This window comes from Pholis gunnellus, assembly GCF_910591455.1.
Source record: "Pholis gunnellus genome assembly, chromosome: 7".
NCBI lineage: Eukaryota > Metazoa > Chordata > Actinopteri > Perciformes > Pholidae > Pholis > Pholis gunnellus.
Window position 1 is genome coordinate 13,572,910 of NC_136533.1, and position 62,075 is coordinate 13,634,984.

The 62,075-nt window shown below is 42.6% G+C and overlaps 5 protein-coding genes across 13 annotated transcripts; 3 read left to right on the forward strand and 2 right to left on the reverse strand.

Moving 5' to 3' along the window:
- The first annotated feature begins 3,797 nt into the window (after window positions 1-3,797).
- On the forward strand, window positions 3,798-24,084 carry b4galnt3b (beta-1,4-N-acetyl-galactosaminyl transferase 3b). Its single transcript, XM_079162400.1, has 19 exons — window positions 3,798-4,216; window positions 8,806-8,852; window positions 8,982-9,056; window positions 11,574-11,669; window positions 12,032-12,122; window positions 12,233-12,333; window positions 12,425-12,492; window positions 14,750-14,828; window positions 14,989-15,055; window positions 15,282-15,416; window positions 15,577-15,686; window positions 17,060-17,160; window positions 17,662-18,183; window positions 18,745-19,004; window positions 20,000-20,153; window positions 20,253-20,325; window positions 20,439-20,592; window positions 21,330-21,456; window positions 22,269-24,084. The coding sequence occupies exons 1-19, from the start codon at window positions 4,081-4,083 to the stop codon at window positions 22,360-22,362; spliced, it is 2,490 nt and encodes an 829-aa protein (XP_079018526.1). The 5' UTR covers window positions 3,798-4,080; the 3' UTR covers window positions 22,363-24,084.
- A 1,482-nt stretch (window positions 24,085-25,566) lies between these two features.
- On the reverse strand, window positions 25,567-27,521 carry tnni1c (troponin I, skeletal, slow c; the record flags this gene model as incomplete). The annotated part of the gene is made up of 7 exons (XM_079163510.1): window positions 25,567-25,653; window positions 25,755-25,937; window positions 26,034-26,123; window positions 26,243-26,374; window positions 26,521-26,562; window positions 27,270-27,308; window positions 27,513-27,521. 7 exons carry the CDS (start codon window positions 27,519-27,521, stop codon window positions 25,567-25,569), a joined length of 582 nt encoding a protein of 193 aa, XP_079019636.1.
- Window positions 27,522-30,299: 2,778 nt separating this feature from the next.
- On the forward strand, window positions 30,300-50,274 carry c2cd5 (C2 calcium dependent domain containing 5). 9 transcript variants are annotated; one of them, XM_079162984.1, is made up of 30 exons: window positions 30,300-30,582; window positions 31,102-31,210; window positions 31,355-31,441; window positions 31,569-31,740; window positions 31,834-31,929; window positions 32,097-32,252; window positions 32,366-32,603; window positions 34,404-34,564; window positions 35,826-36,044; window positions 36,552-36,640; window positions 38,373-38,481; window positions 41,773-41,887; window positions 42,043-42,141; window positions 42,268-42,379; window positions 42,504-42,583; window positions 42,683-42,869; window positions 42,958-43,122; window positions 43,702-43,746; window positions 44,341-44,481; window positions 44,570-44,633; window positions 44,767-44,828; window positions 45,068-45,166; window positions 45,268-45,357; window positions 45,474-45,552; window positions 45,796-45,888; window positions 46,363-46,395; window positions 46,696-46,827; window positions 47,986-48,179; window positions 48,266-48,412; window positions 48,562-50,274. In XM_079162984.1, exons 2-30 carry the CDS (start codon window positions 31,121-31,123, stop codon window positions 48,685-48,687), a joined length of 3,480 nt encoding a protein of 1,159 aa, XP_079019110.1. In that variant the 5' UTR covers window positions 30,300-30,582; window positions 31,102-31,120; the 3' UTR covers window positions 48,688-50,274. The 9 variants fall into 9 exon arrangements, with proteins under 9 accessions (XP_079019110.1, XP_079019111.1, XP_079019112.1 ...); XM_079162985.1 differs by having other exon boundaries at window positions 46,696-46,797; XM_079162986.1 differs by having other exon boundaries at window positions 46,726-46,827.
- Window positions 50,275-50,626: 352 nt separating this feature from the next.
- lmf2a (lipase maturation factor 2a) lies at window positions 50,627-56,616 on the forward strand. Its single transcript, XM_079163565.1, has 14 exons — window positions 50,627-50,783; window positions 51,562-51,815; window positions 51,918-51,946; window positions 52,234-52,427; window positions 52,558-52,736; window positions 52,829-52,967; window positions 53,355-53,483; window positions 53,574-53,679; window positions 53,773-53,869; window positions 54,017-54,199; window positions 54,366-54,534; window positions 55,254-55,365; window positions 55,631-55,739; window positions 55,857-56,616. The coding sequence occupies exons 1-14, from the start codon at window positions 50,690-50,692 to the stop codon at window positions 56,277-56,279; spliced, it is 2,217 nt and encodes a 738-aa protein (XP_079019691.1). The 5' UTR covers window positions 50,627-50,689; the 3' UTR covers window positions 56,280-56,616.
- A 143-nt stretch (window positions 56,617-56,759) lies between these two features.
- Window positions 56,760-60,370, reverse strand: miox (myo-inositol oxygenase). The gene is made up of 10 exons (XM_079163566.1): window positions 60,285-60,370; window positions 60,026-60,106; window positions 59,238-59,318; window positions 58,626-58,788; window positions 58,476-58,543; window positions 58,031-58,140; window positions 57,629-57,696; window positions 57,459-57,508; window positions 57,229-57,341; window positions 56,760-57,134 (listed from the first exon to the last, which is right to left on the reverse strand). Exons 1-10 carry the CDS (start codon window positions 60,366-60,368, stop codon window positions 57,026-57,028), a joined length of 927 nt encoding a protein of 308 aa, XP_079019692.1. The 5' UTR covers window positions 60,369-60,370; the 3' UTR covers window positions 56,760-57,025.
- Window positions 60,371-62,075: the final 1,705 nt, after the last annotated feature.

Consider the following 62,075-nt stretch of genomic DNA (forward strand, 5'->3'; position numbering starts at 1 on the left):
TTATTGTTAATTGACAACATTGACTGTTAATTGACATGCGACGGATGACCATTTAACCGTATGTTACAGTTATTATAAAATACTGTAAGATACCGTTTTAAATCCACCGTAAATTTACAGCAATTCATTACAATGCAGGGCATCGAACTGCCGAACACAAGTTTATGGTCTCTATCGCTAGTTTCACAGCTTCTCCAATACAGCATGATGTTCATTAGTAAATTAGGGCCCCATTTAGAGTACAATAGACGATAAAGCAAGGGCATGCTTAGGGCATGGCTACCTTGGGATTGACAGGCCACTACCAGAGCCCTATACAATGTGTCAAACTCAAGGCTTTAAAATCACAATCCACAAAACAATGGGTGATGCTTTGATGACTACGTCCACTTCTTATACACAATCTTTGCGCAACAAACCCATTTTTGTAGTGTCAACTTCAAGCAACACACAGAAGTCAGAAGAACGACTTCCAATACTCCTGAAATGGGAGCACCATACGAGCACATGAATGCACCATTAACCTGCTGTGCCATCTGTCTCGACTCAAAGTTCGATTCAATCAGTACTCGCTTGTTCAATCAGTGCCATCACTGCACTACAAAGCACTAGCAACGTGTTATCTTAACGCTCGGAGCATAACATATGACACTTCCTGGTAGCATGTTGTTGGCAGATTACAACTTTAAACTCATAAATTCAAACTCAAAACAACATCCCAACTGTGGAAATGGGACCACCCGAGGAGCATGTAAATGCAAATTTAACCTGCTGTGCTGTCCGTCTTGACTCAAGTCAAAACCGTTCATTCGGTCTCGTTTAGCAAGCATAGCTACCGGCTGTCTCAACGACACTCGTCGGTGTCTCCATTGGTTCCCACTTATTCATTGGTTATCCCGCTTCCCATGTTTTGAGTGACTGCTCCACCGTAGCAGCGAGTGGGATGGGAACCTGGCACATACCAACGCCCCCAGTTTGCCACTCTCAGCAATCACATCAGCCAGAACTCGCAGGAGGACCTGAATGCTCATTGCCTACTACAGCAACCACAGGAGCTCGCTCTTGCTAGGACATCTGGCACCGGAATGCCAGGGCCCCAAGCTATCCACTTCCAGCATTTACACCCAGTCCTCCTCCACAGCCCTCACAGCAGCTAGTTCCTCTCATACTTTACTCCAGCCATCCTTACTATCTAACCTAATCCATAACATCACTTTTAAAGGTCTTCTATGCTAAGTCTATGCAAAATCCTATAGCGCTATCTTTTACTGCGAACTCGCTGTCAGTATGCATCCACACCATCCGCTCCGGATACAATAATCCTCATATTGCTTAAACTTAGTGCAACATTCTCGCCCACTTTCTTCGGTTGCCTGAGATGTTTCGAGTTCTCTGCCTTATCCGATCACTTTGACCCATTGTACCCTCTGTCATCGTTGAGTCTGGACAAATGGCTACCTTCAGTACATTAGCTCAGATCTCAACTCAGCTCAACTAGTCCAAAGTAACCGGGGGTTTGTGGTGCCCGGGTGCTATGACGGATTCCCAATCGAAGCTTCCCACAATGCATTTGGTTTATTGTGCGAGCTACATAATGTTCAAGCCTCGCATCTCAACCATGTTCTCATTTAATAAATCTGTAAAATGGGTCTACAACGCGTCTACAACAATACTAACTAAACTGCATGTTAATTGAAAAGGTTTATTGGTAATATAGAGTGAACTTGAAGACATTCAGTCACAACTATGTGTGCATGCACGCATCAATGAATTATTTTTCACCACTAAGTCATAAACATGCTATTAATTTGAAAGCAAAAGAAGTTCGGTTGAGATCTTTTTCAGGCATCTTCTGTCTGTTCCATGTCCTCATGAAGTTGTGTGAAGTTGTGTGAAGTGAAGCTGGTGTGAGATTTCACAGTTAACTCCGTTGTTTGTACGGCTTCCTGTGCACTGAAATGTTGGACTAGCCGGAGCAGAGGTCAGGAAGATTTAGATCTCCTTGAGTGCCCAGTTTAGATCACCAGCTACCCCAGGTCATGGTGGGATTTGTCGCGGGATGAGAGCCACCAGAGGCCGCGCACCCTGGGGATATCCAGGGCACCTGTACATCAGGACATTATAGTTGATCGTGAGTGCTCAGTGCAGATCACTGGCTACCCCAGGTCATGGTGGGATTTATCGTGGGAACGCAGTTCATTGCCACACAACAAAGTGCAGCTTCATAAATGACCACAGAGCTGAATCTTTCTGACACATACCAGCAACACTTTTTAATTCCGTGTGATAGAGACAATGATTAATGTCCACGATGTCCAAATATTATCTAGAAATATTTGTGTCCAGTAATAAAGAATATATTTGACATCTACTTTTAGTTTCCATGAATGATTAAAACAGTGAGAATAGTCAGGTTGTGGTCTGCCAACGACAGAGATGTAACAACACATGAAACACACTTTGAACAAAGCCTGAGGTTTAAACACATTCCTAAGAACTACATTACAGGATTGGTCTATATGCGTCGGCTGTAGCCCTCAGGGCGTACTTCTAACCTTTAACTCAAGTTTTAAACAACTAGTAATAGCTTGATCGACTCACCAACAGCAGTTATTTGTCTCGTCAGAATGTAACCAATGGCAAGGTTTGAGACAGATGAAATTGTGAATTGTGAATAAAAGGGCTGCAACTCCATACAGGGAAGATGCGCCCAAAATTGTGCTCATGCGGCTCACGTTAACATTTTAAGTAATTTACATGGCTCAACAAGTGGTGAATAACTATTGCACATTTGCACAGAGATGTCCTTGTTACATGACATTTTAGGTTTATTTTAATGGGGACAGGTCCATTGCACGGACTAATGTCACATACCACAGCTTTGTGTAATTCACAGTTAAAAAAAAAAAAAAATCCGTATGTACCATATACTGGCTCTTCATGCAGGCCCTCAGTTTATCCTCTGCATGTCACAAACAAGTCGCTAAAGCTCATTGCTCAAAGCTCAGTTCTTGTGCGGTTCAGTGTCCGTTTGGCACCCTGTGCGTGTGATGTACTGTAATTGGGAAAACACAATTAAAGAAGAACTTAGTCTTCAGAAATATTATTGTGTTGGCTATGAACAACTTGCTGGTCCACATACATTTTTTTGGTCTATAGGTGAACACACAGCCCTGTCAGACACAAAGTCTTTCAACCGTTTATCCATCACTTTATTAAGCAAATTGTTTCAACCGTTTATCCATCACTTTTTAGTCAAACCCGTTATAAATGGAACAGGGCTGTGTATAAAGCGTCCTCTGAGAAGTGGCATGAACCAACAAAAATGTTGACAGACGGCTGTTTTTGACCGGAAACGTGACTACCACGTGCAACAGGTAGATCTCAAGGTAAACGGTAGTGGGTGCTGCCCATGTTCACTCCTCCCTTCAATCTCAGATCGAGTAGTGTCAAACTAGCTGCAAACAAAAACGAGTTTCCGGTATTATATTTCAAAATAAAGTATCCAGCGACAAACATGTTTGCGTATACACATAGTATTGTTGTATACGCACAGTCTAACACAACTATAAATGAAACAAAACGTGCTATCAGTAATATATAGTGAATTTCAGTCAAGTTATCCGTGCGTGAACACATCAATGATTCATTTTCACCACTAAGTCATCGTCACGCTTTTATTTTGAAGGCAGAAGTAGTTCAGTTCCGATGTTTTTCAAGCATCTTCTGTCTTTTCCATAGACCACATCAGAGTGGTTTTGAGTTAAACTGGTGTGAGATTCCACAGTTCATTCCGCTATTTGTACGGCTCCGTGTGGACTGACATGTCGGACTAGCAGGACTCGGTCACGAGGATTTAGATATCGTTAAGTGCCCAGGTTAGGTCACCAGCTACCCCAGGTCATGGTGGGATTTGTTGCGGGATGAGAGCCACCAGTGTCCGCGCGCCCTGGGGATATCCAGGGCAACGGTAGTGCGCACCCACTGAGGAGCAGCGGTGGGTGGCTAGCGGACGGGCTCAACAAGCTGGGGACCCGACCGATTAATTACCTCGGGAGAGGTATTCGCCTGATTGCCAAGATGATCGCGGCATTTTGCCCCGCTAAGATTTTGATGCGCAATCGCAAATATCTTCTGTTCACTGCTCTTCTGATGTTCGGAGCTGTGGCCGTCTACCATGAGATGGTTGCTGTAAAAGCATGGAGCAGTGAGACCAGTAAGTTTGTGGTTGCCAGCCGGTCACTGTTACGAGAGGCTTGCTCAACAAGTGTTTGCCCATTAACGTTTTTGTTTATGTCATGCGTCATTTAGACTGCGCTTAGATGTAATAATCAACCTAACTGATACAACAGCGGAATAATGGAAAGTTTGCGCGTAAAAAAAGAAGCATGAAATAACCTTGCAGAAAGATTAGGCTGCAAACATCTTACAAAAAACAGCAGTTCATTGCCACACAACAAAGTGCAGCTTAAATGACAACAGAGCTGAATCATTCTGACACATACCAGCAGCAGTGTGATGGAAACAATGACACATTTTCACGATGTTCAGATATTGTAAACAGTAGGTACATTGGTTGCTTAGTTGCATAAAATACAACAGAGTATAATTGTACTCTTTAATAATAAAAGTTCATGCTTGATACTTAATTTCATGGACAAAACACATGGTCACACACACACACACACATCAAATTTACACATCAAATTTACTTTAAAATGAACAGTTATTACTAGATCATGGGTCAAGAAATGTGGTCGACACATCTCTCACTCGTTTCCACTAGGTTTGGTTGTTGTCTTTTCTCACACTCCCTGTCGCACTGGAGAGCATTTATGCTTTTGTTCATTTACAGTTTCATTGTGAACTTCACAATAGTTGTGCAGAACAAAATAAGCATTGATAAGAAAAAGAAAGTTGCAAACCTTGACTTTAAAGAAACAATGTGTAACATTTAGGGGGATTAACTGCAGCAATGGAATATAATATTCATAACTATGCTTTAATCAGTGCATAATCACCTGAAACTAATAATTATATTGTTTTTATTAGCTTAGCAAAGGCCATTTATATCTTACTAGGGATCTCTGCAGATATGGGTCTTTAAGGGAATGCTTGTTTTTCCTACATTTAGGTCACACGGGCACTCAAGAACAGATAACGTATGAAATGATAAGTTAATGAATGTCCGGATGGAGAACTGGCTGACTGTGTGGGCAGATGATTTTTTTCTATTGGGCACTTTTCCCACATTTTTTAAATAATCCTTTAGCAGAGAAGAACAAGATTTAGTTCAGGTAATAATAAGCAGTTTTTACCAGCCTGTCTCTAATACCTACTGGGATAAACATGTTGGCACACTGTCTGCAATATGCTTCTTCCTCATAACCGGGAAATAACATGATATTACATTACATTACATTACAGTCATTTAGCAGACGCTTTTATCCAAAGCGACTTACAAGAAGTGTATTCAACATCGGTATTCAAGAGAACTACTAGTCACCAGAAGTCATAAGTGCATATCCTTTGCTAAACAAGTATCTAAGAGCATAACCCAGGGCAGACGTACAGTGCAGAAACAAACATACAATAAGTGCAACGAGCAAACCCGCAATACAATAAGTGCAACGAACTAATACGATTACAATAAGTGCAATAAGCTAATACGAATAAAATAAGTGCTAAGTGGAAGGCTCAGGGTAGTACTTCTTGAAGAGGTGAGTTTTCAGCCTGCGCCGAAAGATGGGCAGCGACTCCGCTGTCCTAACGTCAGTGGGAAGTTCATTCCACCACTGTGGGGCCAGGACAGAAAACAGCCGTGACCGGGTAGATCGGCCGCAGGGACCTCTGAGCGACCGGGGAACCAGTCGCCCTGATGCAGCAGAGCGAAGTGGTCGGGCGGGGGTGTAGGGCTTGACCATGGCCTGGAGATAGGAAGGAGCTGTACCTTTCACTGCCCTGTAGGCTAGCACCAGAGTCTTAAACTGGATGCGAGCTCTTACAGGTAGCCAGTGTAGAGAACGGAGAAGGGAAGTTGTGTGGGAGAACTTGGGGCGCTCGAACACCTGACGAGCTGCAGCTTTCTGGACAAGCTCCAGCGGTCTGATGGCCGACGCCGTGGCTCCGGCAAGTAGAGAGTTGCAGTAGTCCAGGCGGGAGATGACAAGAGCCTGGATGAGCACCTGCGCCGTCTCCTCGGTGAGGAAGGGGCGAATCCTCCTGATGTTGTAGAGCAGGAATCTACAGGAGCGTGTAACCGATGCGATATTTGCTGAGAACGACAGTTGGTCATCCAGGGTCACACCCAAGAGGCTGTTCTGATGGAAATAGGAAGACAGTTGGTTGAAGACAGCACGCTCAAGTGTTTTGGATAGAAAGGGTAGAAGAGAAACCTGTCTGAAGTTCTTGACGTCAGACGGGTCAAGTGATGGTTTCTTCAGAAGGGGAGTGACTCTGGCAGTCTTGAAAGCCGTGGGAAAGCATCCTGAATCGAGAGATGTGTTGATGAGGTGGGTGAGGAAAGGAAGGAGTTCAGTCACAATAGACTGAAGAAGAGGGGATGGGATCGGATCAAGAGAGCACGTGGTGGGGCGGTTAGATGTAACAAGTTTGAGGACCTCGTTAGGAGAGAGGGGCGCAAGATAGGCTAAGCTGGGGCATGGAGAGTGGGGGGAGACCGTTGGGGGAAGAGCTGGACAGGGTAGAGAGGGAGATGGTGGACAGGGGAGTGGAGAGAAGGAGGATCTGATATCGTTTACCTTCTTATCAAAGAAGTTGGCGAAATCATCAGGGCGGAGGGAGGAAGTAGGAGGAGGGGGTGGGGGTTGGAGGAGTGAAGAGAACGTTTCGAAGAGTTTTTTAGGATTGGAAGCAGAGGTTAGGATTTTAGAGCGGAAGAAAGCAGCTTTGGCAGTAAATAGAGAGGAAGAGAAAGTGGAAAGAAGAGATTGGAAGTTGAGAAGGTCCTCCGGCAGTTTGCCTTTTCTCCATTTACGCTCAGCCTCTCTTAGACTCCGTCTATCAGTACGCACTGAGTCCGACAGCCACGGGGCAGGTGGAGTTGGCCGCGCAGGCCTGGAGGTGAAGGGACAGAGGTTGTCCAATGAAGAGGAAAGGGTGCTAAGGAGGAGATTAGTAGCAGTATCAGGGGATAGGAGAGAGAAGGATGCAGGGTCAGGGAGAGCAGAGGTAACAGAAGAGGAAAGATCAGCCGGGGAGAGGGATCGAAGATGACTACGGGTAGAGACCATGTGGGTAGGTGGTGGACGTAAAGAGGGAGAGGAGAGGGAGCGGGAGTAGGCCATGTAGTAGTGGTCAGACAGCTGGAGAGGAGTGACGGACAGGTTGGCAGTAGAACAGTGTCTAGTGAAGATAAGATCCAGCTGGTTGCCGGCCTTGTGGGTAGGAGGAGAAGGGGAGTGGTACAAATCAAAGTAGGAGAGGAAGGAAAGAAGAGGTTCTAGCTTATCAGTCTGGATGTTGAAGTCGCCGAGCTGATATGTTTGAATATGTAAATTACATTTTGACTGTTAAACAAAGCCTCTCACCTGAAATATACATGTGCAACAGTGTTTTTCTAAATCCTTCTAACTCTAAAAAAGTATCCAGTAGAAACATCCAATTGGCTGCATCAGGAGAGTAGCGGTGCCAAACCTGGAGTGCAGTCTCCAAAATGGACAGAACAGACCAAAATGTCATATTAATACAATAGCCCCATGAAACATGTCCAGTCCCTTTGTTGTTTAGATGTAATAGTTGTCCTGTATGGAGGCTGAAAGCCAGTAAAGTCCTGCAGCCATTTTAATTTCACCAAACAAAGCACTGACAGTCATTTTTAATTGCTTAAATTTGATGACAGAATGAATCAAAAAATAACAAAACAAATGCATTATCAGTGCTGTGGGGAATATTGTGAGAAAAAGGAAACAGGATAGGGCAAGTAGGAAGACTGGATGAGTGCAGATGGAGATAAAAATATTCCTCTCTTGCTTTTCTTAACCGCCACTCTAGAATTACGTGTGTTGCCAAAATTGGCCCACATGTGTCAAGAGTGTGTGTTTGGAGATCTCCGCCCTGGTGATAATGACAGACTCTGAGTCCACTGGCGCTGTAATCCCAAATCACTCACTGACACCACAAGCCCACAAAAAAGCCAACACTGAGGACCTCCTTTAAAACGCACCCTATAATTTGAAAGATGACTGAAGAGGTTAGAAGGAATAATATTTCTGCATCTGCTCAGCTAGACTGCCAGAGATTTTTGCCGACACATGAGTGCCAAATAATAGCAGCTCATTGGAGTTACGTTCAGTGGTTGTAAACGTTGAATTAAAACGGGGAGTGGTTGGGATTCTGTTGGGACATTGGGCTCCATTGTTTGCTCAAAACAAGTCCACAAGAATTAAATTAAAAAGCATGTATAATTAAAATATGAGAAAGCTTGTAACACCTGAAGTCACGGGACCTGCTACCAAGCATCAAGTGAGTTAGATGTATAGCATTGGATGTGATGGTAGTTTGAAGTAATTGTTGGAATGCTTTTAAGTTTAATTGGATATCTATTTTCAGCAATGTTTTTGCAATTCATTTCAGCATTCCAACGCATTTTCAGCAGGAAATGCATTTTCTATTTTGAAGGTGTGGTTGTTTTTTTTGTCACTGTAGCAGGATGTTGTCTGTGCCATGTTTTCAGAATCACTGAGATTTGGCTTTCAAGAGTTTGTCATTAATACATGTACATGTGCGTTTTACACAGTCTACGCATATCTGCCTGTCAGCTGATGTTTTCACCCACTTCCTCAGGTATGAGTCCTGACAGCAGCTGGAGGAGAGCCATATTTGACAAAATGGTAAGGTTGATGCATGGAAAAAGAAGTGGTGATAGAAAATATGGTGATGCAAGAGTGTGTGTTTGTGTAGGAAAGGATTGAGTAAACCAAGCTAACACTTGTGTGTGCGTGTGTATGTGTGTTTTCCAGGTCAGAAGGGACCATCAACCAGAGGATTCAGCTGTTTGGAGGTCCAGCTACACTCCACAAACCTGGAAACCAGAGGTGTGTGCTTCTGTCTCTACAGTGCCTGCATGCAAACACTCAGTCTCCCCTCTTTTGAACTACCTGCCAAATTTCCTCCCACCTCAGTGCATTTACCGCTGTATGCAGTGTGTTTCCTGCAGCAGAATCAGCTTCAGTAGCCTCCATTGCTCTGTCATCATGTTTCCACTATATTAAGCAGCGCTGTGCTTCGGCCAGTTGCTTGCACCTCATGTTTCATTTTTGGGGGAAGCTGTTACTGTGTCTGGCTCTGCGGACAAGTCTAAGCAATCTTACAATATAACATTATAATAATTTCACAAAGGGCGCTGGTATAGTTCTCACCTTGTGAGTCTATGTGTGTGACATCATGGCAAAATGTGGTCCTGGACACAACTACTGTAGCAGGAAGTACCACAGAAACAGTATTTTGCCCGGTGTTTCTATTTCTGTCTGTCTCTGGAAAGATTTTGTCACTGCGGCAGCATCGCAACTGTGCAAGATGCAGTCACAAAACTTTACAGATGTGTAGTTGAGATCAAAATGAAGGCAGAGTTCAAAGACGGATGTAGAGGGGTAGGAAGTGGTCATTGCCCCCCCACGTTACGCCCCTGGTCCGATTGTTTTGCAAGATTGTCTCTAGTTTTTTATACTGTTTATTCTAGGAGTTATCCCTGGAATATCATTTTTGCAACAATGTGATAAAGTACTTTTATTTTGTAGGGTATAGAACTAATTGAATTAGTCAAAAACATGCAAATCATTTCTTTATTTCATCTATAAATGTTTGGTTTTTTAACTTTATTTCCAGAAAATTTGTTCTGTCATTATTGATTAATCTACTTAAAATGTTCTTAATTAATTGATCAATTGTTTGGTCAATAAAAAGTCAGAAAGTAGTGAAACATACTCTCACAGTTTTCTAAAGTCCCTAATGATGTCTTGAAATTTCTTGATTTGTCCAACTACACCCCAGAACCCAAACATATTCAATTTACAATCACAGAAGTCAAAGCAAAGCTGACATTTCTCACAACTGTAAAACTGTAACTACAAAGAATATAACAATAACACTTTAGACGTGCATTAAATGTCATGATTTTCACAGATTAAGCACTCTGCCAATAGGAGGGAAAGGAAAGAGAAAAAGGTGCAGCAGAGCCATGGTTGAATTAAAATATGGTTGAGCTTCACAGCAAATGAGCTCCTCAGACTCACAGCCAAGTGTCCTTTGATCACAGGCATGCCAACAAAGAGAAGGAGGCTTGTTAAATGATTACAAGCAGCACTGAGCCTGTGAAGCGCTTTGAGTCATTATTTTACAGCCTAACTTCAGAAACCCGGGTCACGCTAATATTTAACTGACTGTGCTGATGACAGCAGAGCGTTTAGCTTGACCACTAATGAAATTTGATCAACTACTGGACTGGTAATACTGAGGCTTTGGCACTTACAGTACCGTCATCATTCTGCCCCTGTGCAGCAGTCAGCACACAGAGATCAGATAACATGGCCTCTTTGGCAGATGTCACAGAGGTGTATGTTTACAGGACATCTGGGCCTCTGCTGAAACTCGACTGTTTCTTCATTTACCTTCGTGTGTATCCGTGTTTCCCACAGAATTCCGTTGGATCGATTGAAGAGCAATTTGACAGCAGTTTCCTCTGTCCCATTTCCGGTGATTCACCCCTCTACCTGAGTATAAATATATTTAGTTTAGTTTATTAGGATCCCCATTAGCTACAGCATTGCAGCAGCTATCCTTCCTGGGGTTCACGAAACAGACTTGCATAGTGAGTGTGCAAGTATAACCAGAGCAGGACAAAAACACAGACAAGAAAAGCTCCTGACAATTCAGATAATCTGAAAAATTAGAAGTAGTCCGTTACACTCCAGTGCCCCCATCATCAAAAAAAGGATCAGTTTACCTAAATAACAAATTAAATGTAAATACTCACTTGACCTCTAGTGGTTTTCAGCGATGCAAATAGTATTGATTTTATAATTAGCATAGATCGTTTTGATGTTCGATGTTTGAGGGTTTTGCCTCCACCCTAATTCAATGTGGTGTTCAAAACACACAAAAATTGAATAAAAAAAAAATCTGTGGATTATTTCAGATTAATTGGTTTCTGTGACGATAATTAGTATTTTTTTAAATTTAATTTCATAATGTTTAGAGCACCACATACAACATTCTATTCACCTCTATAGAATAAGGATGGAGCCAGGTATTTTAAAAACCTGAGCAAATACATGAAACCCAAACTATGTGCATGGTTAGATGCCACTAATGGTAATGTTTTAAAATTTGTCTGAACCGACTCTTTAAATAAAAGTTGGGTTGATAGTAAGAATCGGGTGTCAGTTGAAACCAGAAGTACTGTCATTGTAAATGAAATGATATTTAATTAAGGAAGTCTGTATTTGTTGGTTTTAGTTTGCAAAGTACTGAGGCCAGATGGTTAATTGTCCCACTGCAGCACGAACAGCAGTGTGTTTCCAGCATCGTCTTCACCCTCTGTTTACTTCCTGCAGTATAAGGGACGGGCTAATCTGCACGTCTTTGAAGACTGGTGTGGCAGTTCTACAGCTGACCTCCGCAAGAACCTGCACTACCCTCTGTATCCTCATGTGAGTCAAACCCTTATCTTCCGAGTTCACTCAGTTGCCATTAATTATATCTAATCGATAAATTACCCTTTTAGCAAGGCTAGCACCATGGCTCTAGGGATGGAAATGTTGGTCGGTCTACCACTTTGTTCCAGATGGAAGTATCTCAGCAACTATAGGAAGGATTCCCATTGAAATGTAGTACAGGCATTCATCGTGCAAAGACATACACAAGCGTAGTCCAACACACACAGTTGTCTTCACTCAGAGTTGCATTCTACATCCACATGCTAGATCCTCGTGCCCCTGGACTCAAGATGTAGTCTCACTTTGAGTAAATATCATGGCTGATTCTCGAAGTTTGCCTTTCCTCTCTCTTTCAGTCCAGGATTACAGTGCAGAAGCTGGCCATCTCTCCTCAGCGGACCAACTACGGACTCAGGATATTTGGTTATCTACATCCATATACTGATGGTACAACATGTACTTTTCGATCTAGTTCCTGTCTGAAACCACACTGCGTACACGCATGCTATATATATCTCTCCCTCAATCTGTCTTTTTTTATCTCCTTTTTTCCCCAGGAGAGTTTGTGTTTGCCCTGAGCTCTGATGACAACTCTGAGTTGTGGCTCAGCACAGATGACTATCCACTTAACTTGCAGTTGTTGGCATGGGTTGGGAAGGTACGTGTGACTGTTTTCTCAATTGGCCAAGAGTATTTTTTTCATACCTTAAACTGTAATATTTGTTTTCACGTGGGCTTTCTTCTTCTAGGCAGGCACAGAATGGACAGCCCCGGGCGAGTTTGAGAAGTATTCCAGTCAAACCTCCAAACCAATAAGGTAAGTTTACACCAGACGATATTATACTGATACATCAACAGTTGATGTCAACAATGTGAATATATGAACACACAGTATTGTTTGATTTGTGTAATTAACCCACATGTGTGTAGCAATACTATTGTAATTCGATCACAGCTGTGTTTGTAGAGTATTTTACAACAGGTGTGAACGCGGCTCAGCCAATCATATCCAAGGACCTGAATTAACTGACAGGGGTATAACGTATAACAGGACAACATAACGTCTGACATATGGAATGTCACTTTTGTCCTCGTCACCCTTCCACTTTGAACCCCTGAGAAGGGCACATATAAAACACAGACCATAATTGTTTAAGCTACAGAAACAGTTCAAATATTAAAATGGTCAGCTCTTTGAGGAGAGGGGTGCTATGACTTCATGTTTCTAACCTTTAAACTTTTTAAATTAAGCTTTTTGCAATTCTTTTTTCTCTATGGAGAAAATGTTCAAATCCTCTTAAACTTCTTCAACTTTCAAAGCCTTCTTCTTCCTCATACTTTTAGCTACAGACACCATTTCAACTTTAAAATGTTGAGAAAACCCTGAACTATTACCGCATGATTCAGCTTTTTGATATCTTTTACACTTTTTGAACTGTAGCAATTTAACGTTTAGGACAGTTTAGCTTCCAACTCTGCCAGTTATAGATTTCAACTAGAAGGGTTTTCAGCAGTGCAGTTCAATCCTTTTGGCCTTCAACATTTTTCAGACAGGTGGTCTCCTATTTCTGTATTTTCAGCAATTGTTTTGCGATTCATTTCAGCTTTCATTCAAACGCATTTTCTCTCAGTAAAAACAACCCAAACTGCCCTAATTTTAGCAATATATATTTGTCGGAGCTTGATCCGCCCAATCCGTCTCTTGCAAGTTCCCTTCTTTTTTTTTTTATGTAAGTGCAAAACTAAATTGCAGGAGTGTCACAAACCAATGCCCAAATGTAAGCACCTCTAATCGAAAGTATTTCCATTTAAAAATGAAAAAATGCTCTTCTGGGAATCGAAACTAGAGCTGTTGATGTAAAAACTCAACATTACTCTTACACACTTGTGCTGGAAAATATTAGGCATTTCTAGCTATTTCACAGAAATATTGCTAACATGCTGGAAAGTTTTGTCACACTGTGGACGTGGTTTACCGTAACTGGGCAAGACATTTTGTAGGCTACACATAATGTAGACTGTAGAGTCAGTTGACTTGACACTAACAAAAGAAAATGTAAATATCCGCAATTATGATCAACACTTACGTTTATGTGTAGCCTAGTGGCCTTGTTTGTGCAGATTATTTAGACTTTAAAAAGTTTGTTTGAATAGTGTCATGGGGTGTGGTGGAGGACTCAAAAGCAGACATGACTAAACGGGTTTTAATGAACCAGGAACACAACAGGAGACTTACAGGAACACAGCAGGGAATCCGAGAACAAGATAAGAGACAAGGGGGGAAATCCAGCAAGGGGAGGCAGACTGTGAAACCGGGCGCAGGACGAGCCAAACGGGCGGGTTGATCTGGCACCGGAACAGGGAAAGGAGGGGAGTATATATAGTGGCTTGAACAGGTGAGGGGAGTAGTGCTGATGAGGAGGGAGTGCTTGACAAGGGTGTAACTGTTTATTCAGAGTGTCTGTTTGAAGATGCTTAAGTAGGACACACCTATAAGAGGGAGATGAATTGATCTAGAAGTTAGTAGTTGATTATTCCTTTCTCTGTGATGCTGTTATTCACTTAATCTAGTCAGGGGACAGAGCCACACCTCCCACACTGACACACTCACAAACACAAATACACATAGGGATCCTGACAACTGCATCAGCCAAAATTTGCCGAAATGTATTTCGAAAAAACAAAGAGTAAAGTATTGAAAATTACCCTAATTAAAACAAATGTGTAATATCTGCTTCATCAGCCCTAAGAGGCCCCAGAGAAAAGAGACCGATACACAGATTTGTATCTGACCATGGTAGATGCTGTATCCTTTTATCTAGTTAAGTCAAGTTCATTTGCATAACCCAATAGCACAAATGTGCCTCAATTCACAATCTGTACAGCATACGACAAGATTTGGATAAATAAAAACTCCCCAAAAAACCTTTTAATGGGGAAAAAATGAAAGAGTAGCCACATCCACAGATCCTGCACTTAGAGCAACATGGTTGTATTTCTTTGTAGAAACAGTTTAGATTGCGTCAGGTGTGACTATATTGAAGTACTGAATATAAACTTTCACTTTCTGACAGGCTGTCTGCTCAGAAGAAGTACTTTTTTGAAGTTATCCACAAGCAAAACGAGAAAGGGACTGACCATGTGGTGGTGGCAGTAAGTATTTAGATTGCAGTCATAGAAAATGTCCTCTCCTTCATTCTTAGTCTCATTTCATTGGGTCCAACTCTCATGTCAGGTTTGTGCTCATTTTCATGTGCAATGTGAGGAATAAAGTGGAAGAGACATGCAGTTCTTTGTGTTGGTTTTCACACAGTGGCAGCTCCTGGACCAAGGCTTTAGGTTCAAGGTTATTGAATCCAGTCACATCTCCCTCTATGTTGGTAAGTACAAAAACCCACTTCATTCCTGTTACTTAAAAAAACACATCATCCAGCGAATTCAGTGAGCTCAGGGTTGAAGCTCTATCACAAAGTGTCTCATAATCCAAAACGGTTTGCCTTTATTATTCTGCAATGATGCTCAAACCTGCATATCAAGTCAGTGGTTTTGTTTTACAATAAATACGGCCCTTGACTTATTCTGATACGCTGTGGTTTCGTCCGACAGATGAGTCTGCCTTGTCGGTGAGTGACGTAGCCCACATCCCACAGACGGCTGCAAGTCACCAGCACACCCCCACAAAACAGCAGACTGGTGCAGCAGACATGCTGAGGGAAGACCCGCGAGACACTCTGTACGAAGGTGAGAGACGTCTCTCTTTTGCCCAATGTCTTTCGCCTCGCAGCAGATAAATCGCCTCATCCTCCATTTCCTACCATCAATCGCAAGTGTTTTGCAACATATTTCCTCATGCTGAACCCACAAAGTGATCGTATCTCAAATCTGTTGTGTTCGTCCGCAGTGCCTTTGATAAACAGCAAGTTTCTACAAGATGTCCTGCCTAACTGCTCTTACAATCCCAGCTACACGATCAAAGACTTTCCTCTCAATCGTTACCAAGGACTGCAGTTTGTATGTATTTATATAGTTTGTTTATTTAACTTACATTTCTACTGGTGGAGCTCCAGCCCACATTATTCTCATCATCTTATATTATTCCAGATCTCATACAGTGTTGGGATAGCACTGATAAAGCTTTCATGGCCCTCTCTTATTTTTTTTCCTGTTTTGCTGAGCAGTTTCCTATTTGAGGAATCAAAATGTGCCAGCGTACCTAAGGTCCTCAGAGGACAGGCTGTTCCCGTCACTTTGTGCTGAGTTCCTGAAATCTCTGCGTTTTGCCTAGCAACCCTCTAGTGATAACAAGACTCCAGGATGTCAATGCCCAGCTAAGAACTAACATAAATGATAATACAAATATAAATCATTATTTATATAGCACTAATTATAACAAAGTTACAAAGAGCTTCACATAAAAAAAGACTAAAACTAAAAGGGCAACATACAAATTACAAATGTAAAACCCATAAAACCGGAAAAAAATGAATCGGAAATAAATCAGGGAAGGCGAAAAAAGTGTGTTTTGAGGTTGGATTTAAAAGAAGCCACTGACTCAGACTGCCTTATTTCGTCAGAGTGTTTCAGAGCAGTGGGACTGTCAAGCTCTTAGTCTTCAGCTAAGCACTGAGATGCTCGTGAAGAGGCCCTCTTTCTATTCCAAAGCACAAGCAGGGTCGTACTACGGGGATAAAAGATCTGAGAGATATTAAGGAGTTGGACCATGTAGAGCCTTGTAGGTAATCTAGTCTAAAACTTGTTGGAAGCCACTGTAATGAGGCTAAATCATAGGTGATGTGTTCAAACATGTTTAAAAACCTGGCAGCTGAGTTCTGTAGTATCTGTAGCGAGTCTACCGTTACTTTCTATTTGGGCACGTAGAAAAGCTGTGACAACATTCCAGGTGTGTCCTGCACGGATCCCCCCCGTGAGTCCACGTGTTTTTACACTGTTCTTTGTACAGATTAAACAAACTAAATAAATCTACAACGCGTTAATTAGTGACCGTTAGAAGATAATTGGAATATTTGTTTAACCTTTGGGCGCAGCCTGGCTAGATGTTTCTCCCTGTTTCCAATCTTTATGTTAAGCTACGCTAGTCAGCCGTAGCTTCGTATGTATCAGAGAGTGGTGTTGATCTTCTCAACTCGACAAGAAAACACAATAAGCTCAAATCCCCCAAAAATGACTGAACTACTCGAGTTCTTGAGTTTGAAAAATATTTGAATATCCTTCTGAAATCTGGTATACATCCCAAAGAAGACATGATCAGTATGTTCTGTTCTTATCGTAACTCTGCACACGACCCTTATATTAGACCAGATGTCGTGATTCATCAGTAAGCTCTCGTAGCTTTAACAGCATGTCATTTCATCTCATCTCCCCAGATCCACATGTCCTACATCTACCCCAATGACTACACCAGACTTACACACATTGAGACAGAGAACAGCTGCTTCTACCCCAAAAGGTTGCAGGACATGAAGGGGTAAGACGCCACCGGATGAGTTATTGATCCATATGTGGTAACGTTTATCTTGACATACTATATTAAATTAAAATGCATACAGTAGGACAGTGTAATTAGAGGTAGGTTAACAGTGTCACCAACAGAGGGTGCTGCACCCTTTAATGTACTGAGAATCTTTTCACAGCAGCAGATGAAAATGTTTTGTTTTATTTTTGAGAGAGAGAGAGTCCCAACTTAAAACTGATTATTTTATTTATGTGTTCAACAGGGACAGTGTACAGCTTCTTAGTGCCTGGGCAGGAGAATAACATCTCTGTTAAGAAAATGAACACTGTATTATAAAAACACAATTACGTGACAGTACATATTTATTATACAACTACATCAGCAACAACAACACAACGAGACAATTAAGGCAGCACAACACCAACAACAAATCTGGGATCTTAACGTAACATCCGGCTAATTAACTTCTTCTAAATCTTGGCATAATTGTGTGTTTTGTTCTCTTGTCTTCAGGTTCCGTTTCGCTAGATACATGAGACTAGAACTTCCTGATATGCAGGACATAGGAAACAACGAACAAAAAGTAAAGAATAAAGTAAATAAAGTGGACAGAGAGCAGCTTAAAGCAAAGAAACTGACTCTGCCTGAAAACCCCCCAGTGGCCAAGCAGGGTAGGGTTTTATTAGGGGAAATGGAGCTCCAGCCAACCACCAACACCACGCGTTTTAACACACCCAAGAGAGACATTGGCCGCCCTGTAAAAAGGCTAAATCAGAGGGACAAATCTAACAGTAAATGGAATAAGAAGAAAAGGACGAAAATGCCTCTACCAGCTTTAGAAAAAAACCTCCACAGAACTGGCACTGATATCAACTGGAACCAGACCTTCCAGCTCCGCCACCTGAACCTTAAGGCACATCAATCAGATCGGATCGACCTGGGCTGCGGCGTCCTCGGCAACCTGCTTCTCCACTCTAATGGCGCTCTGCCTGTGGTCAAAGCTTTCATGGACCAACTAAACGAAAAGCACCACGGGTAAGTACTGTATTTGTATCTGCACTGCGCTTCAGGAATCAGCCTTATTAACAAGAATATGATATTGATATATTTTTCCATTATGAGAGATCTAAAATGGTACAAAGTATCAGCATGATATACGTCAATTTGTTTAATTAAAATAATTTTACTGACATAAAGAGAGAAACTATCCAGTATTTCAGTAAAAAAAACACAAAGCCTTAAAGAAATAAAGAGTTTTGTATAGCAGCAATACTACGTGTTTTTTCCTAATTCCTTTCCTGTTTCCTGATCATCTTGCAACCGCTCAGATTTATCATTGGACTGCTTGGTGGAGCCCGACCCATAGGTTGGGAACCACTAAATTAACTGACCAATGAATGATGGCATGTCAGTCGTGAATGTTGAAAAGCCATTAAAAAAAAAGCTAGGTTAAAAGCTCCTCGATGATGTGACATCTTGGAATCAATTACACTTCCAATATAACGAAATGCCAAGTACAATCAATCATGTGCATGGCTTGCACAATTGTTTTGACACATTTCAACCATGTTTTTTTGATTCTCTCTGTCCTTGCAGGCAATTCACGTTGGTGCGCGTTGTTAATGTTGTAAAGCGAGTGGACACGGAACAGGGCAACCGCTACCTTCTGGAGCTGGAGCTGAAAGATGTGAACGGCCAGCTGCTGCGCCTGTCGCACTACATCTATGCTCCGATTCGCCACAGCATGCAACGCAGCCAGGACTTAGGTTTCCAACGACCAGAACCTCAGCCGAAGCTTTGTAACCCGGTGGGCTTCCAATGGAATCCTAACGCCACCGTCCACTTCATAGTACCTGGTACAGCCACCTTTTACTACGCTCACTACAGCCATTACATTCAACAACTCCTTTGGTCCCTTTGCTCCTGTGCCGTGCTCCTTTTTGTGTGGTGGCTTCTGTTTTACTTTGCAATTCACAAAAACATTCATCATCAAGGTACTCTGCTGTTAAAGTTGTTCTACTTCTCGATCTCCAGTAGAAGAAAAAGCCTCCAATATATGTTTTTTCTCCCATAATGTAGCTATTGGTGTAAGATTCAAAGCTGTATAAAGACTCTTATTGGACCTTTTGAAAAACACTTTTTCGGGAGGGATCCATAGCAGCCATTCTTTGAACTGTGTAGGAATAAGGACAGTCCTCCTAGGACGAGATCATAGATGTGAAATGCCAAACAAGAAGGCCTTCTGGTTTGCACCCTGGAGAATGCATCATCTGATGGCCCAGTACAATGATAATGTGAATCTGACACTGATGCTTCAATAATAGTACACAAAGGTCTTTATTTACATCAGTAATGTAAATGTTGATCTCTTCATGGCACTTTGTCCTTTTCACTGAATTTAAAGAGCTGAGGAAGTCAACATTTGAGTACTGATAATAGAAGTGTACATGTATGCTGTTTATAATCCTTTTCTGTTTGAGTACAGCAATGAGTTTCTACATATTAAGATAAAATAAGATAATGCTTTATTAGTCCCACAGCCGGGACATTTGCAGGATTACAGCAGCAAAGTAGAGACATCCGTAGAATACAGAACAAAAAACAAAACGAGTTCAATAAATAATCAAACAGTGAAGGTATGCTAAATAAGTAAACCGTAAATAACAACAAAAGCAAAAAATACAATATAATCGCCTTCATCAGATGTAATATTTAATAATAGCTGATGAAGACATGTCTTTATGATATAGTTATTAACTCAGGGTGACTCTGCTTTTATCTAGATATTTTTTTCCCTTTAGGTCTATTTATGCATGACCTGAACAACTTGATTTGTCTGTACGATTCTCAGTGAAAAACCAGGCTCGCTGGGTGCAGCAGCTGATTGCAGACATGGAGCAGTTGTTCAGAGAAACCGGAGACTTCAACTTCAATCTCATCATCACTGATTACAGCAGCACGGACATGGACGTGAGGAAGGCGCTACAGAAGTCCTCACTCCTCAGGTGTGTGTATGTCTGTTTCGCTTGACTTCGCCAACTCAGATGTTTATAAAGCTCATACATGTATGTGTGTGTTGTGATTTTGCCTGTGGAATATATCAGGCACCAGTATGTGAAGCTGAGTGGAAACTTTGAGCGCGCGGCTGGTCTGCAAGCAGGTATCGACCTTATACAGGTGAGTGTTGCAACATCACTCTGCAATAAAGCTTTAAGATGAAGTGATAGATGTGTGAATAGACTGTCCTAATACATCCCTTTTTACATCTTTCCCTCCTCGTTATCCCTCAGGATGACCACAGCATTGTGTTTCTTTGTGACCTCCACATCAACTTCCCTCCCTTCATCATCGACACCATCAGGAAACACTGTGTGAAGGGATACATGGCCTTTGCTCCAATAGTCCTGAGACTGGACTGCGGGGTTACGCGTTTAGAAGCCAGAGGTAGACGCAGATACACCATATCTATCATGATTATAATTTTGTGTGACCATGGTTCCTTTTGAAGGTTGGAAATGTAATTGAAAATCAATTTTAAAGTACTTTCTTTAGCCGAATATAATTCTCACATTTTTGTTCAAACCTAAAGCCTTACCACATGAGTCATAATTATCAGAAGTCTTTTAATGGAGTGTTCATATAGCAGTAGAAGCCTTAGAACAATGTCCTAATTTACTCCAAAATACAGCATTTTAGAGGTCTTTAACATGACTAAGAAGATGGTAAATATGTATCCATGTCTAAATGCATTTCCAAGGGAGTGTAGGAACCCTGTTAAATGTACAACAGTACAGTGAGGACACAGGGGAGAAGACTGCTCTGGGATTTAGTCTAAAACACGAACATGAAAGGAGCCATTCAATGCTAAATAAAAACGTTGGTTTGGTTGAACCAGTTTAGCTGCCATTTCAAGCCTTTTTGTGTTATTTTTGCCTGTACATGCCTTTTTAAGTATTTATGCATATATATATATGCAGCTTACTTACTTACGGCTTGGTAAATGTTAAATGGACTGTACTTGCATTGCGCTTTTCTAGCCTACTCTTCCACGGCGTCTTCGTCGTTGTGGGGATTCAGTCTTAAGAGAAGCAAGATGTGTGACTCCAGAGATGGAGGGGAACCTGTTGTGTGGATGCAAGCAACATCAAAGTTTAATGAAAATGTGCCCATCTGTGTTGCAGGTTCCTGGGAGGTCAATGGTTTTGGCCTGCTGGGGATCTATAAGTCAGATTTGGACGCAGTGGGAGGAATGAACACCATGGAATTCAGAGACCGCTGGGGAGGAGAAGACTGGGAGCTCCTCGACAGGTCTGTCCTCACTTTCTCAATTTCCCTTTATGTTTGTCAGTGATAGTAATTTTTCTAGTCTATTTCCTCTATTTGCTATTTTCGTTTTCATTCAACTTTTTTTAAACAACATTTTAAAAGCTGTTGCTACTCCCTATGTTGCTGTTTACTGACGGTGATAATAGACTCTCGACTTGCATTCACCGAGCTGATTGTAACAAGTTCATGCATGTCCCTGGTAAAGATGTTTAAAATATATATGCTATGACAATGACTGACTGTAGCAGATGGAGACATTGCAAAATAACTGCTGGAAGGCATTGAACATGACAGACAGATAGTGTGAAAGTATACTTGGGTTGATTTTTACTTCCCTAGAGCAGAGTATTCCAAAGGGGGCACCTTAGGGTCCGAAGTATGATGCCGCAAGATTTATTCGCATTCCTTTGTTTTCTGTTACAGTACATTTAGGTGACTGCCAATTTTTACTGCATGTTTTTACCAACATTTCACTACATGGAAACTACATGAAAAAACAAGGCGACATTTACATCACCTGCATTTTTATTTTGCACTTGCACCTATGTTCCTACTTGATTAAATGTATTTCTTTTGATCGCTTCAAACTTAAACAACAAGCATACTTACTTTTGTAATTAATTAGTTTAAGTTCAATATTAATCTGTGAATCTGCAGAACAATATAAAACAAGCCTGTTTTGGTTGAGTCTTGGCCTGTTGTTTCCCTTTATATCGCTATTGTGTCTTAAAAAGCTAGTGACTACAATGATAGGAATTGTAACTAAACAAACTCGCCACTGCTCTCTGCTCCAGGATTCTCAAGGGAGGGCTGGAAGTGGAAAGGGTCTACTTGAGGAACTTCTTCCACCACTTTCACTCCAAACGTGGCATGTGGAGGCCAGTGTGACCCAGCCACAGTGGACCTTGTCACCTGCTCGCTGCACCATGTGAACTTTTAAGGCCGGAGCCTGATTCCTGCTACATAACCGTAATACCTGCTGACCAACAGAATAGGGTACTGTCTTCATTCACAAGTGGCAACGGTGATGGTCGTTGGTAAGGAGATACTACTGATATGTACAGAGTCTATTTCACTGGATATACTGCTGACTACTGCCAGGGTACTGGTTGATGAATGCCATTGACATTGTGATATTACAAATGAATACACAGCTGTGCACCATGTCACTGACGGACACCATGGTGATCTGCATTTCTGGCTGCAAGGAACTGACCTGATACAAAGACAAATTAAATGATACTCCGAGGATCCATTCACACAAGTGTCCTATATCATATCATAAAGATCACACGTTTTGCACATGAGTCCTAACTGGAGAAAAAATGTTTACTTTTCTTTGTGACTAAATTAAATACACTGCAGATTGTGTATATGATAAACACAGCCTTATTTGTCATGTTGTAAATTATTGTAAACTTGATATTTATTGTATGTTTGTAGGATTTTATTTTCATTTCAGTTAAATATTATTTCTGGAAACGCACACATATCAGAAATGGGTAGCTCTGTTTACCTGTTGAGTGTCCTCCCACAAATGTTGTATTAAATATGAAACGTGCCTTCTCTTGTGATGGTTATCCAGGTACTGGGGCTACAAAGTGCTATTTTTACAGAGTTAGGAAAACACTTAAACTGGAAAACATTATTCGATATTTTAGGGATTTTCATTAGTGTATCATTTAGTTTTGTGTCAGAAGGACAGTCATTCATATTTAGACACAGACAGTTTTGGCATATGAATCAGTAATCAAATGTCAGAAAACTGAAAAACAAAATGCATTATTGTGAGAATTTCTGCCAAAGATAATAGTTGAAAGTGGAGTATAATGAACTCTACTTCATTCCTGTGCACAAAAGTTCAAAAGCAGGGTTTTTCTTGACATGACAAAGCTATTAAAAATGTCTGTGTAAATATAAGGGCCATTTGAGTCAATAGCTACTTTTACTGTCATGTATGTCTGTGCAGCCAGCTCATATTACTTTTATTGATCTACCTGCTGAATTCAATGGTTGTTTTTCCAAAGAAAAATTGTTTTGATAAATATTAAATCTGTTTTTGTCACGCTTCCCATTTTAACAGTGGGAAATATTTTCACTGTCAACACAGTAAATACAGATATTGTAGGAAATATAGGGAGTGCAAGATGATTTGTGTATTTGTCATGTTTTATTGCTTTTTAAGATGAGACTAATGACAGCATTTTTCTGATTGTTCACATTCCGGTTTAACAAACTTGTTGTACCTTTCTTAGTCCTTTTGAATCGGGTTCATTTGGTATTTTGGGCAATGAAAACACAATTCTGGTCAGATGCCAGACTTTGCTGGTGTTTTTTGGTTTGTAACACTGCCAGGAATTGTGTGATTTTTTTGTGTTTCCCAAAGCAGCTTTTGAAATGTGGTTTCTGGTTAGGCCAAAATGTTTGATGCTTTCGTATTTTACTACTCCTTAGTCTCTTACTTTGTTGTTTTTAGATATACCTCAGCCCTCTCTCTGTGCTGACAGTTGACCTCTGCCTTATTGTACGCTTCTCTTCTCTCAGGGACTGTTTTTTTGTTACATTTCACACTGCCTTGACAAATCTGAGGAATAAATCCTTTGTCTTTGTTTCCATTACATTATTTGTGCTTTTTAATAGTAAATATGTTGTTCAAATAGAGAACTGAGACAAAAGGCCCATCCACCACTACCTACCCACTTAGTTAATGTGTCCTTGCTCTGACTTCAAACTTGGCATTCATTTTGATCTCAACTACACACCTGTTAAGTTTTGTGATTGCACCTTGCACGGTTGTGACGCTATTGTGTGGACAAAATCTGTCCACATAAAGACAGACATATAAACAACCGGCAATACTCCAAACCATTTCTGTGGTAGTTCGTGCTGCAGTAGATGTCTCCAGGACCACATTTTACCTTGACACACTCACAATTTGCAAACACCAGCCAAATACTGTCAAACTATTAAAACACAACATCATAGAACATATCAATATAATAGTAAAAATAGGTTGTTGTTGTGTTCTTCACTTTGGGTATTAGCTGAAGGTCTATGCAGACTTTGTAAATGTTAAAGAAAGGTGAGGTATTATTATTTGACATATGGGAGACATTCTGCTCCTCTAAAGATGTGTTAGGAATTCATCACCTAACACATCTTTAGCACACACAAGTACCACCCTTTATTTAGCAGTGCCAGAACAGCACACACACAGCCAATGGCAGAATTGGACACTTACATTACCTCACCTCATTGTCTCACAAGATCATTTAAGCGAAACACAAGTATGCACAGCTGTGGTGCCTTTAAAACCATTTTTAGCTTGTACAATGGTGATGAAAATGCTCTACACAGTAGGAATAACAGTATGACTGTACGCTGGCCTCCACATAGCCACATATCGTATTTTTACAGATGCTCATGTGCCATCTTAAATTCCTCAGAGGCTGCCGACTCCATCCCGTCACCCCTCCATTTTTCAACCTTCATCTTACTGACTGTCAGCCCAAGGACAGCTACTAGCATATGTGACAGTGTTTGTTATCGGAGAGGAATTCATTCCAGTCAAGGGTAAAGGCTAAGTATATCCCCGCTCCGACAGAAAATATCTCTGGTGCTTTGTCACTGTAAGTCAATGGCATAACTTAGCGGAGACACTACATGAAAAACGTCCACAATACCCTTTTCATAACTGTGTCAGAGGACAATGTCAAGTCGGTTGCATTTACAAATGAAATCCAATATTGTGCCTGAAGAAATTCTTTCTATGCCGCAGCTTTAGAGCAGAGGTTATAGTTATTTACATATTAGCTTCAATGTTAATATATGTAGGTGAAACAAAAGGAGAGGCAAAATGTACGAATGTATTGTATTCTTTTACATAACAGCATTGTCTGACAGTAATAAACTGTGTATTCACAATCCTATTATACAAATGTTCTACCTGAGAACGGAATACAAACTCAGTGACTTGAAAGTATGGTGTATGATTTTACTTCTGCCAAAACAGTGGCAGCGTTTGTTACATTATGTACTCTTTTATTTATTCATTTATTATAACAAATTCCAATCAGTTCTTAATCCCAAACATCATGCATCAAACATCTTCTTCCTGCCCTCCATACCAGACATGGCCTCCACGTTCTTACGCCAGTCACCCACCTCCATGGTCAGCTCCTGGTATCAAAACAAACATACAGACCATTACGTTTTTTACAGTCCATTTTCTTTTCTCTCTAAGATTTTGGATATTTCTGTGTTTGTTTGAGTAGCTGTACCTTCTCTTGTTTGATGTCCTCTTTCTTTACAGACTTGAGATTTCCCCTTAAGTCCATGGAGCCCTTGTTTTTGGATCCAAACAGAGCTTTCAGCATCTCATCTGCTGACACTCTTACTTTCCTCAGAGCTGGCTTCTTGAACTTCCCTCCGAGGTCCATAATCTTTAGATTCAAATCGTTGATCTAGAGAGATGGTGAAAAGCTTAGCTGGTGACTATTTGATAATAAAGAACTCTTTCTCTTGATGTACTTATATTTCAGTGATGGTGGATGACATACTTCTCTGTGGTTCTTGAAGAATTTGGCCTCACAGTCGTACCGCTCCTCATCCACCTTATCAATCTTTTCAAAAATCTCCTTACAGATTTTCTAAAATCAACAGCAAACAAATAACCACACTGCATTTAAGTACACAAACGAGACACATGATTATTGTTTATACATAATCAATGTTGTACAGTTAATCTCAGAGTCATAACCCCTCTCACCTGCAGGTCATTCATCTCTAAACCAATGAGCTGCAGCGGTGGAAGCTTCTCTCCCAGGTAGCGAACCTTCTCTTCCTCTCTTGCAGTCTTCTCTGCCGCCAGATCTTCCGCTGCACGAGTCAGCAAGAGGATCTGGATGAGTCAAAGTCAACATGGAGAGAAGTATCTGACATTTTGGTGTATAACCAGTGCTTCTAACTTTCCTTTTGGTTGTTACATGACAAAAATGGTGTCTCATATTAATAGATTGTTGTTAAGTCAACACATGAATAGTTTACCTTCAGTGATAGCCTGCGGGACGCTGAAATCTTGGATTTAGGCTGAAAATAATAATAAAGATGACATGTTACACTAGATCATTTAAATATGATGCAATGTAAATATATGTTTTGTCAGCTACATTGTAAATTCCTTACCTGCGATGGTTAAAATGGGTTCCTAGTTTGGTACAATTACTGGTACCTCTTTTTGATATAGCTACTCAATCCTTTATGAGATTGACAATGTGACTTTGACTTACTATGTATCATGGCATACTAGACAGCAGCTTCTTATAATGCCCAGTATTTAGCATTGAAAATAGTGATCTTTTTCTGTCTAATTGTATTCTGCCACTATTTAATCATATCTCCAAGCCTGGTAAGATCAAGATGAAAGCAACACATCAACAATTAAAATTAAATGTGCAAGAGAGTTGTTCAGTCAATGCTCCATACACTAATACAATCATACATGAGATGGTTAACATTTAATTGTTAGTGTCATTGTTTCTTTGTAATACTGATCTTTATAACGAGGGGAATTGCATGAGTCTGTGTCAGTATTATAGTTAACATGAATATACAATTACACTTTTGTTTTTAAACTATATATCCTATCTCATCGAGATATAACCCATTTGCTTTGTGATATTGTTTTCTTCCAGGGAAGCTGTTAAGCTGAGTGAAAAGATTCAGTCATTCAAACAAGTTAGCACAGTGGGACTATTATTCATGAACATATTGTCAGTTCAAATAAGTATTTCTACCTTTGCAACTGTCTTTGGGGCCAAGGCGGGTGGCGGCTCCTGAGGAGAAAGGAATAAAGACAACGAATTTAAACCACATTAAATATCAAATAGTAACTAGTTTCCCCCAGTAGTGAGGTTATGAATAGTAAGACATGCAGTCTGTAACTTACATGACTGTGATGGCCATGTGAAATTTGTTGGACCAGAGAAAGCAGAGACACACAAGCAAACAAGAGACAACGTTATTATTCTAAGACAAACCTGCTTCATCATAGGCCAATAAACACTCTTGAAAAATAAACTTTTTAAACTGTGTGATGACAGAACTTACTCATCAAACATTGTCAAAGAAATGAGGAGGCTGGTAGATTTGAAAAAGTCAACAACAAAAAAAGAGTCCAGGTAAAAACAGAAAACGATACCCTCAGTATCAGAACGTGCATCAAAGTGAAGTGGATGAAATCAGAATGGTTTTTGACAGCAGTTGGTGCAGACGTCGGATTTGTGCACTAAAGATCCTCTCTAAGAAGATGCATCACTCCACAAACTCTTCTGGTTTAAAAAAAACGACGACGACCTCTCCCTCTTTGTGTATCAGCTTATCCAGTCATGACAACATCTGTGGTACCTTGAAGGAAGGACGTAGTGAGACATCTTCCCTTTTTCTAACTTCTCGAATATCTGGATTTGTGACACCGCCCACCTCTTTGTCACACATTATTGGTCGGTCATCGGGATTAACGAGAAATCTCCGTTTGTTAACTCAACAACTACATACTGACTGACATGATTATCACCGCTGATGGAAAGGATGATGAGTCTGAAACTAAAGTATTTGCCTACTGGTCATCAGATCCTGGAGTGTGTCATCTGAGAGCAATAACAAAAAAATAGGCTACTTATTAGTCTAATATAATTTACATTGTACAACACATGTAACATATTTGTGAAGGCATATGTTATGGGAAAGACCAGAAGAACATACATTATTTTCCTGTATGTTTGTGTTGCTCCACAGAAGAGGTCACGTCGCCATATCCAATAACCTTTCTGGTGCTATGTCTGTCATCCTCACAATGTGGTGCACCCACTCAGTCACTATTAGACACATGGTGGCATAGTGGCACATAGGCACATTTTGTGTCAATCCATCCCGTAGATTTTGAGATATTTTATAAGATGAGTAAGAAGGTTTATGCTGGTGTCCTATCTGATGAATATGTTTTTAGAACACCTGTATGCTTATTGATTGGTGTTAATAGTAATGTCCTTCTCAAGTGTCAAAGATTGTAGACTATCATGCATAAATAAAACATGAATACAAAATATTAACATATGTGTGTATTTGACATCCAGTGCGCGGAAATTCCGACCAAGAAGAGCAAGAGACAACAAGTGTCTGCTGTGAAGAGCACTGTTTCAGTTTGGTCGAAATGAATTATTACTAGGACAAGTGCACCAGCTCTGTGTAGTATGACCAGTGCAATGAGTTCAACTTCAACATCAAAGGTTCAACCAATAGCATTCACTCATTCTTCACACCTGTGTATTGTTTTTCAGGGTCACAGACAAGTTGGAGTCCCAGCATGCACTAAGGGAAGGCTCGCTGTGCCCCATTTCCATTGATTTATGTAGCCTATGTCTTTGGACTGTGGGAACAAACACAAACAAGACAGCTGAGATTCAAACCAAGGACATTACTTTGATGTGAGGTGAAATTGCTAGACCCAAAACCAATATTTCTCTTATTTTTTACAGGATGGTTACAAGTTTATGTGAGATTACCAGGAAAGCATGGTATGAATGCCTTGCCTGTCATCACTTTTAAAGATAGACACATTTTGTACCCTTTTCTCTTCTCTCTCTCGTTTGCATTGATACAGAATCAATTCACTTGGGGTCATAGCATGTGTGTGCTTTGTGGCATGATTACAAATAGTGTATGATGCAGAAAGAACACATTGGTTCCATATTCATTGTATCTTTTTCTTTATTTGTTTTATGGCACATATCGGTTACCATCCTTTAAAGGTTGGAAATTGTTGACCTGGATGGTGTCACCTTCTTCTGGCATGCTTCATTTCTGTGGGAGTGATGATATGGTTTGTGGGCCTACATGAACAAAAGCATGTTGTGTTTTAAATAGAGGCAGGTTCAGTTTAGTCCTCTACCGCACAAGACGGCATGCAACACGTATAAACTATATCTATTTTTGGATAAACAACGCTCTCGTCATCCTCCTGTTAACCTTTAAAATGGGTCCAGATAAAAAGAGATCATATAGATGGTCATATATGTATACCCTAATATTGAGTGATGACTCCCTCCTCATAGTTCCAGGGATGGCACAGACATTTTTCTTCATAGATGCATACAGACCAAAAATACCAACCTATGGTCTGACTCCCCCCTCTGGACAGAGGTGACAAACTGTAGGCTTTGTGTTTTGATTGAGACAAATCCACCAGGCACACGGCTCAGCATTGGAGTATTTAATGGGGAATAGGCCTCAGCCGGGACCTCTGCAGAAAGCACTGAAACAGTATAGCAAGTGCATTGTGTAATTTCTTGACAATAAGAAAAATGTAGAAAATCCACAGACTTCACAGGCCTCTCCATTTCTGTTACAGTGCGAAGAAATAAATGATTCATAAAAAACGAAAATTACAAAAAAGCTAAACAATAACATGGCTGATCAATAAATCTATACATCATATTTATTAAAAGAAGTACTTGCTTCACCAATAAGTGGTTATCATTGCCCATGCACAATACAATGCTGCCTTAAAGAAATGTATATACTGTATTTTAGTGAGTCAATAGCTATACTATCTATCCACTCCAAGTCCATATTATATTCATACGTATATATCTTTGATATATTTTCAGTGAGATTAATTTTATAAAATGTTTATTTGGGGGTTTTTTCTGACCGGAGGAACATAAGTGTAGCGTTTCAAATGGAAGCACACATTTACGAGGCGACCTGAAGCTAGCATGCGCTAACCCGTGAACACTCATTCATCATGAGCTATATCCTTATCAAGCTAGCCGTTAGCTACACGCGCTAACCAGTGCTACGTGTTGGTTATGAATCGATAAGTCGGTCGTAACGTCACTTGTGTAACCCTATCTATTTAGTCGTAATACTAGTTAATGCATGTTTCTCATTTGAACGAGACTATCCGTCCTGGTGTTCTGTGAACTAACGTTAACGTCTCATGTTATGGGAGAGACACGGAGGTCAGACGAGCGGTGGGCTGTCAACAGTAATGTCCGAGAAACGGTCGCGCTGCCGCTTTGACAGCTGTGTGTTGATATTACAGCACTGGTGAGGATACTACTGTTTGTACTGGGAGTAACGTTAGCAGTATAGTATTGTTGTTACGTAGGTGTTTGGCTTTGCAGTATGATTGTAAAAACATGGCCGATCAGGTGGCGCTAAGGAGATTGACTGCAATGCAGTTAACCTAACGCTAAATGGCTTTTCTTGCTAGCCTTGCTTTGCTAACATAATTTAGCTAACCAGCTAACGTCAACTGTCAGTTGCTGTCGTGTTCATTAACGGTAGTTCAATACATGCCTATAAACCAAGTCGATACACTGCTCAGACTGGCGCTAGACGCGTTAAATGATAGTTTAGCGGACGGAAGCTAGCTCATTAGCTAATAAGTAAATAGATGGAGTGGGCTCTCCACACTGTCAACAACATATGCTCACGTTACGTTACTTGAATGGCTCGCTCTTCAGTCATCGCTGCTGTTAGTGAGAGCAGTGTTGATTAACGCACGTGATCAGTTGAAAAGCCATGTATACATGTTTTATTGTTAGTCATATGATTTGTTCACAGATCAACTTAAAAGTGAACCATGCCTGGGAAACTGAAGGCCAAAATTGTGGCTGGGCGCCACTTGCCTGTGATGGACAGAGCCAGTGACCTGACTGATGCTTTCGTAGAGGTGAGTGAACCTTGAAGAGCAATGCTTTTAATGAAACCAAACTATTCACGTCTGTAACAACATATATTTAGCATAGTTTCAGGATCACACACAATAGCAAATGTGGCATTTTAAAAGATGTGTCTCGTGCATTTTATTTCCCAGGTTAAGTTTGGAAACACAACTTTCAAAACCGACGTCTGTCACAAATCCCTCAATCCGCAATGGAATTCAGAATGGTTCAAATTTGAGGTAAAAGGCCAGCGAGCTTCTCTTTACACCTGGCGGGCAGTGGTCGTATTATTTGAATGCATCACACAATGTGGATGAATTAAACGTCAGCATTCCTAACCTCTCTTACTCTCCTCTTGCTGTGTAGGTTGACGATGAGGACTTGCAGGATGAGCCGTTGCAGGTCACAGTTTTGGACCACGATACTTACAGTGCTAACGATGCCATAGGGAAAGTTTACATTGACATTGACCCGCTGCTGTGCAGTGAGGCTGCCTCTGTCATCTCTGGCTGGTTTCCCATCTATGATACAATCCACGGTACAAGAATAAACTAATCTGACATAATAAATGCACTTTTCCCCTTATGTCCTTTCCCCTTGTTACAATGTGTTTCTTATTATTTGTTCTTAGGTATCCGCGGGGAGATCAATGTCCTTGTCAAAGTGGAGCTTTTCAACGATTTGAACCGCTTCAGACAGTCGTCCTGCGGGGTCAAGTTCTTCTGCAGTATGTCTGACTGGACTTTTGGTTCACAATTGTTTTACAGTTTACAGAAACAGCATATGACACAATCTGTGTGCATGAAATACAGATTGACATTATATATTGCAGTCACCTACAAAACCAATGCAAGGAAGATGTCAAATCTTTTCACTCTTTGTGGTGTTTGGTAGCCACATCCATTCCAAGGTGCTACAGGGCAGCGATGGTGCACGGGTTTGTGGAGGAGCTTGTGGTGAATGAAGATCCAGAGTACCAGTGGATCGACCGCATAAGAACTCCCCGGGCCTCCAATGAGGCCCGGCAGAGGCTCATCTCTCTTATGTCTGGTAAGATAATGTATGGTGATCCTCTATTGGTGTCGGTGTGGAGGCAGAATAGATTGGTCCTCTCTGTTCTACCCCTCTCTTGTTAATGTGGCTTTGTGTTACCCCCTATTTAGGAGAGCTGCAGAGGAAAATAGGGCTGAAGGTATTGGAGATGGGCGGGAATGCAGTGGTGGGCTACTTACAGTGTTTTGACCTGGAGGGAGAGTCGGGTCTGGTGGTCCGGGCCATAGGTACTGCCTGCACACTGGACAAACTCAGCTCTGGGAGCGCCCCCAACACCAACACACACATGCACCCGAACACAGCCCCCACTTCCAATGCCTGCAATTCCCCTTCCAAGGATGCAAAGGAGTGAGTATGAACCAACAACACAAGCATGGACCCTGCCTCTTTTTAACGTGCAAGTCTCACTGCAAATCTGTGAGAATGTGGAAATATGATCGGTGTGTGTGCATGACGGGGAGAGTGTGAGTGTGCAATGTACTGAATGTTAGTCTGTGTATAGTCTAGCTGTAACTCTTGTGTGTGTGTCTCAGAATCTTTGGTTCCCTTTTTGTAGTTTGTGTCTATTGGGTCGCGTGTCATTGCATCATGAAACTAACAGCACACAACATATCCTGAGACACACACATGTGCAGTACACACACAGCCATCCTCAAACACCCCCCTCCCCCTTTGTCTGCTCTTTTAGACCGCTCTTGCATGGCTTTCCGCTCTGCCTCTGCATGTTCTAGTGCTGCGTCTTTTAGTGAGTATCCAGCCCACGTGTGCTGCTCAGCCTTTAACAGTGTGCTCCTTTACTTTGGTCCTCACCCTGACTATTGAGTGGTTAAATTGTGATTTTTTTTTTTATCCAATTACTGTAAGCATATCTACAGTTGAGTGCATGTGTGCCTCTTTTATTTTATTTTTTTTGCATTTAGACAGTTTATCTGTGCGCCAGTGTGTGAGATTGTGTGTATCGGGGATTTACATATTTTGGTTATTCTGCAAGGGATCCACATCGTTCAGTCGATGGTTATTGTTTCATCTGTAGTGTGGAAACAAACAATGTCTCTACAGGTTAGATTATCCGCGTGTCTTTTGTTCTGTGGTGTTTGCATCCCTTTTGTGCATGTTTGTGTGATACTGAGATTTTTAGCTGAGCGATGCATAAGCTCTCAGCTAAAACTCTTGAGTTTCCCGCTGCTTTCACGTGGCGTTAAATGCAATTACAGGGGCTTAGAGAGGGAGTAAAAACAAACTTCTTTTCCCCTTGTGTCTCCTTTTGCACTCTATTGCAATGTTGTGGTGTTGGTTCTTGTGTGAGTCTCTTTCTCCCTCTTTTGGCTCTCTGGCTGCATTTGGATTGGGACGTTTCTCACTGCTTGTGTCCAAATCGGTCCTCTTGTCTTCCTCCCTCTGTGCGCTGATTGGCCCAGGTCTCCCCTTGCCCACGGATGCCGCTCCACCCACAACAGCCCAGTGCATTCGGCCTGCAGCTCCCAGAGACTGTCCCAGAACTTCTCTGTCTCTGTTCCCACGCTCATCTTCACTGGTACGCAGAAGCATAGAATAGATACAAGAAGTTAGAAATAGAGAAGTAGACAGTGATGTTTATATGAGGGAGACTGAGGCATCAAGACAAAGACGACCAGGCAGACCCATACACCTTTTGTCAGTGAAAGACCCAGCATTGATGATAGACTCATAATACCTCCACCTGTACAATTTCTTTCCAACGATAGAGGGTTGGCAGTCAGATTCCCAGTTGCATCCTTCTGCGAGGGCCCCGATATATCTCGACAGTCACCTCACCGTTGCTTCTCTCTACTGGGACACATGCTTCAGCTCGTCATCCTCTGTTGACCTCCTTGTGTTTTTCCATGTTGCTTTCTTTAGTTTAATGTGTTTGTGTGTGCTTTTAATTTGTGTTCATCTTTCTTTTTTTTTTTGCTTTCCATGCTTGCTTTTTTTTTGTTTTCCAGCCATCCGTAGCACCTCAAACACACCTCACCCAATGCAAAACAAATCACACATGAAAATAGACACCTTTCCATTTATTGGCAATGCTGACCCACTCCCATATACACACACACACACACACACACACAGAGTGGTGACTGATGTGGGTGGGTGTGTGTTCGTGTGTGTGTCATGTTCTCCTGGCAGGCCGGTATTTGGTGAGGATCTGACCTCGTCCTCCGGCCCGCCAACCCCTTTCAGAGCCCTTCCCACCTCCTCCTCCTCTCCTCCCCCCTTCTCTCCCTCCAAGCCATGCAGCCGCCAGTCCTCATCATCAGACACAGACCTCAGTTTGACGCCCAAGACGGGTAAGAACACTTGCCCCCCCCCCAACCCCACCCCCCTCACCCATTCCTACACCCCCCCCCCCCCCTCTCCCTCACCTCACTGTGGTGCTACTCTGGTGGTGGTTTTTTGAATTTCTGTTTATTTATTTATTTTTTAAACATTTTTTTTTAAGATTGAGTTGAACATTACTTTATTGTAAACAGTGTTGCAAATATTTATTTAGCTGTGTCCCTTCCTAACCATTGTCCTCAGTGCGCCCCCCCCCCCCCCTCCCCTGTTATGGTCTTTAATAGAAGCACTGTGTCTCATGAGGGGCTGTTGTTAATCTAAGGTCAAGTATTCATCACCAGCCATTATGCTTAATCATTGAGCAAAAGGTCACTTTAGTCCAACTCTGCCCCAGGGACACATTGAGCACATTTGAACATTTAGCCTAAAGAAGCTTCCTACCAGAGCCGCTCACCTGACTCCTCGGGAGGGGACCAGCAGTCTCCCCAAGCCGACCTCACTTGTCCTTGTTCCCACTCCTCCTACTTCTTTTTCTCATATTTCCTCCTCTCCTATCAGTTTATCATATTCTTTCCCCGTCATCCCCCTTTTTGCTCCCAACATTCTTCTTTTCCTTCTCTCACCTGTTTATGTCAACTTGCCTTTCCTCCTCCTTTAGCGCACCACTTCCTTTCTGTAGCTTGGTTCCAGACCTCTGAATTGCCTCCCACATCTCCATTTGTTCTGCACTGAAATGGGTCTAGTGTTGTGCCCACTGATGATACTTTCAGACAGTTGGAGGAACAGTAAACCAGTCAGAACTTTTGTAGGCGTTATCTCCTTGCACAGATTGCTAGCCAGATCCATGAACACTGGTAACAAAGCTTAAAGAAGCAAAGACTCTAAAACATTCCTCCCTTTGTCTTGAAAAAACATTGAGTTTGCTGCTCTTAGCAGCCTCGACCACAGCGTATGTGGGTCGCTCCAGAGTGATTAGAAATGATTAGATTAATGAGTGGTTAGAGCAGAAATAAAACACCAACATCAACCGGCAAACGGCTAACATGAACACAGTATCACGCTCAATAAATGAAGTGAAACAAAATGGCAATTCGGTCTGATTATCAGGCTAATCTCTCTTTACGCTACTGTCCACTTTCTCCCTGTCACATCCTCTTCCTCCTCCTCATTTGTTGTGCTTCTGACCACTCTCCTCATTGCTCTGCCTGTCCATTCTCAACATATCTTTGTTTCTCTGTGAACCCTTCATCTCTTTTTTTCCCCGCTGGATAGTGGAGCCATTGAGACGCAGGCCGGGGATCTTCCTGTGCCCCAGCTCCCCCACCCTCTCCACAGACACTCTGTCCCTTCCTGGTTCTGGCTCAGTGGGCTGTGGTCACAGCTCTGCTCCCAGAGCCACCACCCCGCCCCCTCCCTCCACCGCCCACTCAGACTCTGTCTTGCTGAGAAAGAGTGTGTCCTTCACCGAGGACCTGCTGCTGGCAGCCTCCGGTATAGTAGGACTGCTGTGTGCCATCACGTGACAGAACTTTACAACAGCGTAGTGTTGGCACCTCTCCTGTATATTGGGTCAACGGCAGGACTGTTCAGATTGACTTGACTGGTGTTAACTGGAACAAATAACTCAGCATGCATGGTGCAACTGCCCACAAGCTACACCACTGACTGATAGTCCTGAGTCCTATTCAGGATTCTCCCACTCCACCATGTGGTTAGGTGTGTTAATCAGGCGTACCCAAACTACTAGGTCCAGTATTCATGATCTTCAGAGTAGGGCAGTCTTATTATGAGGAAGAAGCAGGTTTATTGACTGTTCTCAATCTAATCTTTCTGTGTGCAATTCCAGCTGTTGCTTCCACTTGGTTTGTCATAATAACATTCATACTGCAACGTAACGATCAACGTGTTGACGACAGATTGACCGCCTCTTTAGTCCATTGACCTGTGTGTGTGTGTTGAAAGTGACAAAACTGAAGCCGGACTCTCCTCTGTGATCAGGAATGGGCAGTGGGGGCAGCGTCGGGAAGGAGGCGGGGCCTCTGAAGACCCTGCTGAGACAGCAGACGCAGACGGCTCTCGAGCAGAGGGTACAATGACTCAACGCTCACACGTGTATACACCGACTCACTCTATATGCAGACATTTGGGACTGACATGCAGAGCAAAACACGAGTTCAAGTGCTCCGTTTCAATGAATTTCACGTACACATACGTTGTGTTTATCTCCAGGCTGTCTTGATTAACTACAAGCGGCATCACGAGCCAAAGCAGCTAGCTAGGCGTGGCATTTTTTTTGCCAGTTAATGCTTTGACAACCAGTCTGCGCTGCGTACCGGCCTCAGATGTCTGCACGTAGGCCAGTCACTTGCACACCGCGTGTCGCGCACTAATTTTCCCACGGCTACATTCTCTGTGAAATATCACTAATTTGCACTTCAGTGTTTAATGGGGAGTGGGTCTCTGAAAGAGCAAGTAATGTTCCCTTTCTCTGTCCTCTTGACCATTTGTGCTACTCAGGGAGCGACCTCCTCTGGGTTATTGTTAGACGCCAGGGTATGTCCCATCAGTGTGACGCTCTCTCTCTCTCTCTCTCTCTGTGTCCTTTCCCCAAAACACCCTGACCAGCTGAGGGCCACCACCAAGTCCGAATCATCTCCTAACCCCGTCCCTCCTCTAGTTGTATGTAGATCTAAGAGGAGCAGGCTGGGCTGAGCAAAATGGCCGCGGTATCCTTGTGTGACCCACGGCCCATGGTGCGTTTGCTCGGCACCTACCGCGCTCTAAAAGATTCACAGACATGTTTGGCGGAGGGCTGGAGGCTAGGAGCTGTGATCCCTTCAAGTTTGAAGGGGTTTGTGACTGTGTGTCTGTGTGTGTGTGTGTGGATGGATACTCCTGTCAAGCACCTCCCTCCTTTCTGACTTTCTCTCCTGAGTCTGATTTTGGTTTCCCTGTGTCCACGACGGGAATGAGCACGCTCACCTCATCACCTCATTCTTGCCTCCTTGCTCGGAGTGGGAGGAGCTGTCAGTCAAATTAGTAGTCGTCTTCCTTGCTGGAGTGCTGGAGAAGAAATAAACCTATTGGTAGTTTATTTCCCATGAAAAGCCATTCATCACATACACCTGCATGGTTGGAAATCCTAACGTCCCTCAGATTTTCTGTATGAGTGGTCATCACTTCAGTCTAGGATGAGGACTAAGACGCTAACGGGCAGTCTGACTCCTTTTGTGAGTGACTGCATGGATTTGCATTCACATTATTTGAGGACAAGATGTCACGTCGGAGGACAGAACAGCATGTATAACAGAGTCCTGATCCTAAGCCAGGACCTTGTGTGTGTTCTTCACTTTTAACTTCAAACCTAATTAATGCATTTATATAGATTTGTAAGGATTGAATTAATCACTAAATCAGTGATACAAAATACGCAGGCTTTATTGAAAATACATTTTCTCAATCACTTCCAGATCTATTTAAAATGCTCTAAAGTGTAGGCTTGAATGGAGTGAGTGGGGACTCCTCTGGGGTGTTGCATGGGGGGGGGGGGGGGCACACACACCATAACACCTAATCTTTGCTGCATGTTGGCACTTTTCCTGGTATAACATTAACAATATTATCACTCAAGTCTACACTCATCAGTTAAAGATACCGTACATAGAAAACAAGTGTCTTTAATCAATCATTTTGAAAAATATAAACTAATAAAATGTTACATCCATGGAGCACTCATTACATAATGATCAAACGCACACAAATACAGTCCAGAGTGTGTGTTCCCTTGCTGTAAATGACTCAGCCTTTTTCTATCTGCAGGAGTTCCCCTTCTTCACCCTGGCGTCTTTTCCACCTGGGTTTCTGGTTCATGTCGGCGGAGTGGTCAGCGCTCGCTCTGTCAAACTACTGGACCGTATTCACAACCCCGGTGAGTGCAGCACACACGCTAACACACGATGTCCTAATGTAGCTCGTCCACTGTCCCGTGAAACCATATGATTGAGCTCCTCCAGCGTCGCGTGAGTGCTGTTTAGTCAATGCTGCCCGTTATCCTCTTGTGTTGACCAGTTATCCCACGAATGGTCCAAGTCCCAATCTGTTTGATTGTTTGGAGAAATGATCAGTCATGTACTTAAGTCTTAATGCAGGTGAAAGCTGTTCCTGCTCACATTCATAGGCTGCAGCTTTGTGGCATTTTCAAGGAAGTAAAGTTAGCATCGGCTATCATCAGATGTGTCATGGATAGGGACAACTTTCACCTTGTGGTTTGACTCACTGGCTTTGTGTAACATGTACAGATCATGTGATGGCTGTGTGTGTGTGTGTGTGTGTGTGTGTGTGTGTGTGTGTGTGTGTGTGTGTGTGTGTGTGTGTGTGTGTGTGTGTGTGTGTGTGTGTGTGTGTGTGTGTGTGTGTGTGTGTGTGTGTGTGTGTGTGTGTGTGTGTGTGTGTGTGTGTGTGTGTGTGTGTGTGTGTGTGTGTGTGTGTGTGTGTGTGTGTGCGCGCTTTGGTCGCTGTGGCGCTGCCCCCTGGAGGTTATTTGCAATAGTTGTGCATGGCTCCAATCAGCTGCCTGCTGCTTCTGTTGTCTGGTGTTGTTGGCTGCAGGTGGCGCTGTGGTGTTTTTTATATATATATATGCTCCTAAATTTGCCGAAAGGCTTCTTATCTCTGTGTCGAAATTCTTATGTTTTCTTGTATTAAGCAGATTTTTTTTTAAATGAGATTTATATTGATGACAATAAGACATTTGCTGAGTCCACTTTACCGCCTCAGTAATGTTCCCCGTAATGCTCTTTGACCGCTCTGACTCAAGGATGTCTGAGAACTTAGGTAGAGGGGAGAGCTGACGAATGTTGGCTGGGTTAGGATGAACAGGGTTCTTTTCAGAGTTAGACAGGTGAACCCAAACGAGCTACCCAAAAAAGATTGTATTAATAATCTGCATAAAGGAATAAGCAAGCCAATGCAATGATTAAACCTGCAGCACTCCTGTCTAAACTTGTGTTTACAGAATCCTTGTCACATCAGTTTCTCTCATCCAAATTGCAGTTATAACTTGGAAAGAGCCTTGTTCACTGTCGCAATGTTGACTCTATCAACGACAGAGCAACATTAAAGGCACCTTGTGGAGTTTCTCACCATGAGTCATCATTTTAAAACATCAGCTTTCATGAGTACGGTCCGTCAGACCTCAAAGATACACACCATGCATTGGGTGAGAAACTCGAAAAAACGTTTGTTTACAAGAAAACTCTACAGGGCACCTTTTTAAATTAGAAAGAATACTGGAGTTATACTGCTACTGTATGCTCCTTTTAGTATGATACGTAGTATATCTTCTCCTTAAATCTTAGCTTTGACTCATCTCTATTCTCCTCTTTTCCCTGTCAGTCTTCTTCTTGTGAGTGTGTGTGTGTGTGTAGGCCTGAGTATAGTCTGTCTTTGCATAGTGTTTGTGAAGTGCTGTCTGTCTTTGCATAGTAACAGTGGAGTGCTGTGCTTGTTCGTTAGACTGTCTCTTCTTCTTCTCCTTCTCTCTTTTCTGTACTAACGCTGTGTGTTCTGGCCCAGCCTTGGGTAACACGCGCTCATACAAACTGCTAGACTGGAATAGTGTCACTGCAGGTATTTCCTCCCCTTTTTACTGCTCTCACCCACGGGAGTCATGGCCGCTCACTGAAGTTCAGCGTGCACCCACCCAACACTGACACTTAACCACGTCCACAAACAAATTCAACATGACCTGGATACTGAGTTCAGTGAGCTGCCATTCTCCTCCCTCTAATCTGTGTGCTGAGCTGAGTTGAGCATGCACTGTCTTCCCCCACCCCCCCCACCCCATCAAGCCTGGCCTGGCTCCCCCCCCCAGAAGAGCTTCCCTGACATTGTCCCAGCGCTGTTCTAACGCTTCCTGAATCAAACCTATCTAGACCAGAGAAGGTTTAGGAGGTTTACAATGTGACAAGGAGCCACTGACCGGGCATGTGCATCCCTGACTCACTGGGCCGTATTCATACTGAGAGAGAGAGAGTGGGAGAGAGAGAGAGAGAGAGAAGGAGGGATGGATGGATGCATGGAAGACAGGTTGATTTGATGGGTGGCAGTTGAGGAAAATAAAAAATAAAATGGATTTGGGATGGAAGGAAAGATATGAGCTTGGGGAATATGGTATCACTTAAAAATGAATCTAGATGTGATGGACTCTGGTGAATGAATATGGCCCTTCTCTGCCCATGAGCGTGCACATGGTCATGAGCGTGCACGTTGGTGAGCCTGTGCCTGTGTGACATGCTGGCTCTGGTTTAAAGGACCCCACCTGGTGGGCCTGTAGCCTGGCCATCAGTCATTGTTCTTCATCTCTTCAGTTGATCTCCCGTTCTTTCCCCCCTCATTCGTTCATCTCACCCGGAAGATGAGCTTCTCTCTGTTTTTTTTTTTTTTTTTTTGGGGGGGGGGGGGGGGGGGGCTCCGCCCGCATGTGGCCCTCTCAGGGAGTCATTGGGTGCGGCTCAATACTCTAATGTAGCTTCCTTCATGTGTTGTTTGTTCAGAGACCCAGAAATGAGTGAGATTAAACTCACAACGGGCAACAATTAGGCTCTCATGAATAATGTTAATAAAACAGAGGTGGTATTGGAGCAAAGCCTCATTATTAGACTATTGAAACACACCCATGGTTTAGCCTAAGTATGATGAAGGCTCAATACCTTTTTAAAGTAAAACCTTTATCACCAGGGTTGGAAACACTTGAAACACATCAGGCACAGGGTATCTTAAGGACACACATGTGTCCTTAAGGACACGTCGACGAGAAAGACAATATGTTTTTAGATAACGTTCATTTAAGGAATGCCAGTGAGAACACGCACAAGTAACCTAGCCATTGACTTTGCCTTCATCATCATTCTCTCATTTCATTCTTGTCACCTTGTTTCACAAACTGATGGTTGGTTTTGGCTTGCTTTGATCCACCATTTAAATCATGTATCAGAAAATACAAAGTGAACTGTGTGATGTCTGTTTATTTTCTGGTAAATCAAAGCTCAGATCAGTTTAGATACAGACTTGTCTGATTTCCTGTTGGAATGTTTGTAATTGTCTTTTTTTTTTACGTCACTACATTGACAACAGTTAGTTCAGTTTAGCGTTAACTCATTGTTAGACTTCAGTGTTCAGTGAGGTTTTGATAGATAATTCAGAATGTTGTGTTTTGCAGATGAGCCGGAGACTCGCGACGCCTGGTGGGAGGAGATTCGCCAGGAGATCAAATCTCACGCCAAAGCTCTTGGTTGCCATGCTGTTGTGGGCTACAGCGAGAGCACCAGCATCTGGTATGTAGTAGTAGCACACATGGGAAAGCATTTCCCTTTTCATCTTTTTTATACCTAGTGCATTTCGTTTGTCTTAAACACATATAGTTTCATGCCCTGTTCTCATCCTCTTACCTTTCTTTCTCTCTTGATCTGTCCACCTCCCGTCAACACAGTGAGGAGGTGTGTATCCTGTCAGCATCGGGCACAGCGGCCATCTTGAATCCTCGGTATATGCGCGAAGGCTGCCTTGACATCGGAATTGCCGACCACAGGTTGTCATGATTAAAAAACTGAGCTAACTGATTGTGACTCCTTGTATGGTAACAGTGTGCATATACAGCACAGCCTGAATTGACCCATGGAGGCTGATACCAGATGTTGTGTGTGTTGTTCTCCAGGTTTGAGGAGCCGTCTCCCCCGAGCTGTGGTTTCTGCCACATCCCGTATGATGAGCTCAACATGCCTTTTCCCGCCCAGCTCACCTACTGTTACCTCTGCAGGCGACAGAAGGTCTCAAATATAATTTAACTGAATCACAGACTCCTACATGTTACACATATATTTGGTCGTCCAGTGTCAGAAGTGTAGTGAAAGTATAAATAAATTATAGTAATTGTTATGTTTTTCTTTAAAGGTTCCTGATGTGCTGTTCACAACAATCAACCTGCCACCAGAAGCGGCTGTTACGGGAAAGGGCTGCCTGATCCAGGCCAGGTACAACACCTCACAGTTAACAAAGGCCTCCTCCTGGAGGAGCCTCACAGCTAAGATGTTGAACAAAGTGAGTAAATACCAGTGTTTGCTGTCTTCTAGACTGTGCCGTCTGAAAAAGAAGGCTCAGGGCGAAGTGAACGCGACGGCCATCTCCAACCTGCTGCCTTTCATGGAGTACGAGCTGCACACTCAGCTGATGAACAAGCTGAAGCTGCGGAGCATGAACTCTTTGTTTGGCTTACACATACAGATCAGTGTCGGAGAGAACATGCTTCTGGGTCTGGCTGTAGGTTGACATTTTAGGTTAACGGCTTTATCAGCAGCACAAGTGTTTGCTCCAACTCCTTTTAAAATGTGTGTGTGTGTGTGTTCAGTCTGCTACAGGAGTGTACCTGACAGCCCTGCCGGCACCAGGGGGCATCCAGATTGCGGGGAAGACTCCTGGTGACCTCAGCAATGAGCATCACATCCTCACCATCCAGAAAAGGATCAATGACACCATAGCCAAGAACAAAGAGCTGTATCAAATAAACCCTCCGGTGAGACACGCAGCACATGCATGGACAGTAATCGATCCGAGGAAGGACTAGCTTTGTGACTCGGTCTGCAAATTCTCCCCTAGTAGGCCAGGTTTCCACTGCTAATTATGTTTCTGCACTCTTTCATTCGACACTACGGAAGCCAGGGTGTCATGTGGGTGTTAGCCTACAGCCCATACTGTAAATAGAAAACAGTTTCAACCACGTTTGTTAAGATGTGTTGAGAACTTAGCATGTGCCCTGATAAATCTTGGGAATATTATTAATTTACCTGCATCTTAGGTCAATTTAATGTGTTTTTAGGGCTGATATCAGCAGTTAATGGCCATTAAATACTTAAGAATTGTGACTGTCACATACAGTGTTGCATTAAGTTAATAAGGTTTTATTTTGCACATTAAGTGCAGTCAATCTTTGACACAAACCGATACATTTCATGCTGAACTGTTTCCTTTATTTTGGGATTAATTCTCTCTATTCTAGTGTTAAAATCATGTCCGTAATCATACATTATAAGTAGTCTGTTCTTTGTGAATCATGAAAAACTTACCCCTCTTGTCTTTCTCTGGTCATTTAAAGAAATTATTTGCCCTGGACCCTGAGGTATTCTGCGGCATAAACATGGTACTGAGCACGGCAACTTTTAGCTGTGAGACACAGCAAAGCATGACAAATATTTCACTATATTAATCTCAATACTACACCACTTTTACTGTAACTGTATGACCGTTCTAAACTGGGGACGTTTGGGAACAGATAGATGTGTAACCCACTCCGGTGTCGCCTCTCGAGGGCAGCCCACTGTAGACTCATTTTATCTGTGTTGATGTGCTTTTATTATGACCATCTACCCCATTCACACTCTCACCTGTGTGTTTTTTAAAGTGTGTGTGTGTGTGTGTGTGTGTGTGTGTGTGTGTGTGTGTGTGTGTGTGTGTGTGTGTGTGTGTGTGTGTGTGTGTTTCAGCCACTCCTTACTCTTTCAGATCCATATTCAAATTAACATCAGGTGTGTGTCTGTCTGTGTGTGTAATGGTGAATCTTATTTGGGTACTCGAGTGAGTGCGAGCATGTGGTGTGTTATTAACATAGACGTTCTACTACCTGTACAGTCTGGGCACTAGTGAGATGCAGATGTGCTGCTGCTGTGGTGTTCTGGTGTTCACTTTGACGTCCCGTCCGCTCAGGTTTTGTTCCCCCCCCCCCTTTTGCTTGCAGGAGCTGACGGAGGAAGTGGTGGGTTCTCCGATTCCTGAGCCGAGGCAACGCTCCAGACTTTTCCGCTCCCACTCAGAAAGCTCAGATGAAGTGTCCGAACTGGACCTCTCCCATGGCAAGAAGGATGCCTTTGTCCTGGAGGTGTGTTTCTATAAAAACTAAATACATTCATATGCAGCTGTTTCCACGGACAAGTAGTCTGTGAACACATTTGCTGTCATTTCCGTAGATCGACGACACTGATGCTGTGGAGGACATTCACGCCCTCCTCACCGATGCCCCGACCCCCACAGGTGTGCGCCGTCTACACACAGCCATCACAGTGCATCAATCTGCACTGCAGCTATCTCCCAGTTGGGTTGAGGAGCTAACAAACGTCGCTATGCTTCATCACCTGTCTCGCCTTTTCCACTTTCATATCTTCAGGTTTCTACAGCTGCAACACTGAGATCATGCCTGGGATTCACAACTGGACTTCAGGAGTTCAGGTTACTCTACATGATATAGTGTCGCTTTCTGTACACATTACAGCACCAAACAACAATTTCTCATACATGTAGATGATGGTATTGTGCACATTTAGTATTCTTCAATCTGTAGAGTCGCCTACAACTTGCACTTAATTATAACAAACGGCCATTAGTGCAGAGTACAAATTTACTGTCATTTAGGAAATGAAGCTCCTTGTGTGTATTTTTGGTAAGTTTAAGCTATGTGTTTGTTACAGATGTTTACATCCGTGAGGGTCTTTAGGTTGAGTAATGCCAATCTTACTAACCAAGGCTTGAACAAGATCTTCACTGACCTATGTGAGAATCTGCTAAAGGTAAGAAGCCGTATGGGGTGCCATGTTTATCCGTTGTAATGGGCATGTTATACACTGTTTATAATGAAAGTTGTTACAAGTCAATTCATTCTTTGTTTCAGAGTTTCTACTTCAAGTTGCGCTCGATGATCCCCTGCTGTCTGTGTCAGCTGAACTTCACTGTAGCAGTGCCAGAGGAAGAACTCATACAGGTGGGAGGTTTCAGGACATCTGTGATTTGTGAAATTGCAAACAAAACAGAATTGATAAGTCAAATTTAAACGTTTCTTATATCTACTGTACCTCTGTCTGTCTGCCTCCCATTCAGGTCGCAGTGACAGCGGTAGCAATGACGTTTGACAAAGACCAGACTCAGGAGAAGACGGCAGAGAAGCCCCCCACCAAAGGTCTGTCTGGTTCAAGAGATTATCTTTTTGGGGAAGTCCGACAGTCTTTAATACCTTCACCAACACTTGTTAGTCTTGTTTTAAAAGCTTACTTTAAAGGGTCAGTTCACCCTAAAATCAAAAATACAAATTTTTTCCTCATGTCAGAAAAGGAAACTGCTCACAAAAGGTCTGTAGGTTATCTTAAGACATTTCTGTTGAGTTTTTCAAAGCACCTGAGTGATTATATGCGCTTCGTTTCAGGAGGCAGCGAGACCGAAGAGCAGCTGCAGTTTTCCATGGAGTTATGTGCAGACTCGTCATCCGCCAACTGTCAGCCAACATCCAAAATCTCAGGTAGTCTCACACAATTGTTTTTTAACAATTGTGTTAAACCCCCCCCCCCCCCCTGCCCTGCTTCATTAACAGGCATTGCCCATATCCTCCACTAACAACTTTAGGTACAGTCTCTTTACTCACCCCAGCTGCAAAACTCTGCAAAAATCAGCTGGTGATGGTTCGCTCACCAGGTAAACAAACCGTGATGTGTCATAGCCCAGTGTGTTCTCCTTTGGTCTGAACTTAGATGACCGTGTGTGGTTAAGCTCCTAAAACCGCATGGCTTACTTTTCGTTCACATGAAATGAACACAGAGCAAGGAGCTTGCTCCATCTCTAGCAAGTACTGATTAGGTGGAGAACTATGATCGGAGGTGAAAGCTAAGTAACACATGCGTTGTAAGCCTTGTGGCAAGAGCAAGGGATTGATCCTGAACCCTTTCCACTCCCTGCCAAGTGCAAAGGTAGACTTTGATGTTTGTGTGTGTGACAGGTTTCCCAGAGATTACCAACGTCTCATCCAGAGGTGAGCTCCCTTTCCCTCAACCATCTCTCCCTGCTACCAAAACCACCACACCGTTTTGACCTTTTCATCCTTTCGTCTCGGACAGAGTTATCCTGCACCACTTCCAAACCTCATCAACTTTTGTTCTTTTCTGTTCGTTTTTTGTGTCCTGTTTTTATTTTTTTATTTTTCTCTCTTGTTGTCGTTGTTGCGTTTGTGTATGTTTGGGTGTGGGCTTGTGTATGTGTGTGTGTGTGTGTGTGTGTGTGTGTGTGTGTGTGTGTGTGTGTGTGTGTGTGTGTGTGTGTGTGTTCTCTCCAGCTGCCTCCGTTGATTACGGTTCCTTTGCAGACAGATGCAGCACCTGGCTAGAGCTGCTTAGGCTGAAAGCTCACACCATAAGACGGGGATCAGTTAAGACAAGTAGGAGGACACAGTCTCTAGCACACTCTGGTGATCATACCCACAAATACCGTTTCACAAGCAATCCCACACACACACACACGCACACACAAACACACACACACATGCAAATGTTGGCATACATACACTCGCACACCCCTCCATGCATGCCGCTGGGGGGCGGAGCATTGTAAATCAAGCACCAGCTTTTTAACTAGAGTGTGAACGTTGAAGCCCCGCCCCTCAGAGGGATCCCCAATCATCAGAAGCCTGGCTTTTAAATGTCTGCAGCCGCGCGGCCACCATGATCACAACTTAAGTCTTTTTGCTTGTACTTGTTTAGATGTGTAAGGGTTGGATAGGTTGGAGACATTTGATGATTAGTAGAAGAATTCCTTTGATTTGTCTCTCGTGAATGTGCTTAAGCTCAGAAGACCTCCCATGATTTGTAGATAAACTGTTCACATACAAATTTGAACACTGTGGTAGAGATCAAGGTGGGGCAATGATGTTTTTGCAAGATCACCTGGTATGATTTTTAGTCCGGTACACAGTAAGTAAACTACGATCTAATGTGTGACTCTGAAGGTTCCTGGTTTGATGCATTTTAAGCCCCATCAGGTAAATTTGCAGTAAGACGACGGAGCATCTTTCACACTCTGGCTCGTGTACATGTGCCCAGCTCAGCTCACAGCTGCCTCTGTCCGTCTCCATTTCTCTCAAGCCTCTTTCACAAATTGAAACAGATCTAAATACTCTCTCTCATGTACTTCACTGTACTGCAAAATCTTGTACTCACACTTGTACACATACACAGCTGTGCCCAGGTCTGTCTGTCTGTCTGCAGACACTGTTTAACTGTCTTGTCCGTTTGCTTCAACTGCATGCTATGCATGGCAAAGCACGCTTTCCAAGTCATTGTTTTGGCACCACACATCCACACAGACAACTGACATACTTGCAGATAAGTGCACACATGTCACTCCTGCTGTGAAAATGCTGACAGGGTTGCCTTTTTGCACGTACATTCCACATTCACATTTCTTTCTGCTTAAGAGTTCATATCTGCTTTTATTTTTCCCCTATTTTTGAGTGTTTTTTTTTTTTTTTGGTATCTCCATTCTCTTTCGTCTCCCCCCCACCTTCCCTCCTCTTGTTTTTCTTTTCATGTCTCTTTTGGACCTCCACATGCTCTCTCTGAACCTGCAGTCTCATCTTTGGAGCGCTGCAGTCCGCTGCCTGAGGGACGCTCACGCTCGCTGCAGTCCAACCGCTCTTTCAGGGGAAGTTCCGTCACTGTGGTGAAGATGACGCCGCTCTCCTTCCTCCCCGGGACACGCATCATTAAATACCTCGGGATCATCAACATGTTCTTTATCAGGGAGACAACATCGTTACGGGAGGTACGTCTGCAGAAACGGGCTACGCGTGCACAGGCCCCACGATATTGTGCAAAGTTGTCGACATTGTTTGTGTTTTCCCTCTGCAGGAAGGGGGTGTCAGTGGCTTCCTCCATACGTTCATAGCAGAGGTGTTTTCGATGGTTCGAGCCCATGTAGCAGCCCTGGGTGGCAATGCAGTGGTGTCTTACAGCATGAAAGAGTGTATGTTAATGGAAAATCCAAACAAGAACCAGGTAATCACACACACACACACAGACTTTAAGTATTTACCTCTTCGTCCATTTATACGTAAACGCACAATGAACTATTGTCTGCATCCTCAGACTTCAGTTGTTAGTGGTGTTGTGGTTTATTCTTCCTGTCTTTTCTTCTTCTCCTCAAGGCTCAGTGTCTCATTAATGTGAGTGGTGATGCCGTCATCTGTGTCAGGGAAACGGACCCGGAGCCCGCTCCCTCAACGACAAATATCGGACAGACCTGCGCTAGTGCCACAGATGAGGCTACATGACAGTGAAACACAGAGCCTCACTTTGTCTGCAGGACACACAATCTGAGTGAACACGCTTTCTGAGTCTAGCTGTCCAAATACGAGTCGTTTATGCCTGCCCTAAAACTCTGTAATAGATCCACAGGTTTGAACGCAGGCAATAAAGAACAATTACTCACACACACTCAGAAATATGCAGTCTGGATTAATATGATAGTACATTTAGTTTTTTTTTGTGTTTAAAGAGAATATTTGTGCAGAAGATACTGATGTAGCTCTTTGGGAATTAGGTAATCTGGGTGTTTCAAAACAGCCAAAGGACCCCTCTGCATCTAACTTTTGTATATGTATTACACCCGTCCATAATAGGGCCACCGACAGCTACAGTATGTTGGCCATTCCTTCGTGTGTGGGCACAAGTGCGGCAGCTATGACTAATTCGTCCCTCTACAGCTCACAGGAGGAGTCATTGAACGGCCATGCCAAAAGGGATATTGCATGACATCAGATCATTTTAAAGTGGCCACATAATGACTAACAAAGCTGGTGCGCTTCCTTAAAATAGAAAAGCCTCACTCGAGTGGAAATGTTGAATCAAAACAACCCAGAGAACCCTGTGAGGCCATTTAGTTATAATTATCTATTTGTTAATTGGTGTCCACTTTTAATGTCTAAATTACATTTTATGTTATGGATAATCTTCCTACTTACTGTCACAGTATTGCTCATAGGCAGTATCCTACATGTGGTCAAATGTCTACAGAAAGTGTCAAATAATGATCTCATCTATACTGATAATAATGAAAACACAAAAGGCAAGGGTTACTGGCACATGCATGTATTTTTGTAGGGCAAGAATATTCCTTTCCAACAGCCATAACTGTTTATTCCAGTGATTATTTTATAGATTAAACTATTAGAGTTTTGTACTGCTCTATCTTAAAATGCTCAGATTAAAAGGCACGTATGCCTTTTATTAACTTATAAAGGAGTGAGAGGGCAAATGGTGAGGGGTATATTGGGTAAAATGTGGCACCAGGGTGGTTTCATAGGATAAAGTATTAGAGATGGTTTTGACTGAATTAAACCGTAAGCAGTGTTTGTACGTCACTTGCAGCTCTAGGATCCGTTCCGCTTCTCGATGCTTCTTGCTGTCTGTCAGATTTGACATACCTTTGTCAAGCTTCATCGCTGATGCTTGTGCACTCATGTTGTGTATGATAATCCTGCTACTCATCTCTACATCTCTGACATTCATGTCCAGTGCTGGAAAAAAAAAAGCATATAATGGTGTAAGTGCCACCTGAAAATAAACTGTAAATGTTCTCTAAAGTCAGATTTTAGTATTTTTGTAGCATAACATGTATGAAACATACAGCTCATTTTAACTGTGCAATGATGACTCAATGTGTCAGAGAATATGTGGTACTCTGTGTTTTTGTCTGATCAGCGGTGTGTGATTAGTTTTAAATACATGTGTCTAAAACTTGAACGTTACATACTTAGATGCTTTTGCTTTCTGATTAGCAGCATGCAGACCCGCTTTTTATTGCCATGAATCTGTATGCTCGCCTAGTAAGTCTTGCACAATAAACTCAGTCAAACCAAGATGCATCTCTTTGACCATCGTCTGTGATGAGACTTTTAAGACTTTTAATCTTTTTTTAATTTAAAGTAGAAATGTATATCATGCTGTGGTTCCAAGTTTAGATTCTGTCAGCTGTCTAAGAACCACGGGAATCTAACAATGCACTCTCAATTAACACAATATTTCTGACAGTAGGACTGCAAAAAAACAAGGCAACGAAAAACCATCATTTCAAGACTGAACTTGTTTCATCCGATGCCACGTGAATGCCGCATACCGGGCAAATACCTGCAGCGACACCTGGAGGCCTTTAGTGAGAGCTGCTCCTCGATACGTGTCTCGAGGCTATATCTTCATCCCCGCATACCAGCCGGCTGCACCGAGAGCAGACCAGTGGAAAGCAGCGGCTGTACCACCCAGCAGCTCGGCCCAGACATGGGGGAAACCATCCTGCCACGGCGCATGTTCCTCTGGAGCATGGCGGTCATCTACCTCGCCGCTTTCGTGTCTCTCTATGTGCAGATACCAGGTGACATTTACAAACTCGGCTAACCGTGTGGAAGCTTGCTACCGTAACTTACTACTAACCTACTGCTATGTGTTAGCTTGTTAGCGGGGAACTTGGCGCTCCGGTTTCCTGTGGTGAAGACGACGTTTCTCTCGGGCTGCAGTCAGTACGGGTTCCCTGCTCCTGGCTGACTTTAGCAGCTAAGAGAGACCCAACCTGTTGGAAAAGACGCACGCATGATAGTATTGTATTGCACTACAATACCCACAACCCCTCAGTTTCTATCTCTTAAGGTCGCTTTATTTTAGTAGCCCCAGCAGAAGTCCAAAATACCTCGCCCACGCCCATATGTTTATTTAAGGAATTGTTTTTGGTACATAAGCATTTAGGCACAGTGCCAACATACATGCATGGTTTTCCAAAAAGCACGTAATTAATTTTAAGCCATTCCAGAAATGTATTTTAAACATTTTAAAACTTTGAATCTGTGAATGAATGACATGGTCAGACTTTATATTCCCAGGTGTTGAAGTACATTACATTTAAAATGTCAAACTTTTTTTTTCTTTATATGTAGCATTTTTAATTTTTTTAAACAGGCATTTCTAGCTAGTCTGTGCCAAGCAGGCACTGACCCTGATATAATCTACTGATAAAGAGTTAAACCAAAATAAATGAGCGGAGAAACATAACAAAAGCAGAGGAATCACGAATGGCTTCATGTGTATAAAAATGATGTTGAATCAATCAATTCCTGTTCGTTTACATTGCTCTTCCCGTGTTTGTGTCTTATTTCTAGGCCTCTACGGCAACGATGGGCTGTTGCCTGCCCGCTGGCAGCTGCGATACAGTGGCAAGTCTCTCGGGGAGCTGCTGCTGTCCTCTCCCACCCTGCTGTGGCTGGGCCCTCAGCTCGGCGTGGACACGCACACCGCTATGGAGCTGCTGTGTCTCGTGGGTGCTGCCCTGAGCCTCGCCGCCATGCTGGTGGAGGCTCTCCGAGACAGCGTGGTGTTCTTCTGCCTCTGGGCCTTGTACCTGTCCATGTACCAGGTGCGTTTTTTTACTGTTTCGACTGAACCCAGTTCTTCTTTTGTCACCGGTTGCTGTCATGGTGTCCCTTCTCTCACTGGCCATTTTTGTTTCTCATTTCAGGTGGGCCAGGTTTTTCTCTACTTCCAATGGTAAGTAATGACTTTGTGGATCTTTTGTTTTATTTGTTTTCCATAATCAACACAATGGTGTTATGAATAGCAGCTCCCAACATAGTTGTGGTGGTTTGTCGAACGGGTTTATGTCGTCCTCGGTCCAATGTTTGGTAACATCGTAGTGATGTTTGTCTCTGCTGCTGTGCAACCACACTGTAGACGCCAATAAACTAGGAAGACAACTTACCTTGTCCTCTCGGTCTGCCCCCTAACTTTCCACTTTCTCCATTAATCATTGTTTTCTGTTGCTCATCACTGTCCAGGGACAACTTGCTTCTGGAGGTGGGGTTCCTCTGTATCCTTGTTGCCCCGCTGACATGGATCAGAGGGTCACGGGGGGTCAGAGAGCACGATCGTGTGACATTCTGGCTGCTCCGCTGGTTGCTCTTCCGGCTCATGTTTGCCTCTGGTGTGGTGAAACTCACGTCTCGTTGTCCCACATGGTGGGGCCTTACAGGTACGAATGAGAGTCTGTATGAGTGAAGTGAAGAGGGTTTTATGTGTTGAAGTCAAGACGTTACTAGAATCGAGAGCTATCAGCCTCTTGTCTGGTTGGTAACACTTCTTTTTCACTGTGTGTTGAACAGCTCTGACGTATCACTATGAGACTCAATGTCTCCCCACCTCGCTGGCCTGGTTCGCTCACCAGTTGCCGGTGTGGTGGCAGAAGCTGAGTGTGGTGGGGACCTTCGTTATTGAGATCGCTGTACCGCTGCTTTTCTTCAGCCCAGTGCGCAGACTCCGACTTGGGGCTTTTTACCTGCAGGTGGGTAGGAATTCAAGTGCTCCCTTCTCAAATAGCTGCCTGCTTGTGTGCAGCGGAAGGAATTATTTGTTTGTTTTGTTTTTCTTGTGTAGGTGTTGCTTCAAGTGCTCATCATTTTGACTGGCAACTACAATTTCTTCAACCTGCTGACTTTGGCCCTCTGTCTGTCGCTCCTGGACGACCAGCATGTTCACTTCTGGCTACGCAAGGCGGACACGAGCAGCAGCAATGGTGTGGTGAACATTTTCTGTATACATTCGCAGGCTATACTTTTTTAAATAAATGAGGGAGTTAACTATTCCTGTGTCTTTAAAGTTTTGAATTTGCTTAAATAATCAAGTATGCATTTAATTGTTAAGTATAACTTCTCAACTATAACTATAGTTTCACAATATCTTTGTCATCAGCTGACGTCAGCATATTTAACTCCCGCCTTCACAATCGCTAAACTCGCTGTGATTGGGGAAAAAAAAGTTTTCCATTTTAAACAAGAGAAAACGTCTGAATCCTGCCCACAGAAGAACACACGTTAAAGGCTTAAGTTTGGACCTGAGTTGTGTGTCCATTCTGCCAAACGTTACCGGAGCGTCATCGCGCTCTCTCTTTTGATCTGCTCAGACTCCAAGCTGCGCTCGTGGCTGTGTTACCTGCTGGAGCTCGCAGTCTGGTCTCTCATGATCTTCGGATCAATTGTATGCTTTGACCTGAAGCCCAATGCAACGAAGGACGGCATCTCCTCCAGGACAGGTGTGTGTGTGTGTGTGTGTGTGTGTAAATCTATTTCCGTAGGAACAATTGCACTTTGCAGTTCATTGATTTAAATTTTTGTCCTTTCAGCATTCACATACCACCAGTTTAACCAGTTTCTGAAGACGGTCACTATCCCCTCTATCTGGATTGGGGTCCTCTCTCTCACCTGGGAGATGGTCACAGCCATGTTCAGGTGGGACTCTCCCTGTGCGGCTGCTTGATCATGTTGCGTTCTCAGTATTGCATGCTGTTGTACAAACGCAGTATACGTAATGTGTTTTTCTAGGTGTGCGTGTGTCTCCGGTTTCCTGAAGAGGTTTTGGGGAACTGTCCAGTGGACCGTGTTTGCTACTGCCGCCGCTGCAATGTTCACTATCAGTCTGGTGGGTGTTGTTGGAAATACAGTATTGATTGAACTTCGTACCATAAAGCGAACGAGTCATGAGGTTGAACCTCCTTAATTGATCAGAAATGTTTCTTAAACCTTGTTGTGATCACTCTTTATGCTGACTATGTTCTTCTGTTCCCAGGTGCCATTCACCTACATAGAGTACGACTCTAATGCCAGGTTGTGGCCGGGAGTGCGTCGGGCCTATGACCTGGTGGATCGCTACCAGCTGGTCAACTCGTACGGCCTGTTCAGAAGGATGACCGGGGTCGGCGGACGGCCAGAGGTCGTCATCGAGGGAAGCAACGACGGAGTCTCGTGGACGGTGAGAGAAAAAAAAAACCGTATCATGAACGAGCCTGTTAATGATGACAGGATGACTGCGATGCTAATTTGAATGAAACACTGAATTAAAAAAGGGCCGACTGTCCTGCTACACTGTATTAAGTAAGGTGTTCCTATCCGTGTGTTTCTTTTTTTTCTTCTTTTAGGAGATTGAGTTTATGTATAAGCCAGGCAACCTAAGTGCACCTCCTGCTGCAGTGACGCCTCACCAGCCCAGGTTGGACTGGCAAATGTGGTTTGCCGCCCTCGGGGATCAAACACAGGCTCCGTGGTTCACCAGCCTCATGTACAGACTGCTGCAGGGCAAAAGCGATGGTACGCAGCCTCAGAGTATTCAGTCTATTTTCTTACTGTGTTTTCTGTCACTTTTTTTATCTCCCTAAATTCAACACTGTTCGGCACTGAAGGCCTTTCTCGATGGAAAAGACGGCGTCACTCTTCTACGTACTCGCGTTGGAAAGACTTTGAGTGACAGATGGTTCATCCAATCACCGGCCGAATATGTTTTGAAAGTGCCTGCCCATTTCCAAACTGTTAACAGTGACTGCACTTCTCACCAAACCTAAAGTAGTGATACAACAGAAGGTGTTTTTACCATTGCCGGCTTATTGAACATCTCTGTGACGTCACTAACTGAGTTGTGATAAGAAGTGAATCCATTCCCAGATTACTGTTAAGTAGCTGTTTCTTACTGTTTGCACTAAAAGCCAATATGTGCAGAAACCTCTCGTGAGACTATCGGGAAAGATTGCAGACACCAATGCTCATTCACACTGCTGCCCCAACTTCACTTTGATGAAAACAAAATAACAGTTATTATGACTTATTGTTGATGCATTTTTCAAGTATCTCTGATGGGAGGTTAGTGTGGGGCACAACCTTGGACCAGGGCTTCAGTGGTTTAACCCATAAAGCACAGTGCGGAAAATGTTTTCTACCCAAAATGAGACGGTGTTAAATTTCCACTGAAAAGAAGGCTGTGTTTGTTTTTAATTACAACCAGATCTCTGAAAGCTTTGCTTTATGTTCTGCAGTGATCGAGTTGATCCAGACAGACGTGTCGCGGTATCCGTTCCACCAGCAGCCTCCTGCCTACCTCCGAGCCCACCGCTACAGATACTGGTTTACTGAACCAAAGGCTGACGGGTCAGTGCTCACTCTCTCACTCTCATATTCACTCTGTCTGTTTGTTTCCAGGCAATGAAGAAATCTCACTGTTCTCGGCTGTGTGCACTGAAAGATGTCACTCAGCATATGTTCAGACATTACCACCATATTCAAACTCAATAATTTATCAGCAGTTTCAGTAGTTTTGTCAATATTTTATTATTATTCTGAGCAAAGCGAGTTCCTGTGCAAACATCTGCCCTTAAAACATCAGGATATTTACTGTTCTGGTCTTTGTTTGCAGGTCCTATCCACAGCGTTGGTGGAGGAGGGTTTATGATGAGGAATTCTATCCCACAGTGCACCTGGGCAACACCTTCCTGGAGAGCATGCTCAATCAGTATGGACTCAAGGTAAATCTTAAAAAGCTATAATTAAAAATGATCGAAAACAAGTGGAGGAGGATGTGTCCCTTGTTCATTCTTTAATCTATGGAATATCGATTACTTTTCTTCTTTATTTGTCTGTAGGACAAATCGCCTCCACGTCGAATGTCCAACACCACTGTTGCCCAGGCGGTGAGGTGGGTGCGCTCTCAGGCCAGAGGTGTTCCTTCGCACATACTTATCTGGACCCTCATCGCCTGCAGCGCCACCCTCTGTCTGCTCCAGGTATTGCAAAACAGGAAAAAACACCCAGAAAGGACCCCACTCACTCCTGAGGCCGCTGGGAACAGTTGCACGGAAAAGGTACCTGAAGGCTCTGCAGACCATTCTGGGAAGTCTGATGAGCAGCAGACCACGGAAGAAGAGGAGGAGGAGGAGGAGGAGGAGAAGGAGGAGGAGGAGGAGGAAGAAGAGGGTGACGGCAGTGAAGATGAGGTGGAGGTGAACGAGGAGGAGGAGGGCAAAGGTGAGGAGAAAGACACTGTTGCTGATGACGAAGAGGACTAGGCACAGAAGGAGGATGCAGAGGTAATCCCGTAGTAGGATGTTATCACCAGCTGCCTTAATGACATATTACCAAAATGACCAAAGAATTTGTTCTGTCTATATTTGTAATTCCTGATCAGCCAATTATGGAAAAATAAGTTTATTTACCTTCTCCCACCTACACATTACTGCATCAGCTGTCTACATCAGAAAGCAGTCACGTAATTCAGTAGATCTTTGCCTCCTCGGTTTGTTTGGACTTATGGTGAACGTTCAATCTAGTCAGCAGATCAAATCCCGTGGAAAGAAGAGAATAAAAGGCAGCTTCTGTTGCCTATTCAGAGAGTAAATGGATGTTCATTGTATTCTTTGTCTCCTGTTCATGTTGCGTACTGTTCTTGTGTGTACTGAACTAAAACAACTCTGCACTTTCTTTTTTCCCCCACAAATGTCTCTTTTCTTTCTATTAATGTTTGAAATGAAACATATCACACACGTTGATGTAGTATCTTTACATTTTTTTATCACATTAAAAAATAAAAAATAAATGCTTTTCTGTAATTTCTTCATCTGAAATGTGTAACAGTCACAAGTTATATCTATGTAATTGTATTAACTTGAGTTTTTTGTATATGATTAGTAAAGTGTATACAGGAGACACTAAATCTAGTTTTGTTATTATTATAAAGCAACGCCCCAACAAGTTATTGATTTACTCAGCTTATGTAATCACCCTCTGTTCCTATATAGTGTTGCTGTTGTCTGTATCACCACTTCAGTATTCCAGGACAGTACTTGTCGATCAGAGACTGGTAATACGGCTTCAGCGTGTCGATGTCGGGCATCTCGGGGCTCTTTGAGTACAAGTCAAATTTGCTGTGGAAAGGATGGAAGATGCCGCTTCAGTTTGAAGCGGAGCGCAGTGATGATGTAATGTGATAATGTAAACATGAGCGAGGAAGATGCTCACTTGAACTCTTGGACCCAGAGCAGCATACGTTGGTCATTCTCATTGCACAGGTGCATGTAGTCTCCGTCGGAGTGCCAGGGGTAGAATGAATGGAAGCGAATCATGCACAACCCCTAAAGAGAGACAGAAAAAGACGAGATCCCAAACTGACCATGTACAGTAAGCCCCACAGGAGAGGAGAGAACATTGTATACGCAAACATAGCGTTTTCAATGTCATTATTTACTGACCTGCTCTGGGACAGAGCAGTTGTTGAACTTTAGAACTCTGTAGAGATACTCTGAAAACAACAATGCAAGAGTTTAGGTACAGTATCGTAGATAAACAGGCACTTCAATGGCATTGCACGTTTTCTTCTTTTAAAAGTTGTTGTGTGGCTGACTGAGAGGACGTCTCTTACCGTCATGGCCCCAGGACATGAAGACTTTGTCAAGCCCACAGTTTGGTTCATAGATCCCGCAGTCTGTGCTAAAGAGCGAAAAAAAAGTAATTATGTAGAAGGACAAATACCCAGTACTTCAAACAACTACCTAAAGGCTTTGTTGACAATTGTAGTACTGAAATAAACAGGGATGTTAGAGCAGAGTACTGTTAATGTGTGATGCCTACAAATACAAAACACATTTATTTTATTCCATTCATTAAAACTGATGGACTACACATATTGAGGACAACTGCATGTTTTAAGGAGTCCTATTTACATTGTAGGATGCAAAACCTGACAGAAAAAAGTTTTGCAAACGTGTGAAAACCTTGAAAAATTCATCCACAGACTTTGATAATGTGACATGAAAACACTAACTTGTAGCTGGGATTTTTCTCATCTGGGTTGTCCAGGAAGGTATTGGCTCTGAACACGATGGAGTTTCGAAACTTGCAGCCCACTGGGAAGGTGTCGCCTGTTACAGCCCACTGCCAAGCACACAATCCAGTTTGCTATGAGAATTCATTTTAACTCTCCACATGTTTTATATAAAATGTAAAGGTGTTCACAGGTGTTTTTTATAAGAATAATAATCGAATCAGATTTCAAGCATACCGTACCTTTGATAAAGAGACAAAAAGGGTCGAAGAGGAGTCTTAGAAATAACAATGAGAGTATTGGGAAGACAAAAAAGAAATACTTAGAAGAAGTCAAAACAAAAATCTCAGCTCGGGGAAAAGCAAATCTTTAAAAAAGAATGATATTAAGGTAGGAAATCATATTCCTGAGGGAGTGAACTGTAATTCTAGACCATGTGTCCTACCTGGGGTTCGCCCCAAAGAGCCATTGCCTTCCCAACATCATGGATAAGACCCACCAACTGGAACCAGTCTGGAAAGGGATAGTAAGTACTTATATTTGTTTATGTATTGAACACAGTGTGTGTGTTTCTGTCTCTCTTCCTGTATGGTACCGTTGTCTGGGTGTGCCTGGCGGATGCCCTCAGCAGTCTGGAAGGCATGGAAAGAGTTTGGGAAGTCCACGTCAGGATCGGACTCGTCCACCAGGTTGTCCAGAGACATGACGGCGTCCATCATCGTCATCTGAGTGTGGTTGCAGCCGCCCCATAGAGAGTGCTTTAGGGAGGTAAGAGTCGCAGCATTAGTGTGGAGGTTATCTTTCTCAAACTTGCAAGGGAAGCTTTTGAACACCCCTGAAACAACTTCTTGAAGTATTGATTTCTGTTGAATTTTCAGAGACAATGGGATCTGCTATAAATTTGCAGTTCATGGAAAGCTGTCATGGAAAGCTGTAGCTGGGTCACATAATATAGAACGGAACAGTGTCCCTGTGTAACCTTTGAGAGAAATGAATCCAACAACATTGAGTCCAGAAAGAACATCTATTGGCCCGTTGCCAGGACTGGATGACTTTTGTTTGCTCAGTCTGACACAATCACTCAGTCATCCGGAGTGAAACAGAAATTCACAGAATACAAATTGCTTCTTTCTTACTAAACTACGGCTTTCAGTGACACGTTGCTGGATTTCTGTTCACTTGCTGTTTTTGCTCCTGATTTACTAACCTTTTGCTTCACAAAGTCCAGCGTCTGATTGGTGTGCATAAGCTTGTATGTGTTGAACACGCGGTCGATCAGACTTCCACTCTGAAACACACACACATGCAACACACATCAAAAGATTTACAGCATCTCAGGTTGATACAATGCTATTGAGTAACTCCACATGAAATATTTTATGGCTGAATTGTATTTTGTTAATGACCTATGGTTCAAAGTGCAATTCATGACGATAACGCGCTCCTTCACTGTTCCTTGTGGCACTAAAACAATGTGAACATTTCTGCTGCTACATGGCAACAAATGTAGATTTTTAATTCTGGAAGCATTTACGCTGACCCACCAATAATTTAGCCCATCTTTGCGATGTTGTTTATATTGTAGTTTTTAAAAGCAATATATCCCTCAAAGCTCCAGTGTTAAATGTTTTAAATATATTTCATTACTACTGTAAAACACATAGTCAGTGAAAATAAGTTCCTGTTCCAGCTAAGAGTACTAGCTTAGCAAGTCTTCATTAATAGAGACACCACAATGTTTTAAAAACGTTATTTAACAATACACCATCCTTCATTATGATTCAGACAATTGTGAGAAATAATCACAGATCACCTGCTGTAATGCACTGTTTTTGGAAAATGTATTTATATACTGCATGTAATTGGAAGTCAGATTCCTTCCTTCAGGCTCTCCTTGGCAGAAAATATACAGTTAATTTGCCTTCTGAGTCTGTCAGTCCAGAGTTCAGACAGTAAATAAGTGTTATCGTCTGAAGAGGAGCTTTGTATGCTTACCTCATAGTTCCTGTAGTCTTGCTTTTCTTTAGATTTATTCATCTCCAGATTTGGCCGATATGCCAAAGACGGGTCTGGACCCTGCGTTTGAAATAACAGACATTTTCAGGATTTACAAAGATAAATAACATACTTGCTTTCAAAATAAAACAAAGTATATGTAGTTTTAAAAGCAGTTCAAATATATATATATATTTTAAAAAGTAAAAAAGGATAAAAGTGAAAGCATAGCCTTTCTATATATTAAAGCCACACATACGATGTTGATGACACTCATGGCTGACAGATGAAGTCTGTATTGTGGTGTTTTCGTTCCTCCTATCTCTATATACCCTGTGTACATCAATGTCCGGTCACACTTTAACCCAACCTCGCTAATGTGCGTGTGTGTGTTTAGGTGTGTGTAGGTGTGTGTGTGTGTGTGTGTGTGTGTGTGTGTGTGTGTGTGTGTGTGTGGGTGTGTGTGGCAATCCTCTAGGAGGAGGTAGGAGGTAGGACTGATGTAGGATTACTCAGTAGTCCACTGTTTGTTCCAGGTAAATTGTTTCTTTTTAGACATATTTGTGAGGATTCTTGAACACACTGGTTTGGGTTGGACAAATATGGAACAAAATGTATCCGACCAGAGAACTGGTCCCGAGAAGATACTTAAATTCCCAATGTAGGGAGATTACAACAGTGAATGAGTGTGGTTCTGAAAATTAACAAAAAACTGTAAACTCAATTCTTCCAAATGTATAACTTTACAATCATAAATCTTAAATCTTAGAAGCCAATCTGGGGAAACAGCTCTCCATTAATGAGACATGCTACATTCCACTTTGTGTGGAGCTCAACAGTGAGGTTCTGAAAATGAAAATCACGTAACATTTTCTGAATCAAGCATTTTGATTATTAGCCATAATGTCGTAACTATCAAAGGTACACTTAACAAGAGCCATGAGACACACGTCTGTATGATATCAACCTTGTTTTAAGGAAAACACATTTCATTTGCGATGTCAGCACAAAGTACTACTCTACCTGCGATCCTAAAATGTAATTGCGACATCTCTGATTGGTGGAGCTCGTTATAACCGTGGAAATATTCACTGCACACGCAGATAGTGAGGGGGCTGCTACATGGTCTGCTCCTGGATTTCAAAACGGAAACTTTGGAAACGGAAATACAATATCTGACAATAAGGCGCAGTTGCAAAAATCCGTTTTTCACTTAATCGTAGTTGGTTGGCTTGGTTCCATGATTAAAACTCTAATAAATGGATTTTTTACTGATGGAACGGGAGCCATTAAAAAAAGAGTGTGGGCACTGTTGAGCTGTAGCTACAGCTTCTGTACAGCTAAACCTAAACTGGTGTTCACGTCCTATGGAGTGCATGGATGTACAGAAACAGCTGCAGGGGTGACGTTTTATAGGCCGACCGGAAAGTTGTCATGGCAATGGTTCGACTAAAGGCCTACAGGATTTTCCCATTGGATTTTGGATTATTGCGTAAAATAACTAAAGTTGGTCATTTTCTGATGTTTGAATGATCTTCATGGATATATTGTAAACAATTTTCTAAGGAGGGGACATGAACTGAATTACAGAACTCTGAGTTTGTCACGGTGGTTACTTTCTATCTGATATAAATACAGTAACTTCAAAATAAAGTGTGCCCGTACCACAGCGCCTTTTCTCTGTTTTCTCTACATGTCCTTGGATTGACAGCCTATAGTTTTAGGAAAAGACCAATCTTTCCTGCGGTAAAATACTTATTTAACTTACTTACCAAATTGGCGTTCTTTCCTCCAAAAAGGCCTAATCCATCCACGTAACTAATGATATCGCACACGTATACCTGGTAAATGCACGTCGCACGAACCTAAGAGTTTGTAAGAATGCTGTCTCTGTAACGAATCTTGGCCAGACACAAGCCACAGAACAGCAAATGAACCGTTAAAAATAAACATATTACAACGATGTAATCTGCCAAGTCACACTTCACAAAATAAGAGAATTCTCTTATTTTCCGTAAAGTCCTAAACTCCGACTGATAATCACTTTTCT

What these genes read in the sequence shown, in the direction of transcription:
- c2cd5 (XM_079162984.1), top strand. Translation starts at nt 31,121, where the DNA reads ATGCCTGGGAAACTGAAGGCCAAAATTGTGGCTGGGCGCCACTTGCCT. An exon ending in CCTGCTGCTGGCAGCCTCCG is followed by an intron (nt 36,045 to 36,551) that starts GTATAGTAGGAC and finishes CTCTGTGATCAG; the next exon opens with GAATGGGCAGTGGGGGCAGC. An exon ending in AGAGAAGCCCCCCACCAAAG is followed by an intron (nt 45,553 to 45,795) that starts GTCTGTCTGGTT and finishes GCTTCGTTTCAG; the next exon opens with GAGGCAGCGAGACCGAAGAG.
- b4galnt3b (XM_079162400.1), top strand. Translation starts at nt 4,081, where the DNA reads ATGATCGCGGCATTTTGCCCCGCTAAGATTTTGATGCGCAATCGCAAA. An exon ending in GCGAGACACTCTGTACGAAG is followed by an intron (nt 15,417 to 15,576) that starts GTGAGAGACGTC and finishes GTTCGTCCGCAG; the next exon opens with TGCCTTTGATAAACAGCAAG. An exon ending in TACGCGTTTAGAAGCCAGAG is followed by an intron (nt 20,593 to 21,329) that starts GTAGACGCAGAT and finishes TCTGTGTTGCAG; the next exon opens with GTTCCTGGGAGGTCAATGGT.
- lmf2a (XM_079163565.1), top strand. Translation starts at nt 50,690, where the DNA reads ATGGGGGAAACCATCCTGCCACGGCGCATGTTCCTCTGGAGCATGGCG. An exon ending in CACATGGTGGGGCCTTACAG is followed by an intron (nt 52,428 to 52,557) that starts GTACGAATGAGA and finishes TGTGTTGAACAG; the next exon opens with CTCTGACGTATCACTATGAG. An exon ending in GGACACGAGCAGCAGCAATG is followed by an intron (nt 52,968 to 53,354) that starts GTGTGGTGAACA and finishes TGATCTGCTCAG; the next exon opens with ACTCCAAGCTGCGCTCGTGG.
- miox (XM_079163566.1), bottom strand. Translation starts at nt 60,368, where the DNA reads ATGTACACAGGGTATATAGAGATAGGAGGAACGAAAACACCACAATAC. An exon ending in CCAGGCACACCCAGACAACG is followed by an intron (nt 58,544 to 58,625) that starts GTACCATACAGG and finishes ATCCCTTTCCAG; the next exon opens with ACTGGTTCCAGTTGGTGGGT. An exon ending in CTCTTTGGGGCGAACCCCAG is followed by an intron (nt 58,141 to 58,475) that starts GTAGGACACATG and finishes TGTGCTTGGCAG; the next exon opens with TGGGCTGTAACAGGCGACAC.